Raw genomic sequence first — 72,089 nt, forward strand, 5'->3', positions numbered from 1 at the left:
GTGTCACTCTGGTAGTGGTGTCACTCTGGTAGTGGTGTCACTCTGGTAGTGGTGTCACTCTGGTAGTGGTGTCACTCACTCTGGTAGTGGTGTCACTCTGGTAGTGGTGTCACTCTGGTAGTGGTGTCACTCTGGTAGTGGTGTCACTCTGGTAGTGGTGTCACTCTGCAGTAGTGTCACTCTGGAGTAGTGTCACTCTGCAGTAGTGTCACTCTGGAGTAGTGTCACTCTGGAGTAGTGTCACTCTGGAGTAGTGTCACTCTGGAGTAGTGTCACTCTGGAGTAATGTCACTCTGTAGTAGTGTCACTCTGCAGTAGTGTCACTCTGGAGTAGTGTCACTCTGCAGTAGTGTCACTCTGGAGTAATGTCACTCTGGAGTAGTGTCACTCTGCAGTAGTGTCACTCTGGAGTAGTGTCACTCTGCAGTAGTGTCACTCTGGAGTAGTGTCACTCTGGAGTAGTGTCACTCTGGAGTAGTGTCACTCTGGAGTAGTGTCACTCTGCAGTGTCACTCTGCAGTAGTGTCACTCTGGAGTAGTGTCACTCTGGAGTAGTGTCACTCTGGAGTAGTGTCACTCTGGAGTAGTGTCACTCTGGAGTAGTGTCACTCTGGAGTAGTGTCACTCTGGAGTAGTGTCACTCTGGAGTAGTGTCACTCTGGAGTAGTGTCACTCTGGAGTAGTGTCACTCTGCAGTAGTGTCACTCTGCAGTAGTGTCACTCTGGAGTAGTGTCACTCTGCAGTAGTGTCACTCTGGAGTAGTGTCACTCTGGAGTAGTGTCACTCTGGAGTAGTGTCACTCTGCAGTAGTGTCACTCTGGAGTAGTGTCACTCTGGAGTAGTGTCACTCTGGAGTAGTGTCACTCTGGAGTAGTGTCACTCTGCAGTAGTGTCACTCTGGAGTAGTGTCACTCTGCAGTAGTGTCACTCTGGAGTAGTGTCACTCTGCAGTAGTGTCACTCTGGAGTAGTGTCACTCTGCAGTAGTGTCACTCTGGAGTAGTGTCACTCTGGAGTAGTGTCACTCTGGAGTAGTGTCACTCTGGAGTAGTGTCACTCTGGAGTAGTGTCACTCTGGAGTAGTGTCACTCTGGAGTAGTGTCACTCTGCAGTAGTGTCACTCTGCAGTAGTGTCACTCTGGAGTAGTGTCACTCTGCAGTAGTGTCACTCTGGAGTAGTGTCACTCTGGAGTAGTGTCACTCTGGAGTAGTGTCACTCTGCAGTAGTGTCACTCTGGAGTAGTGTCACTCTGCAGTAGTGTCACTCTGGAGTAGTGTCACTCTGCAGTAGTGTCACTCTGGAGTAGTGTCACTCTGCAGTAGTGTCACTCTGCAATAGTGTCACTCTGCAGTAGTGTCACTTCAGTAATGTCACTTCAGTAATGTCACTTCAGTAATGTCACTTCAGTAGTGTTACTCTGAAGTTTTACATCTTGAGTTATCTTCCTCATCAAATGTTTAATGTGAACGAGCCGAAGTTCTTTTGGTAAGGAATGAGCAGCCGACCATTGATCACAGAGGAGGAGGAGGAGGAGGAGGAGGAGGCTATTTCGTCTGTGAATAATCCTGCGACAGATTGGCTTACTCTGCTGCTGGGTGCCAGTTACTCTGGAGATTTCAAGTTGAAGCTTATAGTACTTTGTTTACCACCCAGACAACCACAGAGCGTCTAAACAAAAAGTATCCAAGGGCAGGTTGGGTTTGTTTTGGCGTTGCAACAAGGTCTGGGTGACACGATAATTGCTCAGTGAATGGTCCGTCAGCCAGGAGTTACCTGCAGGTCAAAGTACTTCCTCTAAAGTTCCAGTTACTGTTCAAAAATGTACCGGGACATGATCCAGAATTTTCCCAATCTCTGGATAAAGAATTTAACTTTGTTACAGTTTAATTCCTCCCAGCACTATTCCTCTGCTTAGGCCTTTGGACCAGTAAGTGATCGCGAATTTCGAGAAGATTTACAGTTAAATGTCTGCCAAGTACTTTGCAGAAACTTCAAGAGACGGAGCCATCAGACTCGAGGAATTCTGGAAGAGTAAGCTTAACATTCCAGATTGTGTAAGGCTCATAGTGAATTACTGGAATGAAGATTTCACTTGGTTCAGAACCACCGGCAGGAGTTGAACTCCAGTAATTAGGGAAAATGAATGAAGAGGACAATGTCATCCGGGTGTGGAGTGTAGATATTGGGATGTTAAATTAGAAAAATGTTAATAATTACAAACTGGAAGTTTCGCCATTGCTAGGTTAGGTATTATTATATTAACCTGCCGTACTGCTGTTTAAAAATAATGTAATTATTTTTATAATAGTCTGATAGCTTTTCTAAACTATAAAAAATGGTAAGTGTGTCTAATTATAAATACTCTTTAAGGCCTTTACACTTCCTTTAAGACAGACTGTTTAATAATAGACAGCATTAAATCTTCAACTAAAATATTATAATGCATCCATCTTAATATTAATGAAAGTAAATTCTCTTCAGCTAATGCAAAAAAGAATGTGTCAGAATTATTCTTGGCTGTCCTACAGGTACGAAACTTCTTAATATGAGGGAGGAACTTGGTCTTCCTAGTACCACTGATAGGATAATTGAAATCATCACTGTATGGACCAATCATTGTTACCATAAATCTTCGAATGTCTAGGAGTAGATAAACACAAATCTAAATGGGTTGTTAAAGTATGCAGTTATATTTAGTTATTTGTAGCATGGACGGACAGTATCTCTGTAGACAGCAAGAGCATCCCCCATGGAAGCTGCATTCATTTAATATCATATATCTATGTCTTTCCGAAGAAGCTCATCATTGGTGATGCCTTCCTTAAATCACTTGCAAACACAGAGGCAGCTAAGCCAGCAAATTCTTTGAAATCCATCAGTGTTTTTGATTTGTAGTATATTATTACTAACAATTACGCAAGAAATTTCTTCTTGAGTTACAGAGTAGACGCCCAGTTGTGAACTTCTATGCCCAATTCAACGTGGTTGCTGTAATTCGTATCTTAACTGTTAGTAATAATATACCACAAATCATAAACACTGATGGATTTCAAAGAATCTACTGGCTGAGTTGCCTCTGCTCCTGCTGTCACCTTCCGAGATAAGAATTACAGCAACCACGCTGAATTAGTCACAACTGGGTATCTATTCTGTAAACTGAATTGTTTGCCAACCTAATGGAACTAAAGTTACTTATGACACTGAGCTTTACTCCTTGATCATTATCGAATCAGTGTGTTTACTGAAGGCACCTGACTCCAATAATGACTCTAATAACATGCTCATTGCAGAAGCCAGCTATAGTTATTAAAATATTGGAGAAAAGCAAAAAAAAAAAATTGCAATTCTCACGGATTCTATCACACATGATAAGGTTGATAAATTAACCAGCAAAGTATCTTGATGAAAAATATATGATGTATCTTGGGTATGTCTGTCAAGCGTTACGAATAACATGAAGGAAATAAATAGGGGATCTAAATATCATTGAAATACATTTAGAAGCTTCAAAAGATTTGTAACTCATTATGATAACATGAAAGTAAATAAGCATATTTACGGAGCAACGTGCAGTATGAGCCAATTGACTTAGGCTGTAGTGGTTAGACTTAAGCTTAGGCTTGCTAACCAGTACTTATATATTTGTCGTACACACAAATGGGGATCAAGCTAAATGCTAATTATATGGTCAGGATTTTGGTCACTTTCTTGAACCTTATATGATTGGTTGTCTACTTACAAAGGAATGCAAAACAACCACAGGGGGAGTTGAATAATAGCTATTACTCAACTCTCCCTCTGGTTGTTTTGTATCTTGTGTCGCTTGTTCGCGATTCTTGCATATTATAGAGGAATATAATAACAGACAGCATAATAACCTGTGACATGTCATGGTACGTTATTAATAAAAATTAGACGCCAGAAATATTGAACAAATATCATAGATTTACTTGCACCAGATAAGACATAAGCCGCAGATACATCCAGATGAACTCCTGATAACGTTTTCGGAACCTAGTTCCTAGGCCTCTTGTGCATTTAAATGTTTTAAATGGGGTGCGGTGTTTATAAATTTTTGGGTCATATATCTCACCATCCCCTCTCTACATTACAAGAATCAACATCTCACCAGCCCCTCTTTGCATTACAAGGATAAACATCACCAGCCGTTCTCTACATTACAAGGATTAACATCACCAATCGCTCTCTACATTACAAGGATTAACATCACCAGTCGCTCTCTACATTACAAGGATCAACATCTCACCAGCCCCTCTCTACATTACATGGATCAACATCTCACCATCCCCTCTCTACAAGGATCAACATCTCACCAGCCCTTCTCTGCACTGCAAGGATCAAAATCTCACCAGCCCCTCTCTACGTTACAAGGATCAACATCTCACCAGCCCCTCTCTACATTACAAGGATCAACATCTCACCAGCCCCTCTCTACATTACAAGGATCAACATCTCACCAGCGCTTCTCTACACTACAAGGATCAACATCTCACCAGCCCCTGTTTGCATTACAAGGATCAACATCACCAGCCCCTCTCTACATTACAAGGATTAACATCACCAGTCGCTCTCTACATTACAAGGATCAACATCTCACCAGCCCCTCTCAATATTACAAGGATCAACATCTCACCAGCCCCTCTCTACATTACTTGGATCAACATCTCGCCAGCCCCTCTCTACATTACAAGAATCAACGTCTCACCAGCCCCTCTCTACACAACAAGGATCAACATCTCGCCAGCCCCTCTCTACATTACATGGATCAACATCTCACCAGCCTCTCTCTACATTACAAGGGTCAACATCTCACCAGCCCCTCTCAATACTACAAGGATCAACATCTCGCCAGCCCTTCTCTATACTGCAAGGATCAACATCTCGCCAGCCCTTCTCTACACTGCAAGGATCAATATCTCAGCAGCCCCTCTCTACATTATATGGATCAACATCTCACCAGCCCCTCTCTATATTACATGGATCAACATCTCACCAGCCCCTCTCTACAAGGATCAACATCTCACCAGCCCTTCTCTACACTGCAAGGATCAACATCTCACCAGCCCCTCTCTACATTACAAGGATCAACATCTCACCAGCCCCTCTCTACATTACAAGAATCAACATCTCACCAGCCCTTCTCTACACTACAAGGAATAACATCTCACCAGCCACTCTTTGCATTACAAGGATCAACATCACCAGCCCCTCTCTACATTACAAGGATCAACATCACCAGCCCCTCTCTACATTACAAGGATCAACATCTCACCAGCCCCTCTCTACACTACAAGGATCAACATCTCACCAGCCCCTCTCTACATTACAAGGATCAACATCTCACCAGCCCCTCTCTACATTACAAGGATCAACATCTCACCAGCCCCTCTCTACATTACAAGGATCAACATCACCAGCCCCTCTCTACATTACAAGGATCAACATCTCACCAGCCCCTCTCTACACTACAAGGATCAACATCTCACCAGCCCCTCTCTACAATTCAAGGATCTCACCAGTCCTTCTCTACACTACAAGGATCAACATCTCACCAGACCCTCTCTACACTACAAGGATCAACATCTCGCCAGCCCCTCTCTACATTACATGGATCAACATCTCGCCAGCCCCTCTCTACATTACAAGGATCAACATCTCACCAGCCCCTCTCTACACTACAAGGATCAACATCTCGCCAGCCCTTCTCTACACTGCAAGGATCAACATCTCACCAGCCTCTCTCTACATTATATGGATCAACATCTCACCAGCCCCTCTCTACAAGGATCAACATCTCACCAGCCCTTCTCTACACTACAAGGATCAACATCTCGCCAGCCCTTCTCTACACTGCAAGGATCAACATCTCACCAGCCCCTCTCTACATTACAAGGATCAACATCTCACCAGCCCCTCTCTACATTACAAGGATCAACATCTCACCAGCGCTTCTCTACACTACAAGGATCAACATCTCACCAGCCCCTGTTTGCATTACAAGGATCAACATCACCAGCCCCTCTCTACATTACAAGGATCAACATCACCAGCCCCTCTCTACATTACAAAGATAAACATCTCACCAGCCCCTCTCTACATTACAAGGATCAACATCTCACCAGCCCCTCTCTACATTACAAGGATCAACATCTCACCAGCCCCTCTCTACACTTCAAGGATCATCTCACCAGTCCTTCTCTACACTACAAGGATCAACATCTCGCCAGCCCTTCTCTACACTACAAGGATCAACATCTCGCCAGCCCCTCTCTACATTACATGGATCAACATCTCGCCAGCCCCTCTCTACAGTACAAGGATCAACATTTCACCAGCCCCTCTCTACATTACAAGGATCAACATCTCACCAGCCCCTCTCTACATTACAAGGATCAACATCTCACCAGCCCCTCTCTACATGGATCAACATCTCGCCAGCCCCTCTCTACATTACATGGATCAACATCTCACCAGCCCCTCTCTACACTACAAGGATCATCTCACCAGCCCTTCTCTACACTACAAGGATCAACATCTCGTCAGCCCCTCTCTACATTACATGGATCAACATCTCGCCAGCCCCTCTCTACATTACAAGGATCAACATTTCACCAGCCCCTCTCTACACTACAAGGATCATCTCATCAGCCCTTCTCTACACTACAAGGATCAACATCTCGCCAGCCCTTCTCAACACTGCAAGGATCAACATCTCCCCAGCCCCTCTCTACATTACATGGATCAACATCTCACCAGCCCCTCTCTACAAGGATCAACATCTCACCAGCCCCTCTCTACATTACAAGGATCAACATCTCACCAGCCCTTCTCTACATTACAAGGGTCAACATCTCACCAGCCCCTCTCTACATTACAAGGATCAACATCTCACCAACGCTTCTCTACACTACAAGGATCAACATCTCACCAGCCCCTCTTTGCATTACAAGGATCAACATCACCAGCCCCTCTCTACAAGGATCAACATCACCAGCCCCTCTCTACAAGGATCAACATCACCAGCCCCTCTCTACAAGGATCAACATCACCAGCCCCTCTCTACAAGGATCAACATCACCAGCCCCTCTCTACATTACAAGGATAAACATCTCACCATCCCCTCTCAACATTACAAGGATCAACATCTCACTAGCCCCTCTCTACATTACAAGGATCAACATCTCACCAGCCCCTCTCTACACTACAAGGATCAACATCTCACCAGCCCTTCTCTACATTACAAGGATCAACATCTCACCAGCCTCTCTCTACATGGATCAACATCTCGCCAGCCCTTCTCTACATTACAAGGATCAACATCTCACCAGCCCTTCTCTACATTACAAGGATCAACATCTCAGTAGCCCCTCTCTACACTACAAGGATCAACATCTCACCTGCCCCTCTCTACATGGATCAACATCTCGCCAGCCCTTCTCTACACTACAAGGATCAACATCTCACCAGCCCCTCTCTACATTACATGGATCAACATCTCACCAGCTCCTCTCTACATTAGAAGGATCAACATCTCACCAGCCCTTCTCTACACTACAAGGATCAACATCTCACCAGCCCTTCTCTACACTACAAGGATCAACATCTCACCTGCCCCTCTCCACATTACGAGGATCAACATCTCACCAGCCCCTCTCTACATTACGAGGATCAACATCTCACCAGCCCCTCTCTACATTACATGGATCAACATCTCACCAGCTCCTCTCTACATTAGAAGGATCAACATCTCACCAGCCCTTCTCTACACTACAAGGATCAACATCTCACCAGCCCCTCTCTACATTACGAGGATCAACATCTCACCAGCCCCTCTCTACATTACGAGGATCAACATCTCACCAGCCCCTCTCTACATTACATGGATCAACATCTCGCCAGCCCTTCTCTACACTGCAATGATCAACATCTCACCAGCCCCTCTCTGCATTACGAGGATCAACATCTCACCAGCCCCTCTCTACATTACGAGGATCAACATCTCTCCAGCCCTTCTCTACACTGCAAGGATCAACATCTCACCAGCTCCTCTCTACATTACGAGGATCAACATCTCACCAGCTACTCTCTCCATTACGAGGATCAACATCTAACCAGCCCTTCTCTACACTGCAAGGATCAACATCTCACCAGCCCCTCTCTACATTACGAGGATCAACATCTCACCAGCCCCTCTCTACATTACGAGGATCAACATCTCACCAGCCCCTCTCTACATTACATGGATGAACATCTCGCCAGCCCCTCTCTACATTACATGGATGAACATCTCACCAGCCCTTCTCTACACTGCAAGGATCAACATCTCACCAGCCCCTCTCTACATTACGAGGATCAACATCTCACCAGCCCCTCTCTACATTACGAGGATCAACATCTAACCAGCCCTTCTCTGCACTGCAAGGATCAACATCTCACCAGCCCCTCTCTACATTACGAGGATCAACATCTAACCAGCCCTTCTCTACACTACAAGGATCAACATCTCGCCAGCCCCTCTCTACATTACGAGGATCAACATCTCACCAGCCCCTCTCTACATTACATGGATGAACATCTCGTCAGCCCTTCTCTACACTGCAAGGATCAACATCTCACCAGCCCCTCTCTGCATTACGAGGATCAACATCTCACCAGCCCCTCTCTACATTACATGGATCAACATCTCACCAGCCCCTCTCTACATTACGAGGATCAACATCTCACCAGCCCCTCTCTACACTGCAAGGATCAACATCTCACCAGCCCCTCTCTACATTACAAGGATCAACATCTCACCAGCCCCTCTCTACACTACAAGGATCAACATCTCACCAGCCCCTCTCTACATTACATGGATCAACATCTCACCAGCCCCTCTCTACATTACGAGGATCAACATCTCACCAGCCCCTCTCTACATTACATGGATCAACATCTCACCAGCCCCTCTCTACACTACAAGGATCAACATCTCACCAGCCCCTCTCTACACTACAAGGATCAACATCTCACCAGCCCCTCTCTACATTACATGGATCAACATCTCACCAGCCCCTCTCTACATTACAAGGATCAACATCTCACCAGTCCCTCTCTACATTACGAGGATCAACATCTCACCAGCCCCTCTCTACATTACATGGATCAACATCTCACCAGCCCCTCTCTACACTACAAGGATCAACATCTCACCAGCCCCTCTCTACATTACAAGGATCAACATCTCACCAGTCCCTCTCTACATTACGAGGATCAACATCTCACCAGCCCCTCTCTACATTACATGGATGAACATCTCGCCAGCCCTTCTCTACACTGCAAGGATCAACATCTCACCAGCCCTTCTCTACATTACAAGGATCAACATCTCACCAGCCCCTCTCTACATTACAAGGATCAACATCTCACCAGCCCCTCTCTACATTACAAGGATCAACATCTCACCAGCCCCTCTCTACATTACAAGGATCAACATCTCACCAGTCCCTCTCTACATTACAAGGATCAACATCTCACCAGCCCCTCTCTACATTACATGGATCAACATCTCACCAGCTCCTCTCTACATTAGAAGGATCAACATCTCACCAGCCCTTCTCTACACTACAAGGATCAACATCTCACCAGCCCCTCTCTACATTACGAGGATCAACATCTCACCAGCCCCTCTCTACATTACAAGGATCAACATCTCACCAGCCCCTCTCTACATTACGAGGATCAACATCTCACCAGCCCTTCTCTACACTACAAGGATCAACATCTCACCAGCCCTTCTCTACACTGCAAGGATCAACATCTCACCAGCCCCTCTCTGCATTACGAGGATCAACATCACAATAACCTTACTTAACTTGGATGGGTCTCAGACGAAGTTTGAAAAGTTTTATTAAGTGAATCACCAAGTCAAACAACAACAAAATAGCTATAAAATAATAGAAATAACTACAGAATAGTTTTCGACTCAGATTGATATCTCATGAAATATAATTTAGTAAGCATCACTTGCTTAATAACTAATTCAGAGTTAATTTAAAATTAGTTTATTCATAATTCTGCAATATCCGCTGCTGGCTCACCTTTTGGCCTCCTCTTGCTATTATATATGATGATTTTACACTTCTCGATACCATTATCGTGTCTTCAAAACACTCAACTCATTCCATTATTTATTTTATTATTATTATTATTATTATTATTATTATTATTATTATTATTATTATGATAGAAGTCGCATCACCGGCAGAAAGTTGCAGCAGCAGCAATATTAGTAGTAGTAGCAGCAGGAACAGCAACTAGTAGCAGCAGCAGTAGTAGTAGTAGCAGCAGGAACAGCAGTAGTAATTAGCAGCAGGAGCAGCAGCAGTAGTAGTAATAGCAGTAGTAGTAGTAGCAGCAGCAGTAGTAGTAGCAGCAGGAACAGCAACTAGTAGCAGCAGCAGTAGTAGTAGTAGTAGCAGGAGCAGCAGTAGTAATAATATAGCAGCAACAACAGCAGCAAGAACAGTAGTAGCAGTAGCAGCAGAAGCAACAGCAGCAGTAACAGCAGCAGGAGCAGTAGTAGTTGTAGAAGTAGCAGCAGCAGCAGCAGCAATAGTAGTAGTAGTAGTAGCAGCAGCAGTAGAAGCAACAGCAGCAGCAGTAGCAGTAGTAGTGGTAGTAGATGTAGCAGAAACAGAGGAGGTAGTAGTATCGGCAACAGTAGTAGCAGGAGCAGAAGTAACAGTAGTAGTAGTAGTAGTAGCAGCAGTACTAGTTGCAGTAGCACCAACAGAAGCAGTAGTATTGTAGTTGTAGCTATGCAGTTAACTTTAATCAACTAACTTTAATTAAGTCTTGCACTCTTACCATTACTGTTCCTCCTCTTGCAACCTGCACATATTTACAACTTTCTCTACAACTACCATCGCTTTTACAACCACAACCGCTGCTACAACCACCCCACAGCTGTCACCACCACCACTATCACCTGTCATACGAGTGCCTAAGCTCCTGATGATGTGTTGAGAGCAACATGAAAGGCCAAGACCTATCCTTCAACATCCCCCGTGGTTGTTTTGCCTCTTGTATCGTTTGTTCGCGTTTTTTTTTTGCACACACACACACACACACACACACACACACACACACACACACACACACACACACACACACACACATATATATATATATATATATATATATATATATATATATATATATATATATATATATATATATATATATAAAGTCGTGCCGAATAGGTAAAACTTAAGACTTTGGCTTAAATAGCAACGCTCTTCTTGCTGAATAAGGCAAGCGAAAATTTCTGTATGCAATAATTTCGCAAAAATTATTCTGAACCTAACGAAATACATATATTTCATTGTATTTCTTTATTAAATTATTGTAAACTTATCTAAAATACATTTAGTTGGATTAGTCTAAATTGAATTGCGCTTATTATAATAAGGTAAGAAAAGGTGTTTAAGGTTATTTTGGTATAAAATTAATTATTTTTACATTAAGGTACATGACAAAAATATATCCTTAAACGTGTAAGAGAACAATTTAGAATGGACTTAAATTTAAACGAGTTCTTGCTAATTTTTACCTATTCGGCAACTTAAAATGTCACCAGGAAACACACATACAAGGTGTTCACCAGACGTCACCAGGAAACACACATACAAGGTGTTCACCAGACGTCACCAGAAAACACACATACAAGGTGTTCACCAGACGTCACCAGGAAACACACATACAAGGTGTTCACCAGACGTCACCAGGAAACACACATACAAGGTGTTCACCAGACGTCACCAGGAAACACACATACAAGGTGTTCACCAGACGTCACCAGAAAACACACATACAAGGTGTTTACCAGACGTTACCAGGAAACACACATACAAAGTGTTCACCAGACGTTACCAGGAAACACCCATACAAGGTGTTAACCAGACGTTACCAGGAAACACACATACAAAGTGTTCACCAGACGTTACCAGGAAACACACATACAAGGTGTTAACCAGACGTTACCAGGAAACACACATACAAAGTGTTCACCAGACGTTACCAGGAAACACAAAGTGTTCACCAGACGTCACCAGGAAACACAAATACAAAGTGTTCACCAGACGTCACCAGGAAACATACATTCAAAGTGTTCACCAGACGTCACCAGAAAACACACATACAAGGTGTTCACCAGACGTCACCAGGAAACACACACACACACACACGGTGTTCACCAGACGTCACCAGGAAACACACAAACAAGATGTTCACCAGACGTTACCAGGAAACACACACACACCCACACACACACACACACACACACACACACACACACACACACACACACACACGGTGTTTACCAGACGTCACCAGGAAACACACATACAAGGTGTTCACCAGACGTTACCAGGAAACACACATACAAGGTGTTCACCAGACGTTACCAGGAAACACACACACAGTGTTCACCAGACGTTACCAGGAAACACACATACAAGGTGTTCACCAGACGTTACCAGGAAATACACATACAAGGTGTTCACCAGACGTTACCAGGAAACACGCATACAAGGTGTTCACCAGACGTTACCAGGAAACACACATACAAGGTGTTCACCAGACGTTACCAGGAAACACGCATACAAGGTGTTCACCATACGTTACCAGGAAACACACATACAAGGTGTTCACCAGACGTTACCAGGAAACACACATACAAGGTGTTCACCAGACGTTACCAGGAAACACACATACAAGGTGTTCACCAGACGTTACCAGGAAACACACATACAAGGTGTTCACCAGACGTTACGAGGAAACACACATACAAGGTGTTCACCAGACGTTACCAGGAAACACGCATACAAGGTGTTCACCAGACGTTACCAGGAAACACACACACAGTGTTCACCAGACGTTACCAGGAAACACACATACAAAGTGTTCACCAGACGTTACCAGGAAACACACATACAAGGTGTTCACCAGACGTTACAAGGAAACACACACACAGTGTTCACCAGACGTTACCAGGAAACACGCATTCAAGGTGTTCACCAGACGTTACCAGGAAACACACACACAGTGTTCACCAGACGTTACCAGGAAACACACAAAGTGTTCACCAGACGTCACCAGGAAACACACACACACAAAGTGTTCACCAGACGTCACCAGGAAACACACATACAAAGTGTTCACCAGACGTCACCAGGAAACACACATACAAAGTGTTCACCAGACGTCACCTGGAAACACACATACAAAGTGTTCACCAGACGTCACCAGGAAACACACACACAGTGTTCACTAGACGTCACCAGGAAACACACATACAAAGTGTTCACCAGACGTCACCAGGAAACACACATACAAAGTGTTCACCAGACGTTACCAGGAAACACACACACAGTGTTCAGACGTCACCAGGAAACACACACACAGTGTTCACCAGACGTCACCAGGAAACACACATACAAAGTGTTCACCAGACGTCACCAGGAAACACACATACAAAGTGTTCACCAGACCTCACCAAGAAACACACATACAAAGTGTTCACCAGACGTCACCAGGAAACACACACACAGTGTTCACCAGACGTGACCAGGAAACACACATACAAAGTGTTCACCAGACGTCACCAGGAAACACACATACAAAGTGTTCACCAGGCGTTACAAGGAAACACACACACAGTGTTCACCAGACGTCACCAGGAAACACACATACAAAGTGTTCACCAGACGTTACCAGGAAACACACACACAGTGTTCACCAGACGTCACCAGGAAACACACATACAAGGTGTTCACCAGACGTCACCAGGAAACACACATACAAAGTGTTCACCAGACGTCACCAGGAAACACACATACAAAGTGTTCACCAGACGTCACCAGGAAACACACACACAGTGTTCACCAGACGTCACCAGGAAACACACATACAAAGTGTTCACCAGACGTCACCAGGAAACACACATACAAAGTGTTCACCAGACGTTACCAGGAAACACACACACAGTGTTCACCAGACGTCACCAGGAAACACACATACAAAGTGTTCACCAGACGTTACCAGGAAACACACACACAGTGTTCACCAGACGTCACCAGGAAACACACACACAGTGTTCACCAGACGTCACCAGGAAACACACATACAAAGTGTTCACCAGACGTCACCAGGAAACACACACACAGTGTTCACCAGACGTCACCAGGAAACACACATACAAAGTGTTCACCAGACGTCACCAGGAAACACACACACAGTGTTCACCAGACGTCACCAGGAAACACACATACAAAGTGTTCACCAGACGTTACCAGGAAACACACACACAGTGTTCACCAGACGTCACCAGGAAACACACACACAGTGTTCACCAGACGTCACCAGGAAACACACATACAAAGTGTTCACCAGACGTCACCAGGAAACACACACACAGTGTTCACCAGACATCACCAGGAAACACACATACAAAGTGTTCACCAGACGTCACCAGGAAACACACACACAGTGTTCACCAGACGTCACCAGGAAACACACATACAAAGTGTTCACCAGACGTCACCAGGAAACACACACACAGTGTTCACTAGACGTCACCAGGAAACACACACACAGTGTTCACCAGACGTCACCAGGAAACACACATACAAAGTGTTCACCAGACGTCACCAGGAAACACACACACAGTGTTCACCAGACGTCACCAGGAAACACACACACAGTGTTCACTAGACGTCACCAGGAAACACACACACAGTGTTCACCAGACGTCACCAGGAAACACACATACAAAGTGTTCACCAGACGTCACCAGGAAACACACACACAGTGTTCACCAGACGTCACCAGGAAACACACACACAGTGTTCACCAGACGTCACCAGGAAACACACATACAAAGTGTTCACCAGACGTCACCAGGAAACACACACACAGTGTTCACCAGACGTCACCAGGAAACACACACACAGTGTTCACCAGACGTCACCAGGAAACACACATACAAAGTGTTCACTAGACGTCACCAGGAAACACACAGTGTTCACCAGACGCCACCAGGAAATACACATACAAAGTGTTCACTAGACGTCACCAGGAAACACACATACAAAGTGTTCACCAGACGTCACCAGGAAACACACATACAAGGTGTTCACCAGACGTCACCAGGAAACACACACACAGTGTTCACTAGACGTCACCAGGAAACACACATACAAGGTGTTCACCAGACGTCACCAGGAAACACACACACATTGTTCACTAGACGTCACTAGGAAACACACACACAGTGTTCACCAGACGTCACCAGGAAACACACACACAGTGTTCACTAGACGTCACCAGGAAACACACACACAGTGTTCACTAGACGTCACCAGGAAACACACACACAGTGTTCACCAGACGTCACCAGGAAACACACACACAGTGTTCACTAGACGTCACCAGGAAACACACACACAGTGTTCACCAGACGTCACCAGGAAACACACATACAAGGTGTTCACCAGACGTCACCAGGAAACACACACACACAGTGTTCACTAGACGTCACCAGGAAACACACATACAAAGTGTTCACCAGACGTCACCAGGAAACACACACACAGTGTTCACCAGACGTCACCCGGAAACACACACACAGTGTTCACCAGACGTCACCAGGAAACACACATACAAAGTGTTCACTAGACGTCACCAGGAAACACACACACAGTGTTCACCAGACGTCACCAGGAAACACACATACAAAGTGTTCACTAGACGTCACCAGGAAACACACATACAAAGTGTTCACCAGACGTCACCAGGAAACACACATACAAGGTGTTCACCAGACGTCACCAGGAAACACACACACAGTGTTCACTAGACGTCACCAGGAAACACACATACAAGGTGTTCACCAGACGTCACCAGGAAACACACACACAGTGTTCACTAGACGTCACTAGGAAACACACACACAGTGTTCACCAGACGTCACCAGGAAACACACACACAGTGTTCACTAGACGTCACCAGGAAACACACACACAGTGTTCACTAGACGTCACCAGGAAACACACACACAGTGTTCACCAGACGTCACCAGGAAACACACACACAGTGTTCACTAGACGTCACCAGGAAACACACACACAGTGTTCACCAGACGTCACCAGGAAACACACATACAAGGTGTTCACCAGACGTCACCAGGAAACACACACACAGTGTTCACTAGACGTCACCAGGAAACACACACACAGTGTTCACCAGACGTCACCAGGAAACACACACACAGTGTTCACTAGCTGTCACCAGGAAACACACACACAGTGTTCACCAGACGTCACCAGGAAACCCACATACAAGGTGTTCACCAGACGTCACCAGGAAACACACACACAGTGTTCACTAGACGTCACCAGGAAACACACACACAGTGTTCACCAGACGTCACCAGGAAACACACACACAGTGTTCACCAGACGTCACCAGGAAATACACACACAGTGTTCACCAGACGTCACCAGGAAACACACACACAGTGTTCACTAGACGTCACCAGGAAACACACACACAGTGTTCACCAGACGTCACCAGGAAACACACACACAGTGTTCACCAGACGTCACCAGGAAACACACACACAGTGTTCACCAGACGTCACCAGGAAACACACACACAGTGTTCACCAGACGTCACCAGGAAACACACACACAGTGTTCACCAGACGTCACCAGGAAACACACACACAGTGTTCACTAGACGTCACCAGGAAACACACACACAGTGTTCACCAGACGTCACTAGGAAACACACACACAGTGTTCACCAGACGTCACTAGGAAACACAAACACAGTGTTCACCAGACGTCACCAGGAAATACACACACAGTGTTCACCAGACGTCACCAGGAAACACACACACAGTGTTCACCAGATGTCACCAGGAAACACACACACAGTGTTCACCAGACGTCACCAGGAAACACACACACATTGTTCACCAGACGTCACCAGGAAACACACACACAGTGTTCACCAGACGTCACCAGGAAACACACACACAGTGTTCACTAGACGTCACCAGGAAACACACACACAGTGTTCACCAGACGTCACCAGGAAACACACACACAGTGTTCACTAGACGTCACCAGGAAACACACACACAGTGTTCACCAGACGTCACCAGGAAACACACACACAGTGTTCACTAGACGTCACCAGGAAACGTGATATTTGCTTGCAAAAAAATAAAAAAGAATAAAAAACTGATGAAGCTGAAGAAGTCGACACTGTTAGTAGACAAGAACAAGTATAGGATTAGACAAGATCCGTAGATAAGAGTAAGATTAGGCTAGAGGAGTAGACAAAGAGTAAATAAGAACTGTATAGATAAACAGGAATGAAAAGCTTTACCTAGTAAGAACAAAAGTAGACAAGAGTAGTGGAAGCCAACAGGAGTAGATAAGGATAGATAAGAGCAGAAGCAGACTAGCGCAAGATTAAACAAGAGCGAAGTAGATATGAGCGGAAGTTGACGATGAATGGTTTAGACAAAAGCGGTATACCTCGAGTATACCTGGGAAGGGTTTTGGGGATCAACGCCCCTGCGGCCCGGTCTGAGATCAGGGTCATACCAACCAGGCTGTTAATGCTGGCCGCATATAAACCGACGTACGAACCACAGCCCGGCTGATCAGATACTGATTTATTTGCCTGTCCAGCACCTTCTTGACGACAGATAGGAGTCTGTTGGTAATCCCCTTTATTTATGATTGGAGGCAGTTGAGCAGTCTTGGGCCCCTCACACTTATTGTGTTGTCTCTTAGTGTACTCGTGGCATCCCTGCTTTTCATTGGGGAAATGTTGCATCTCCTGCCTAGTCTTTTGCTTTCGTAGGGAATGATTTTCGTGTGCAAGTTTGGTACTAATCCCTCTAGGATTGTCCATGTGTATATTATCATGTATCTTCCTCGCCTGCGTTCCAGGGAATATAAGTCAAGGGACTTCAATCGTTCCCAGCATTTTAGGGGCTTTATCGTACTAATGTGTGCCGTGAAAGTTCTTCGTATATTCTCCAGGTCAGCAATTTCGCCTGTCTTGAAGGGGGCCGTTAGTGTACAGCAATATTCCAGCCTATAGAGCACAAGCGATTTGAAGAGAATCATCATGGGCTTGGGGTCCCTAGTTTTGAAGATTCTCATTATCCATCCTGTCATTTTTCTAACAGATGAGGTAGATACATTGTTGTGGTCTTTGAAGGTGAGATCCTCTGACATTATCACTCTCAGGCCCTTCAGTTTAGTTTTTCGCTCTATTGTGCGGTTAGAATTTGTTTTATGCCCTGGTAAAGTTTTAATTTCCTCAAGTTTTCTATATCTGAGTAGTTGAAAATTCTCTTCATTGAACTTCGTATTGTTTTCTGCGGCCCATTTCAAGATTTGGTTGATGTCTGCTTGGAGTCTTGCAGTGTCTTCGATGGATGACACTGTCATGGTAATTCAGGTGCCATCCTCAAAGGAAGACACGCAGCTGTGCCTTACATCTCTGTCTATGTCAGATATGAGGATGAGGAACAGGATGGGAGCGAGTACTGTGCCTTGCGGAACAGAACTTTTCACTGTAACCGCCTTAGACTTGACTTTTTGACTATTACTCTTTGTGTTCTATTTGTTAGGAAGTTATAGATTCATCTACCAACTTCTCGTATTATTTATTTATCACGCATTTTGTGTGCAATTACACCGTGGTCGCACTTGTCGAAGACTTTCGCAGTCTGTGTATACTACATCTGCGTTTTGTTTACCTTCTAAAGCATCCAGGACCTTGTCATAGTGATCCAGTAGTTGGGACAGGCAGGAGCGACCTGCTCTAGCCTGTGTTGTCCTGGTTTGTGTAACTGATGGGTATTTAGGTGGTTGGCGATCTTGCTTCTTATAACCCTTTCAAGGATTTTTATGTTATGGGCTGTTAGCGCTATCGGTCTGTAGTTCTTTGCAATTGCTTTACTGCCATCTTTGTGGAGTAGGGCTAAGTCTATTGTTTTTAGTAACTGTGGGATGACTCCTGTGTCCATGCTCCCTCTCCATAGAATGCTGAAGGCACACGAAAGGAGCTTCTTGCAGTTCTTGACAAGCACGGAGTTCCATGAGTCCGGGCCTGGGGCAGAGTGCATGACCATGCTATTAATTGTCTTTTCGAATAATATCAAAGATTACTGAAATGACCAAATTTTGAGTCTTAGTCTTAAAAAATTCATTTAGATAGTCGACTCTAAGTCTGGTTAACGGCTTGCTGAACACTGAGTCGTACTGGGACTTCAGTATCTCACTCATTTCTTTGCTGTCATCTGTATAGGTCCCATCTCGTCTAAGCAGGGGCCCAGTACTGGATGCTATTTTCGCCTTAGATTTGGCATAGGAGAGGAAGTATTTTGGGTTTCTTTCAGTTTCATTGATGGCTTTAAGTTCTTCCCGATATTCTTTTCTCCTGTAAGATTCCTTAAGCTTTAGTTCGATATTTATTTCTTTGACCAGTGCCTCCCTTCGTATTTCAGATATACTGGTCCCTCCCAGCAGCCTTCGCCTCTATAGGGAGAGTCTCGCTCATTTTAGTTTACATTTTTTCTTTCTTTTTCTTAATGGAATGTACCTTGAGCAGACCTTAAGTGCCACAGAGTTATTTTTTTCTAGGCAAAGGTTCGGATCCACGTTGTTTAGTATATCTTCCCAGCTGGTTCATTTAGGTGATGGTTGACTTGTTCCCAGTGTATGTTTTTCTTATTGAAGCTGAATTTTGTAAAGGCATCCTCATAATTGATCATATTTTGCTGGTCAGGAGCCCTCTGCATACATGTCTGTACCTCTATTATGTTGTGATCTGAGTGTATTGTTTTTGATAGTTATATTATGTATCAGATCGTCGTTGTTAGTGAAGATGAGGTCCAGTGTATTTTATAGTCTTGTAGGTCTGTTATTTGCTGGTGTAAGGTGAATTTGGTGCAGAGATTTAATTGTTTGTGTGTGTGTGAATTTTCATCTGAGCTGCCTCCTGGGGTGATCACTGCTAAAACATTATTTGCTATACTCCCCTTTTTAGGTGTCTCAAGTTAAAAATCCCCTAGTAGCAAGATGTTTGGGGCAGGAGTTGGGAGATTTTCCGGACAGTGGTCAGTTTCAAAAGCTGTTCCTGGAATTGCTGGGAAGTTGCATCTGGAGCCTTGTATACGACCACAGTAACAAGGTTTTGGTTTTTCGATCTTTACTGCTAAAACTTCAGCTACATCTAAAAGACTTCTCTGGAGAGGCTATGGCTTCCCTCTTTTGTTTCCTGTCCCCATTAGATGGTGTGCCTGACAGTATATGTTGTAGCATTGTGTTTCATGGACTGACGAGTAACACATTTCGTGGTGAAATAAGTAGCGAGAAGAAGACTCGCACTCTCCTGTTGTCATGTGGGTGCAGAATTTTTTCTGATGGTCAGAAGTGCATGTCCCACATGTTTTTCCAAATATACCATGCCTGAAGATACTCAAGGCATAGAATTTGCATAGACTGGTAGAAGACAAGAGCAAGCGTGAACAAGAACGAGAGTAGACAAAGGTGGGAGCTGGCAAAATTCGATGAACTACCACAATCAGCATTCAAATCCACCATATCTCTCTCACCTCTCTCCATCCCTCCCTTCTTATCTCCCCCACTTCCCATCTCCCTCCCTTCCCCATTTCCTACCATCTCCCTCCCCCTCCCCATCTTCCACCGCCTCCCCATCTTCCTCCCCCGATCTCCTTCCCCCATTACCCTTCCCCATATCCCTTTCTGCCCCTCATGTCCCTCCCCTCTCTCCCTCCCCTCACCTCCCACCCTCCCTCAATCCGTCCCTCCCCTCACATCCCTCCTCCCCTCACTTCCCTCCCGATCATCAATCTACCTCACAACAGGGGCGTCAACCTCGTCAGGGAAATTAAGGCTTGACCTGATTACAGGAAAATTTATTAATAATGATGAGTTATTGATGTACAAAAGGCGTATATTTAGTTGTATATTCAGATGTGTGTTGAAGTATTTATCCATGTATGTTTTTGGAAGTGTATTTATTTTTGCATTTAGGTATATATTTAGGAGAGCGTGTAGGTGCGTATTTACGAGTGTATTCAGGTGTGTATTTAGGTTCTCATTTAAGTGTTTATTTAAGGGGGCTGTAGGGCAAATTTCCGCGCGCGCTCACCCAAAAATCGAAAAAATATGGAAATTGAGTTATATATACTGAAAAATAGCTCAACTCTTTGGCAACACAATGGTACCAGAATGAATGTTCTACGACTGAGTATTTAGGTGCGTATGTGCTTATTCATATGTGTATTCAGATGTATGTTTTGGAGTAGGAGTGTATTTAGGTATGTATTCAGGTGTGTATTCAGGTGTGTATATGTATAGATATGTGCTGATCACATTATAAGTCCTTTTGTCAGAATTCATTACCTAATTAGCTTTCCATATTCCTCGTAATAATTAATAAGAATTAGCCGGAATATTTACCCGGTAAGGAGAGAGATCAGACCATCCTTCAAATAAAAAAAAATATCGTACGTAGTGATATCAACGCTCTGAGTCAAATGTTCGTCATTACTGTGTTCACTCTGCCATATTATACGTTAATTTAGGTCAACCTGACCTTGAATAAGAAATTAATTTTCTTTTGTAGATGCTGTAGGTCCATTTTTCTGGAGATGCTGCAGGTCTTTTTTTTTTATAGATGTTGTAAGTCCTTGTTTTGTAGATGCTGTAGGTCTTTTTTTGTAGATGGTGTAGATCTTTTTTTTGTAGATGCTGTAGGTCTTTTTTGTAGATGCTGTAGGTCTTCTTTTGTAGATGCTGTAAATCTTTTTTTTGTAGATGCTGTAGGTTTTTTTTTGTAGATGCTGTAGGTCTTTTTTTTTGTAGATGCTGTAGATCTTTTTTTTGTAGATGCTGTAGGTTTTTTTTTTTGTAGATGCTGTAGGTTTTTTTTTTGTAGATGCTGAAGGTCTTTTTTGTAGATGCTGTAGGTCTTTTTTGTAGATGCTGTAGGTCTTTTTTGTAGATGCTGTAGGTTTTTTTTGTAGATGCTGAAGGTCTTTTTTGTAGATGCTGTAGGTCTTTTTTGTAGATGCTGTAGGTCTTTTTTGTAGATGCTGTAGGTCTTTTTTGTAGATGCCGTAGGTCTTTTTTTTTTAGATGATGTAGGTCTTTTTTTGTAGATGCTGTAGGTCTTTTTTTTGTAGATGATGTAGGTCTTTTTTTTGTAGATGCTGTAGGTCTTTTTTGTAGATGCTGTAGGTCTTTTTTTTGTAGATGCTGTAGGTCTTTTTTTTGTAGATGATGTAGGTCTTTTTTTGTAGATGCTGTAGGTCTTTTTTTTTGTAGATGCTGTAGGTCTTTTTTGTAGATGCTGTAGGTCTTTTTTGTAGATGCTGTAGGTTTTTTTTGTAGATGCTGTAGGTCTTTTTTGTAGATGCTGTAGGTCTTTTTTTGTAGATGTTGTAGGTCTTTTTTTTGTAGATGCTGTAGGTCTTTTTTTTGTAGATGCTGTAGGTCTTTTTTTTGTAGATGCTGTAGGTCTTTTTTGTAGATGCTGTAGGTCTTTTTTTGTAGATGCTGTAGGTCTTTTTTTTGTAGATGCTGTAGGTCTTTTTTTTTGTAGATGCTGTAGGTCTTTTTTGTAGATGCTGTAGGTCTTTTTTTTGTAGATGCTGTAGGTCTTTTTTGTAGATGCTGTAGGTCTTTTTTTTGTAGATGCTGTAGGTCTTTTTTGTAGATGCTGTAGGTCTTTTTTTTGTAGATGCTGTAGGTCTTTTTTTGTAGATGCTGTAGGTCTTTTTTTTGTAGATGCTGTAGATCTTTTTTGTCGATGCTGTAGGTCTTTTTTTGTAGATGCTGTAGGTCTTTTTTGTAGATGCTGTAGGTCTTTTTTTTGTAGATGCTGTAGGTCTTTTTTGTAGATGCTGTAGGTCTTTTTTTGTAGATGCTGTAGGTCTTTTTTTTGTAGATGCTGTAGGTCTTTTTTGTAGATGCTGTAGGTCTTTTTTTTTGTAGATGCTGTAGGTCTTTTTTTTTGTAGATGCTGTCTTTTTTTTGTAGATGCTGTAGGTCTTTTTTTTTTGTAGATGCTGTAGGTCTTTTTTTTTTTGTAGATGCTGTAGGTCTTTTTTTTGTAGATGCTGTAGGTCTTGTTTTTGGAGATGCTGTAGGTCTTTTTTTTGTAGATGCTGTAGGTCTTTTTTTTTGTAGATGCTGTAGGTCTTTTTTTTGTAGATGCTGTAGGTCTTTTTTTTGTAGATGCTGTAGGTCTTTTTTTTGTAGATGCTGTAGGTCTTTTTTTTGTAGATGCTGTAGGTCTTTTTTTTTGTAGATACTGTAGGTCTTTTTTTGTAGATGCTGTAGGTCTTTTTTTTGTAGATGCTGTAGGTCTTTTTTTTTGTAGATGCTGTAGGTCTTTTTTTTTGTAGATACTGTAGGTCTTTTTTTTGTAGATGCTGTAGGTCTTTTTTTTGTAGATGCTGTAGGTCTTTTTTTTGTAGATGCTGTAGGTCTTTTTTTTGTAGATGCTGTAGGTCTTTTTTTATGTAGATGCTGTAGGTCTTTTTTTTGTAGATGCTGTAGGTCTTTTTTTTGTAGATGCTGTAGGTCTTTTTTTTGTAGATGCTGTAGGTCTTTTTTTGTAGATGCTGTAGGTCTTTTTTTTGTAGATGCTGTAGGTCTTTTTTTTGTAGATGCTGTAGGTCTTTTTTTTGTAGATGCTGTAGGTCTTTTTTTGTAGATGCTGTAGGTCTTTTTTTGTAGATGGTGTAGATCTTTTTTTTGTAGATGCTGTAGGTCTTTTATGTAGATGCTGTAGGTCTTCTTTTGTAGATGCTGTAAATCTTTTTTTTTGTAGATGCTGTAGGTTTTTTTTGTAGATGCTGTAGGTCTTTTTTTGTAGATGCTGTAGGTCTTTTTTTTGTAGATGCTGTAGGTTTTTTTTTGTAGATGCTGTAGGTTTTTTTTTGTAGATGCTGAAGGTCTTTTTTGTAGATGCTGTAGGTCTTTTTTGTAGATGCTGTAGGTCTTTTTTGTAGATGCTGTAGGTCTTTTTTGTAGATGCTGAAGGTCTTTTTTGTAGATGCTGTAGGTCTTTTTTGTAGATGCTGTAGGTCTTTTTTGTAGATGCTGTAGGTCTTTTTTGTAGATGCTGTAGGTCTTTTTTTTGTAGATGCTGTAGGTCTTTTTTTGTAGATGATGTAGGTCTTTTTTTGTAGATGCTGTAGGTCTTTTTTTTTTTGTAGATGCTGTAGGTCTTTTTTGTAGATGCTGTAGGTTTTTTTTTGTAGATGCTGTAGGTCTTTTTTGTAGATGCTGTAGGTCTTTTTTTGTAGATGTTGTAGGTCTTTTTTTGTAGATGCTGTAGGTCTTTTTTTTGTAGATGCTGTAGGTCTTTTTTTTTGTAGATGCTGTAGGTCTTTTTTGTAGATGCTGTTGGTCTTTTTTTGTAGATGCTGTAGGTCTTTTTTTTGTAGATGCTGTAGGTCTTTTTTTTGTAGATGCTGTAGGTCTTTTTTGTAGATGCTGTAGGTCTTTTTTTTGTAGATGCTGTAGGTCTTTTTTGTAGATGCTGTAGGTCTTTTTTTTTGTAGATGCTGTAGGTCTTTTTTGTAGATGCTGTAGGTCTTTTTTTGTAGATGCTGTAGGTCTTTTTTTTGTAGATGCTGTAGGTCTTTTTTTTGTAGATGCTGTAGATCTTTTTTGTAGATGCTGTAGGTCTTTTTTTGTAGATGCTGTAGGTCTTTTTTTTGTAGATGCTGTAGGTCTTTTTTGTAGATGCTGTAGGTCTTTTTTTTTGTAGATGCTGCAGGTTTTTTTTGTAGATGCTGTAAATCTTTTTTTTTGTAGATGCTGTAGTTTTTTTGTAGATGCTGTAGGTCTTTTTTGTAGATGCTGTAGGTCTTTTTTTTTGTAGATGCTGTAGGTCTTTTTTTTTGTAGATGCTGTCTTTTTTTTGTAGATGCTGTAGGTCTTTTTTTTTTTGTAGATGCTGTAGGTCTTTTTTTTTGTAGATGCTGTAGGTCTTTTTTTTGTAGATGCTGTAGGTCTTGTTTTTGGAGATGCTGTAGGTCTTTTTTTTGTAGATGCTGTAGGTCTTTTTTTTGTAGATGCTGTAGGTCTTTTTTTTGTAGATGCTGTAGGTCTTTTTTTTTTGTAGATGCTGTAGGTCTTTTTTTTGTAGATGCTGTAGGTCTTTTTTTTGTAGATGCTGTAGGTCTTTTTTTTTGTAGATGCTGTAGGTCTTTTTTTCGTAGATGCTGTAGGTCTTTTTTTTGTAGATGCTGTAGGTCTTTTTTTTGTAGATACTGTAGGTCTTTTTTTTGTAGATGCTGTAGGTCTTTTTTTTTGTAGATGCTGTAGGTCTTTTTTTTGTAGATGCTGTAGGTCTTTTTTTTGTAGATACTGTAGGTCTTTTTTTTGTAGATGCTGTAGGTCCTTTTTTTTGTAGATGCTGTAGGTCTTTTTTTTTGTAGATGCTGTAGGTCTTTTTTTTTTTGTAGATGCTGTAGGTCTTTTTTTTTGTAGATGCTGTAGGTCTTTTTTTTGTAGATGTTGTAGGTCTTTTTTTTGTAGATGCTGTAGGTCTTTTTTTTGTAGATGCTGTAGGTCTTTTTTTGTAGATGCTGTAGGTCTTTTTTTTGTAGATGCTGTAGGTCTTTTTTTTGTAGATGCTGTAGGTCTTTTTTTTGTAGATGCTGTAGGTCTTTTTTTTGTAGATGCTGTAGGTCTTTTTTGTAGATGCTGTAGGTCTTTTTTTTGTAGATGCTGTAGGTCTTTTTTTTGTAGATGCTGTAGGTCTTTTTTTTGTAGATGCTGTAGGTCTTTTTTTTGTAGATGCTGTAGGTCTTTTTTTTGTAGATGCTGTAGGTCTTTTTTTTGTAGATGCTGTAGGTCTTTTTTTGTAGATGCTGTAGGTCTTTTTTTTGTAGATGCTGTAGGTCTTTTTTTGTAGATGCTGTAGGTCTTTTTTTGTAGATGCTGTAGGTCTTTTTTTGTAGATGCTGTAGGTCTTTTTTTGTAGATGCTGTAGGTCTTTTTTTTTTTGTAGATGCTGTAGGTCGGGCAGAAATAAACGAACTGCGTGGTAAAACGTCAAGAATATTGGAGAGCTTAAGCTGGCGAGGGAAAGAAAGAGCAGTTGAAGCTCCTCTGTAATTTACACTCGCAATTAGAGATTTAACACTGATAGGACCAATTCTGACTTAAATACAGGTCGCGGAACCCGACATGCAGATGTAATATGACTCTTAACTCGGGCTCCTTAAGGCTGAAATTAGCTCGAAGATGGCAATTGCGTCTTTGACTTTAACGCACGCCAAGGAACGTGAAATATGAGGGGAATTTGATCCTTTATATATCTTCTCTTAAAGTTCAAATTACTTCAGGGAGGGTGTTACCTCAAACTCCAGCTCCTTAATTAAGGCGACAAAGAGGTCATCACTTTGCCCGTACGTCAGAATTGCTTTTCCTTCTTTATGTCTGCCTTTACGATACCCCAGACGACCAGGATCTATCATCCTGAACTTCCCTTCTCGAAGAGCTACGGCAATTACAGGACATTCAAACTTTTATTCTACATATTAATGAGTTGATTATAAGAAGCGACCTCCGCCACTCTCCTGGAGAACAACTGACCGAAGCTTTGAGACAGTTGACGATCGTATATAGGAAATGGATCGGTCCTCTCCCGGACATCTGCAGATTGGAATATTGAAACCCAACACTTGATTAATGGGTGGAAATTAGGGCAGAGACGCGGGGAACAATGGGAGGGGAGGGAGTATGGTCAGTAGGAGGTGGTGGGGTGATGGCTAGGGTGGTGGGTGTGGTCAGTGGAAGTGGGCGGGATCAGCTAGAGAAGTGGGTAAATGGAAGTGGGCGGGGTGAGCTAGAGTGGTGGGTGTGGTCAGAAGTGGGCGGGGTTGAGGCTGGGCGTGGCTTACTCGTGGTCACTACCTATTAGTGAGCTAAATAGTGGGATGGAAAAGGAAGGTGGGAAATAAAAGTACCTGAGTGAGGAGAGGGTGGTGATGAGTATTAGAGAGAGAGAGAGAGAGAGAGAGAGAGAGAGAGAGAGAGATCCCCCTATGATATACAGTCACTTTCGTGCTGCTCTCTATTAGAAAACCATCCTCTGAAGAAACCTTACAATCACCTTACTCGGTTTGAGGACAGTTGGTGCAGCGTACCTAAGACAGGTCTCTGGTGATGCCTGTGTGTGCTGGTAACTCAGCAGGCAGGAGCCCAGGCTGACATCTCTGCTACACTCCTCCTCACACACACACCAAACATCTCAACATTCATATTTCATGCTCTATGGCCTCTTTAACCTGATCCAACCCTCTTCCAATCCCTTAAAACCTCAACTTGAGATAAACATAACATCTAGGGGACAGACGGTGTCCAGGTATTGAGTTTCCTTCCTACTGACTTCCTGGGAATGGGAAAGGAGGATGGAATTGGGTGGTGGGTTAGCGAGACCAAGAAACACAAACATTGCTACAGATGATGATCCTGACTAAGCCTCGCCGCCTTCCATGTAAAAGGATCATTAATCGCAGATGGAATTGTAATGCTCTGCTCTGATTGGTTCGTACTGACCCATGAATACACAATGTATTAACAACGTCCGAGTTAGATTAAGTGGACTTGTTATATGAGCCAAAGAGAGTCAGTAACGAAGAGTAAATCAAACAATTTATTTTATTTTGATGTAAATTAGGCTATCGGAAAAAAACCATAAACTACAACCGTTTTGTAACCTGAACACCGACAGCATTATTGTTCATTTAATATTTATTGACTGACTCTTATTTAAATAAGTTGATAAATAATTAGCAGTTATGCAAGGAATTTTTTCAGAGAAAATACATTTATTGCTTTTGTTTACGTTTGAAAGAGAAGTCAACTCAAGAAAAGGAGGGAATAAAGAGGAAGAATGACACAAATGACACAAAATGTTTAGAAGATTTGAAAAAAAAAAAAAAACAGGATATAGGTGAGCCGGAATATTTGAGAAGACGAAATGTAAAATATTTGCACACACATAAACACATACACGTGTTTGTGTGTGTGTGTGTGTGTGTGTGTTTGTGTGTGTAATTTTAGATTAAAAGCTTGGAAGAATATATGAAAAAATATTAGAATTTTTTGCAGTAGTAACATAGCTGCCTGTTTTAAAAAAGTTGAAATGGCTAGAAGAATGTTAAGGAGACAGTAAATAATTCTAAGCTATTGAGGGGAAACTGTTGACGTAGGAGAACAATAATTATTTTTGGCTCTACTGAAAAGGAAATTACATTGAGAACTGATTCAGATGAGATAGAACAACTAAATAGTGAGATTTCAAAATTCTTACTTGTGGCTTAGCGCTTCTTTCTGATAATAATAATAATAATAATAATAATAATAATAATAATAATAATAATAATAATAATAATAATAAAAATTCTTACTGGATTTCAACAATTGAAAACTATAATAATAGACGAACAGGAAAATATGAGATAAAAACAAGCCACTCTGATTAACATTAATTTAAGCAAGATTTGTTAAAGAGAGCTTAGGGATAAAGAAAGTGGAAGACCTTGAAAATATATGAATTAAACAAGACCTTGGGAAGGACAAAATGAAACTGAAAGGCTTTAAAATCCTTTCTATGACGGCAAATATGAGTAAAAATGGGTGATTTTCTTACAGATAAAAGGGCCGTACCAGTCTACCATTTGGTTTCTCAAGGAAACGAATACAGGATAGATAGTAACAATTCCAGAATAAAGAAAAATGGAGAAATAGTGAGAGAAACACGTGTAAATATTTTTAGATACTAACACTGAAAGAATAATTTGGAAAAACCTATCACTAAGGGACATTAACCAAGAAATCTGTTATAACTTCTCTAACTATAACTCAAAAACAATTTTAATGAGATAGAAGAAGTAGAAAAGCAAGGAGTGATAATGGTGATTAGAGAAACAATACAAGCTATAGAACTTAAAATCTAACACACAAATAATACTGAAATTTTAGTGGTAGAAATCCAGAATAAAAATGAAGGACTCGTGAGAGTCGAGGCACTTATCTTGATGCTTAATAATACTTAGGGAATAAATAATTTGACGAGGTAAATGACAGTTTGCGTAACATATTAAAGCTTCTGGTGAAAAGTAACCGCGATATACAGAACGTGAAATTACCTTTTCATTAATCAATTTAATGATGCGACATAAGAGAAAAGGCAGCGTATGTCTTAATAGACGTGTGGAGCAAAACACACATGTACAGATGCAACGTTTATTAGAGGAAAGATTTTGCCACGAGTGGCTTTTCAGTCTTTAGACAGAGGCACTGCTGAAGGGAGAATATGTAGTTGGTGGAAACGGGTGATAAAAAGCGAGGTGGTAGAGAGCTGCAAGAAGTGGGTAGGTAAGATTGTCAGGAAAAAGGGCAAGTATTTCCTGACGCGGGTCTGAGTCATATGATGACACGCCACTGGAGCTTTCGGTCATCTGGCCAAGGCCTTCAACTGGCTTACTGGTTCATCCCTTTAAAAAATTTTGATAATTATAACGAGTAGTGGGATCGCGCGATGAGTTGTGGATATCACCCGATGGTGACACGTGACACTAATCGACGAACATTGTGACGTGACACCCACTATTTGCAGCTCTGCTGTCACCTGTCTCCACCCATTATTTATGCTCCCTTCTTACACGTGTCTGTATTAGGACAGAAGCCACTCTTGCCGAAATGGTTTTTTAAATATACATGTCACAACAATTTAAATATGTCCCACATTTTGTGGGCATCAACAAACTCAGTACAACCAATACTAGGCCTAATATTTACAAGAAAAGAGGAACATTTTCAATAAAAATTGTTTCTCAGTGTCACGAGAAGACTACATAACTGCCTTATTCAGAGTTTTCACATGCTTAAAATGGTTAACCCTCAAACAAGAAACGTAATTTGAAGTGCAAGTATAAATACCAGTATGATGTAATATCATAAGAGTTTCTGGTAGGGGAATCGAACGTGATAACAAAACAGTCTGGTTAATAATAACATCACAGATCACTGGAACAGATTGCTTTCCATTGTTGCAGCTAACCGTATAAAGAACAGTTCTTCAAGAAACGACTGGGCACTAAGTACCATTAGCTTCAATTCAACTCGACGTCTGTAAGCTATCCCATTAAAAAACAAAATCCTACTTTTTAGGGATTGGTGTGAGAAAATTGAATCAAGTAATATATAATAATGATCAGTGGAACCTAGACATCAGCCCATAGACTGCCCAGGGCTTCACATGGACCCTGATGAGTCCTGAGTGAGTTGACATTAAGTCATTATTTTCCCAGTTACAATTAATAGCGGTGGGTACGCGATTGCCCCATATTATTTATATAAATTAGCCTCATTAGGGCGCTTAGAAGCAAAGGGGTCATACCGTATTGTTTTATTTTTACTTTAGTATATGTGGTACTGGTTTAGCGCTTTCTTTCATTATAATAATGTGTGTTACTAAAAGCAACAGCAGCAATAGTACTGGTAAACCTAAAATAAACATCTTTCCTATGAAATATCTCAACACGATAACTCTCTTCGTCCTATTTTTCCCTTCTAGCAGCGTATTTGAAGGAGGGCAAGAGAGCCTTCTACTTTACTATTTTAAATTCAAATTTATATTCAGTGATAGCTACAGTAGTAGCCGAGTATTTTAAAGAAGAAAACCTAGTTGAAGATAATCTTGTCATGTATCTTGTGTGTACTCTAGGCAGCCTGTGAAGCACCATCTGCTCACACACAGCTGGCGGATGAAAAAATAAGTTATGCTAATTACACTGATTAAGACAATCATGATCCTGTGTTTTTGCGTTCTTGAAGGCAGAATTGTATATTAAGGGCTTTCCCCACAGTGACTGGTGTATGTGCTGCTGCTACTGCTGTTGCAGCTGCAACTGTGAGGTGTTGTTGTAGTTGCTGTGAGGTACTTGTACAGCTACTGCCGTCAGTTGGTGTTGGTGCCTTGTTAGAGCTCTTGTCCGGGAGTGTTGTTGCTGCTGTTGCTGCTGTTAGATGCTTCTGCAGCTACGGGTGTCAGTTGAAGTTGCCAGCAGGTGCTGCTATAGATACTGCTGTTCGCCGCCGCGCCGCCTTGTTGCCACCGCCGCCGCGCCGCCTTAGCTACTGCTGTCAAGCGCCGCCCAGCTACGGCCGCCGCGCCGCAGCCGCTACCTGTCCGCGCCGCTGTAGCTACCTGCCTGCCGGGCGCCGCTGTAGCTACTGCTGTCAAGTGCTGCTGTAGCTACTGCTGTCGCCGCCTAGCTACCGCCGCCGCGCCGCTGCAGCCTACTGCTGCGGGCGCCGCCTTAGCTACCGCCGTCGCGCCGCCTTAGCCACTGCCGCCGCGCCGCCCTTAGCTACCGCCGCCGCGCCGCCTTAGCTACCTGCCGCCGCGCAGCCCTAGCTACCGCCGCCGCGCCGCCCAGCTACCTGCCGCCGGGCGCCGCCTTAGCTACCGCCTGTCGGGCGCCGCCTTAGCCACCGCCGCCAAGCGCCGCCTGTAGCTACTACTGTCAAGTGCTGCTGTAGCTACCGCCGCCGCGCCGCCTTAACTACCGCGTCGCGCTGCCATGCTACCGCCGCCGCGCCGCCTTAGCCACCGCCGCCGGGCGCCTGCCATAGCCTACCGCCGTCGCGCTCTGTAGCTACTACCTGTCGGGCGCCGCTGTAGCTACTACCGTCGGGCGCCGCCTGTAGCCTACTGCCGCCGGGCGCCGCCTTAGCTACCGCCGTCGCGCCGCTATAGCTACCGCTGTCAATGATGATGTAGCCTACCGCCGTCAGGCGCCGCTGTAGCCTACTACCGTCCGGGCGCCGCTGGGGCTACTGCGCCGCGCCGCTGTGGCTACCACCGTCAAGCGCCGCTGGCTACTACCGTCGCGCCGCTGTGGCTACTACCGTCGGCGCGCTGTGGCTACCTGCCGTCGGGCGCTACCTGTAGCTACTGCTGTCAAGTGATGTTGGTGCTGCTATTACTATTAGTTGCTGCTATTGTTACTTCTGCTGCTGCAGTTATTTGCTGTTACAAGTGCTACTATGTTTTGGCTGCTAATGTTATTTGTAATGATAGTTGACGCTGCTACTGCTGCTGATACAACTGCTACTTATTATTGTCCCTTGTTGCTGTTAGTGCTACTTGCTGTAGCTATTGTTATTGCTGCTACTGCCACCGTTACTTGTTGCTACTGTTCCATTGTGTTGCTACTTGTCACTATTGAAATTGTTGTTACTGATACTTGTTGCCTCTTCTGCTACCTGACGCCTTCCGATTTATTACAGTTGCTGCTATTTGCTGATGTCACTTGCTTCTGCAGCTGTTGTTACTTGCTGCTACAGCTATTGTTGTTACTTGCTGCTGCAGTTCCTACCGTTACTTCCTGCAGCTACTGCTGCTATTTGCTGCTGTAGCAACTGCTGTTATTTGCTGCAGTAGCTACTGCTGTTACTTGCTGCTGATGCAACTGCTGTTAATTTCTGCAGCTACTAATGTATATTGTTGCTGTTACCGACGCTCGTTACTTTCTGCTGCCACTGCTGCTGCTAATGGTGCTAATACTATTATCTTCTGCTGCTGCTGCTGCTGTTGCTGCGGCTGTTGGTGCTGTTGCTGCGGCTGTTGGCGTTGTTGCTGCGAGCGTGCATGGCAACACTTGGTATGCATTGCCGTGGTTGCTCCTCAGCGTTACCAAGGCGATGGTTGAGCCTAGTAGCTCGGGGCAGATTCTGAGAACCTCTGGTAACGCTGGAGCCGGGGCTGTGACCTGCCTGCTAAACACCTTCGCTGCCCGCAATGTTTATCGCCTGGAAGCTACTAACTGCACTCTACAATCTGACGTTTAATAATTAACAGATAAGGATGTTTCCAGGTCGTTGCTGTGGCTAAAGTGTTGTGTTTCGGTTTTTTTTTCAGCTTTCCGGAGCTGTGCAAAAATTTTGTTGTGTTTTTGCAATGATTATTGATTGTGTGTTGATTTTTGTTTGATAGAAATGGAAATGTATTCAGTAATTTGTGTAGCATCTTGACAGGGAGGAAGAGAGGAGAGAGAGAGAGAGAGAGAGAGAGAGAGAGAGAGAGAGAGAGAGAGAGAGAGAGGACAGTAAGAAAAGGAAAACAGAAAATTAGTAAAAAAAAGAGTAAAAGAGAAAGAAAAAGAAGAAAAAAAGCAAAAGAAAAGCAGAAAGAGTAAATAAGAGAAAGAAAAAGAGTAAGAAAGATTGAGAAAATAAGAAAGAAAACATCAGAAATGTGCCGCTGTTATATTCTATAACTACATATTGAGAATAGGAAAAGTTTTATGTTGTTGAGATGTGTCAGTCTGAGCTGGAAGTCTTCACCACGATGGAGATACTCTCAAGCATTCCATTACGGCTTCTGCAGCTTTGTAAGTGTCACTCCAGCAAAGCTGAAGCTACTATTACTATCCTTCAGGATGGCCTATAATATGCACAATAGGAAAGAGTAGAAATGAAAATATATCCAACATAACCGAACGCGGCAGCATAAGTTATTCGATAGACAAGAAAGGGAGGGAAGAAAAGGGGATCTGGACTACATTGTAGTATATCTAAGAATAAAAATATATATCAGTATATATATTTCATATGCAGATTGATTGTTACAACGGCCTATCGACATTTTAAGCCTACAGCATATACCTAAGAACACATCTGCACAAGCCTTGAGACAACCAGACTGAACATCATGACTCAGACTACATCATTTATCATGAGCCTCACTCGCTAAATGTAGACCGACCTCACATAATTATTTACCACGTTGGTAAACAATACCAACACGTAAATTGATAAGACACAGGTGCAACTCCTCTATATCATGTATAGAAATAAAAAAAACAACAGTGGTTAACGAAGCACCTTCGTAATACAGGAACCCAGGCGTTGCACACCTCTTGTTCGTATGACTCCACATAAGTTGGGCAGGGTTAAGCTGCATAGTATTAATTAATCAAAGAGGCCAGGTCTCCTGGCTAGTTTAGCAAAAAAAAGAGATTAATTTACATAAATACATACGAAGTATGGCAGTCGGCATTCACTCGCATAACACTGATATAAAAGCATACATACAGTGACTAGATGCAAATTATATATATATATATATATATATATATATATATATATATATATATATATATATATATATATATATATATATATATATATATGTCGTGCCGAATAGGGCAGAACTTGCGATCTTGGCTTAAATAGCAACGTTCATCTTCATGCCATATAGGACAAGTGAAAATTTGTTTATGCAATAATTTCGCCAAAATCATTCTGAACCTAACGAAAAAAAATATATTTCACTGTGTTTGTTTAGAATTAAATTATTGTAAACAAATCTAAAATATATTTAATTGGGTTAGGGTAAAATAAATTGTTCTTGTTATAAGGTTAGGTAAGTTTTCTAAGTTCCTTTTGGTGCTAAATGAAAATTTTTTACATTAACATTAATGAAAAAAATATATCTTTAAACGTATAAGAGAAAATTTCAGAACGGACTTAATTTCAAATGAGTTCTTGCTAATTGACCAGTTTTACATATTCGGCACGACATATACATATATATATATACATTATATATATATATATATATATATATATATATATATATATATATGTATATAAATATGTGTGTATATATATATATATATATATATATATATATATATATATATATATATATATATATATATATTCACGGCCACAATGTGCACACAATACCGTCTACACGTTATATGTAACAATTTAACAATTACTAACTGTACTACATGCACATATATTCGCAAATTATATAGGCCTGATTATTTATCTACTGTATACTTGAGCATGACTATATCCAGAAGTCAGGCACAGTGTGAGGAATATATTCTTTCTTATTATGTCGTTCGTACTATTTGTTTGCCGAATTAGCAGAATGAAGATCTCTTCTTGCTATAAATCAGCTGAAATCTGAACATAACCAAAAATATATATATAACTGATTTGAAGCAATATTATATAAATTTAAACTGACCTATGCTATACATATAGTAGAATTAACTAAAAAATCTTCGATAATTTAAGTTAGGCTAGGGAAAAAATATCTATTAATCAGTAAGATTTTTTTTGTTTGGAAAGGTTCAATTTTTATGCGAGTTCGGTCTATTCGGCAAGTTCGGCTTAATAGGCACGACATTAACATTAACAAAGAAGTTGTGTAATACTGTGAGAGAGGTAATGGTTATGATGAAGGAGAGAGACAGAGAGAGAGGGAAGGAAGGAGGGAGGGTAGTAGGGAGGGTAATAGGGAGAGAAGGAAAAGGAGAGGGAGAGGTTAGGATGAAGGATTGTGTGCTGGCTCCACTAAACTCCTGTTACTTCGTACTGATACATATACCATCGGTAAAGTTCTAGTCGGGATATAAATTTTTGCTTGATTCATTTACAAAACACTAGAGCCACTTACTTCTTTGCCACTTTGAACATATTCCGCTTCCACATAGTCAAAATCAACTTGCTACCAAACCCAGGAAAGTGGCTTAGAAATCCAACTCCACTTACTCTTCACCTCGCTATATTTCTTGCTACAACCTCACTATCATTTTCCCAACTGACCAAATACAGAAGGTCCTATATAGCATATTATAAATGAAGCGGAATATAAACTTAGCTACTGTAATGTTTATTAATAAGTGAGGAGGGAGTTTATAGGTCAGGTTAAAGGAGAAAATGAAAGACACTTTACATACTAATTTTATTTAATAATTGAAAGACGCGGTGATATAAAAATTTGAGTATAAAGTAACTAATATTGATTAATAGCAGTCATAACACGTCTATTCACATTTCACCAAGGGATTACTGAAGGGATGCAAGACTGAGAGGTAAAATCAAGGATATGTTACTCAAACAGGAATCATTCAATCCTCATTGATAGCTGTTAGTCACAAGACATGACTGCTAAGTAGTCCTGGCAGCCAGCCACTCACAGCAACACTATTCGACTATCTCACCTTCACTACTACGTCGTTTCTCGTCTTCCTCCTCCTCACAGCCATAGTATCTTGTATAGTTTAAAGGGGATCAATGACCTTACCGTAGCACATTGATAAATGATATTACCCTACAAAATAAAAAGATCTTACATCAGAATGTGTTAAAAAAAATGCTGATTCTAGCGTGCAACATTAGAGTGTATTTTGAAAATATATTAAAAGCACTAATGCCTATAGAATTTATAACATACAACGAGGCATTACACAGACAATCCTCACGTTTCCCTTCTCCCCTTAAAAAATAACATAGCAAGAAAACTCTATAATTAACCTAAGTTCTCATTATTTTTTCTCACCCTGACTCTACTAATGGCTTAAACATCAAATCTTAAAACAACAATAACCCAATACACTCAATAAACATTTCAGAGACATTCCTCACAAGTGGAATCTATGATTAAACCAAACTAACTTTTTTTTTCTACCACTCTGTTATGTACCTTATTAGCATCGTACTGAATATTATAGTAATGGTGAAGTACTGTACCCGAAGAGTCTATATATAGTGCCTGGGAAATGTTAGTTTATTAGGTTGTAGTGTAAGTGCGCCTCTGGCAAGGCAGTGATGGAGTGAATGATGATGAAAGTCTTTCTTTTTCGGGCCACCCTGCCTTGGTGGGAAATGGCCAGTGTGCTAATAAAAAATTATATATATATATATATATATATATATATATATATATATATATATATATATATTATATATATATATATATATATATATATATATATATATATATATATATATATATATATATATATATATGTTGTGCCAAATAGGTAAAACTGGCCAATTAGCAAGGACTCATTTAAAATTCGTTTAAAAATATATTTTTTCATTTATGTTAATGTAAAAATTAATGATGTTATACCAAAAAGAATCTTGGAAAGCTTACCTAACCTTATTATAAGAAGCGCAATTTAATTTAGGCTAATCCAACTGAATATATTTTAGATAAGTTTACAATAGTTTAATAAACAAACAGAATGAAATACATTTTTCTCGTTAGGTTCAGAATGATTTTTGCGAAATTATTGCATGCACAAATTTTAGCTTACCTTATTTGGCAAGAAGAGCGTTGTTATTTAAGGCAAAATCTCGATTTTTACTTATTCGGCACGACAGCGCCGAATAACTAAAACTTGCACGACAGCGCTTAAGCCACTGGGCCAGCTGGCCCAGTGGCTTACGCGCTGGCCCGGAATTTTACGACTCCCTTGCCGTGAGTTGAAGTCCCATCCGTACTGTGGTCGGTAAGACATAATATCCTTGCAGATCAGCCCCTCCTGAAGAACACAAACAGTCCCATTGGGATAGTCCCAATGTAGAGAAAATCGCCTCAGCTGTACCTCCATAAAGGACAAAGCTCGCCTCCTAGCCGTCCTCAATTCCTCTATAGGTTCTCTCCGCGACCCTCAGGCAATTCGCATTAGTATAGGTGCATCTGCGGTATTGCATCGGAAGACCAATTTGGTTTGCATGGTCTCATCTGCTATAGGTCAGAGGCAATATATACACGTCACAGAGGTCAGTGATATAATCAAGCGAATGCCTCGCTACAGCTCAGTGTCCATCAGCAACCCCAACTACCCAAACAGGACGGCAATCAGAAATAACAGGACAGGGGTCACCACGCTACCCTGGGAAGACGATACGCATGAGTACATTTGTGCTTCTAAATTAGCCAACACTTACCTCCTATAAGCTGAAGATGAAACAGGTGATGCTGGCAGTTTCAGGGAAAATCGTTAAAGCACGACTGTAAACAACTCAGGACTGCTTTGCCATGGGTTTGAACAGACCTGTTCCATGTGTTACAGGATTTATTTTTTTAGGAATGCTAAGCAGTGAATTTTCTTATATAATGGATGTATTAATATATTGCTTGTAAGAACTAATCAGGTTACCAGATTATCTTTAGCTGTGTAGTAATAGCACCGAATTACTCAGACAAATATGTAGAAAAAAATACGTAACTTTTGTAAGAACAAATCTGAAGTTGTGCTTTTTAATTAGTGATGCATGGCTGTTAGAAACTGCATAACATGGTTGTTATATTTTGTGTAAAATGGATGTTACAGTAATTCATGTATATTATAATAATGAAGACAGTTCTCGTCATGAATAGGCTTCCATTATGCTTAAAATTTCAGAGACTGAGCACTTTTAGTAATGAGGTATCTCAAAAAACAGGAACGCTCTTGGGGCCGCTGCACACCTAGGCAAGGGAACCCTGAGAAGAAAACACATTCACCATCACTTGTTCCCTAGTTGTCTTTCCAGAATCAGACATGGTGTTCGATTAATGATCTAGCTAAAGAAAAACGTCAACAACAGATACACAACAGCTACACAAAGTGTATCTGTTGTGGAAACTCAAATTCAGCATAGCATGTGCAATTGAGCTCACTCAGAGGCTTAGTTTCTCAAGTTGCAAACTATTTTTTTTATTAACAGGACTCTTTATTTCACTTGAATTTAATGAACATGATTTATCCTTGTATCCAGTTACTGCTGTACCCTGCTACTGCACCTGCAAATTCTGCTGCTGCTGCTGCTACTGATGCTGCTACTACTGCTGCTACGATTGCTGCTGCTACTTCTCCTGCTGCTTTCTACCTCTACTATTATTATTAATACTACTAGTAATATTACTACTGCTTCTACGGCTACTGCTATTATTATTCCTACTAGTACTATTGCTGCTGCTGCTAAGATTATTACTACTACTAGTACTATTACTGCTGTTGGTGTTGCTGCTCCTGCTCCTGCTCCTCCTCCTCGTGTGGTCACTACTGGTGTTTACAATACCTGCTGTTAGCTGGCTTGTGGTCGCAACTGGTGTTGCTGCTATTACTGCTGCTGCTGCTACTGCTGCTACTGCTGCTGCTGCTGCTGCTACTGCTGCTATTTGCTATTTGTGTTCGTAAAGGCTAAGGTAGCAGCAAGTGTGTGTATGATCCAGCAGTTGTGAATATTGTCGCAGCAGATGAGTATGATCGCATTAGATGTGTATGGTCACAGTGGGTGTGAGTATGGTCACAGTGGGTGTGACTATGGTCACAGTGGATGTGAGTATGGTCACAGTGGGTGTGAGTATGGTCACAGTGGGTGTGAGTATGGTCACAGTGGGTGTGAGTATGGTCACAGTGGGTGTGAGTATGGTCACAGTGGGTGTGAGTATGGTCACAGTGGGTGTTAGTATGGTCACAGGGGGGTTAGTATGGTCACAGTGGGTGTAAGTATGATCACAGTGGGTGTATGGTCTCATTCGGTGTTAATATGGTCACAGTGGGTGTGAGTATGGTCACAGGGGGGTTAGTATGATCACAGTAAGTGTGAGTATGGTCACAGTAAGTGTGACTATGGTCACAGTGGGTGTGAGTATGGTCACAGTGGATGCATGGTCACAGTCGGTGATAGTATGGTCACAGTGGGTGTAATTATGGTCACCGGGGGGTTAGTATGGTCACAATGGGTGTATGGTCACACTGGGTGTATGGTCACAGTGGGTGTTAGTATGGTCACAGTGGATGTTAGTATGGTCACGGGGGATTAGTATGGTCACAGTGGGTGTTAGTATGGTCACAGTGGGTGTTAGTATGGTCACATCAGGTGTGTGTTGTTACTGCAACTGTTAAAACTTGTTGTCTGCAATGTTTACTCACCCACACGTTAACTAACACAAACTAGCATAACTGCGGTTGTTAAATTTAAAAGTCATTATTTTCCGATTTTTCTTAATTCCGCATTTTTTTTTTTTTTTTCATAATTCTTGTGTAAAATTTCAGTCCGAAAGTAATTAAATAATGTCGCTAAAACAGAATTTCTCCTCATTTTTATAGTTCAATTTGCAAAATTGTCTATCCATTTATTCCCTATTTTCTTGTCGCCATTTTGTTTACCCTCCTTTTACACAAAACTTAGCTAATAGGTCACTAAACCCTGACATTAATCTCTGTAGACATAGCACTTGATTTTTTTGATACTTTGTCAAGAATGATAGAAAGATGTGTGCAAAATACACCTTTTTTTATAGACTACGTCTTTCTGTGCAGGTAGTCTCTCTCTACCATGATGCAAATATTTTAGAAAACTGACAGGTTGAAGAATGAGTCGCTTGCTCAACATCTGGGAATCTTTAGTCCAGTACAGAAGATTTGGATAACTTTAGTCCAATACAGAGAAGAATGGGTGGAAGGTGAGCTTAAGGTAATCAGTCCCTCGGCCTGGAGTAGATGTGTTCACCCTGTCAATCTTGTGAAAAGTACAACATATGCGCAGAGAAGTGGCTTATATACTGCAGTCAGGTGAGTTGAAGCAGCAGGAGGCGGAGTCACCAATGGAAAAATTCACTAGTGAAGACTTTCCTCTATCAAGATTACAAGATGTGTCTGACAAATGATGTAAATGGTTTAGAAAATCGACTAGTTAAAGACTGAGACACGTGCAACATTTAGAATTTTTTTTTTTTTTTTTTTTTTTTTTTTTTTGTGGAAACGGTTCGCCATTCAGTGGCTTCTTTAGTCCAATACAGAGAAGGGTGGAATATGACGATGAGTCAGAGGTAATCAGTCCCTTAGCCTGGAGTCGATCCAAGAACGACCGAAAGATTGTTTAGTCCTAATTATGATTGTGTGGGTTGTGAATTGTTCCAGCCACGGTACTGAGAGTTTGTCTTAATTATATTTTCTGTAGCTGTTGTTTTGGGAGATAAGAATGAACTAAGAGTCTCTTCTCGGCTCTTCCCATTCTCTTCTCGTTTATTACATCTGGCCCTTCCTCCTTTAATCTTGCTATTCATTTTAATTCCTTTCGAGTAATTTCGTTTCTCACCTCCTTTCCTCCTTCCTTACCGATCAATGTTCATCTCCCTTCTCTCTCTCCCTCTCACTTTATCTTTTACTTTATACCCCTCTTCTTTTCACGCTAAAAAACATATTCTTCCTTAGCTCCCTTCCTTTACTATCCTCCCTTCATTTCCTTCCCTTCTTTTCCTTCCCTTCCTTAACTCCCTCAAAGTTGTATTTCCGCATCAACAGAGGAAATTAATTCTCCCTCACACTAAATTGGGTTTAGAATGTTGCGTCTTATTAGTTGAACTAAGTCTCCTTTAGAGTCTAACTTAATTAAGTCTGGCAAAGTCTGCAGCTTTAATCAACTTGATGCGAGTTTTATATTTGCTGGGGAATTTGACGAGGAGCGAGGCTAGGGGGTAAGACTTAGTTAATCTATCCATTAACTAACACAGAAAGTATTTTGTAGTCGTTTCAGAATCTGTTAGTGTTACCAGCGGGAACTGCTGGGTTATATAGGTGGTGTTGACATCATGATATAACTTCAGTTTGCTAGCATTAGCAGCCAAATGAATTTAACATGCCTAATATTTTGTGTTAGTATAGTTTACCTGTACCACACTGGAAGTGTACAATTTATCTCTATGGTAAAGTGTCGAGACAGTTTACTTATTTTGTTATTCTTTCAAAATAGCTCATTGGTAGAGAGAGAGAGAGAGAGAGAGAGAGAGAGACCGACCGAACGACCGACGATGCAGACAATATAATGAGGTGTCCACATCCTACCGTTGTTAACACTGTTTACTAACCATTCCTTGACATCATGGTTCAACCTGAGTTCCCATAAAGCTTGACATCCCGGACAATAACCACTAATGATACCATCTGTAATCATCCTCCCTCCCTCCCCCCTCTCTCTCTCTCTCTCTCTCTCTCTCTCTCTCTCTCTATACGCGCGAGCGCGCGAGCGCGCGCACACACACACACACACACACACACACACACACACACACACACACACACACACACACACACACACACACACACACACACACACACACACACACATATATATATATATAAGTCTCTACCAAGAAGCTCAATAGCAATACCCTTCTTAAATAAGTTACAAAGGCAACTGCTCAAAAAAACCCTGTCCAGCTGTCAGTAAGAACATATCACATATGGATATAAACAGGAGTCTACTGTCAGGGCTGCATGTGTTCTTCTTGTCACCTCCTACATACACTTTTATAACATACATATTGAGTTAGGTGTAAGAATTAACAACCGGCTGCCACATAACAAAGCGAATTGTTTACCATCCTAATGGCCCTAAAGTTAACTAATGACAATAAGCCTGTTTCTTTGATCATTACTGATTCTGTGTCATCACGGAAGACACTTGACTTGAATAATGACTAACATGTTCATTGGAGAAGCCAGGTATAAATATTAAAATTCAGAGAGAAAGGAATTAATGTATAATTCTTATGGATTTCATCACACATTGAATTAATTCTGAATGATGAAACTGAGAAATTAGCCAGAAAGCGTATCTTGAAGGAAGATGTTGAAAATAATCAGAAAACTTACCTTGAAATAAGATGTTGAAAATATCTTTGTTCTGCCGGTATCAAGCATTCGAAATAAAATTAAGAGAGACGTAAATAATGGATCTGAATGTAATAGGAAGACAGAAGCTTGAGTAGATCTGGAAGTCACAATGATAACATGAACGTAGGTAAGCACACTTACGGAGCAAGTTGCTATCTAAACGGACAGACTGTTGTTAATAAGACTCATCAGCAACGGTCGGGTATCTTTATTACCGTACGTGTCGCCCGTACTACAGGCTACTGCAGTCGAATACAGGAAAGTACAACCCTGGAAAAAGCGTTGATAGTTTCGACGTTATCAGTTTGTCATCCTTAATCAGTATTGTGTACTATCAATAATCTGATGTTGTAGTAGGCAATCTAAGACTTGTTTACGAGGACCTCTGGCACTCTGGCACATACGAAGATAATTTAAGAAAATATGTGTATCAGCATTATGATCACTTTCTTCAATCCACTTATTTAGGAAGACTGAGACATACAGTATACATATACGAAATACGAATTGTAAACATACATATCCAGAGGTCCTGCTAGCCATTTCTTTGAGTTTCTTTCGTGTATCCGAACGATCTTGTGATGAATGTGAGATGCACTGTAAATAAGCAGCTACCGAGGAGAAATCTAAATACTGACGAGACTGTGCCCACACTGAGGGCCAGTGTACAGCTTTTCTTTTATTTCTAATAAGACCTCTAATAAACCGAAACATACACTTGAGGGCGCCCATTTTGTTTTATTGATGCCTGTGCTTATTGATACTTGTGCTTAGTTAAATGTTTGTTGGTGCTGCTGTTGCCGACTGCGTCGAAGCCGTTATTGTAATTTGCAGTTTAATATGCGTTTTTCATAGGTTTAGTTGACCTCTCTTAAAGAAATTAGTATTTTCTTAGAGTTTACTAACAAGAAAAATAGAATTTGCTACTAAGAAATATTATTCTCATAAAAAAAATTCCATTTTCTTAAGGAGAATAGTATATGTTAGTTTACAGGGAGTGAGATAATTTGACTCCAGATGTCATATAAGAAAGCACTGTAGTAAAATTAGAATTTACAATAACGTTATATTTCACGTTATATTTCATCTGACCAAACGTTCCAGGTCATTATTGGACTAAAACGTACTGTGTCAGGAAGCATTTGTCCTCTTTCCAGACCAATAATTATAACGCATTTTTCTCTCCCGTATTTCAGAGAGCATAATTTTAGGTATTTTAGGTATCTTCTGTAGTTTGTGTTTGAAGGAACAAAAGTGAACAGTAAAAATACTATATTCTTTCATGAAGTCTACAGTTTCACCAGCCTAAAATAAATCTTTTAATCGCACAGAAATATTATGTAGAGTATACAACCGCCTCTGCGTAGCAATTCTTATTCTGAGTGTTATTTTTTTCTGGTGGCAATACTATAACGTATTAATATCTATGATCTGACGGACTTATTGAGGCATAATATGGTTACAAAGAGCTCTCTTACATTACATTACGTTGACCCCCGAAATCCTATCCAGGTATACTCCAGGTTCTCGTCTCAGCAACCGCTGGCCGGCGGTTGCTGAGACTGGTTAAATATTGTACCTTTTTTCAAACGTATTTTTAAGAGCATGTATGATTTCTTTCCCATACATTTATGAATATATATTGTTTGAATTTATGCAATACATAAAATTAGTCTCGGTACGTAAATAACCCGCAAATAGGAGAGAGGAGCTTACGACGACTTTTCGGTCCAACTCGGACCATTTACAAAGTCACACTGGTCCAAGTCGGACCGGAACGTCGCTGTTAGCTCCTCTCTCCTATGTGTGGGTTATTTGTATATTGTTCTAGTCACGGTATTGTGCCTTTTTGTTATTTATCAGTCTCGGTGCCCGTCACGACGCTACCGATCTAGAGAGTATTTTCTGAAGATGAGCTTACGTGTTCCTAGATCATTTACACGAAGGAAAACTTTTGCAGTTGCGGGGTTTACTTTTTTTTTTTTTTTTTTTTAGCAAAAATGAATATATGAACATGTGCTCCTATCTTATTCTATATCATAATTACACAATGTGAACAAAAGTCCTGGTGAGGCGGGAACAACCACCCAAGTGTTGGCAGTATCACTTGACGCTCCGATAGCGTCACCTGACAGCTTGTTGGCAGTGTTTATACACTTTCTTCAGCCATCCTTCTTGTGCTAGGATAACCTAAACGCAACCTATGGATGGCTATGCATTTCGCTCAGGTCGTGTCCCTGTGGTTGAATGTGAGTTGACGCTGTGTTGATGTTTTGTACCAGTGTCGAGACCTCAGTGTGACTTTGTCAATGGTCCAAATCGGACCGAAACGTCGTCGTAAGCTTCTCTCTTTTATATGCGGTTATTTGTGTGTCGAGACCTCAGTGTGTAAACGTTTCCCTTGAATGTGATGCCGCTATTACAGCTCTGTGTTTGGACTGCCGTAGGACAATAGGGACTTCAATCTGAATTTGGTCGTTGCTAGTGGCTAACCTGGTCGATTCATCTGATGCTTATTACCTTCGATATCAACATGGCTGAGTTATCCAGCCAAATGTGGCTCTCCTACCCTGGGTGGATAGGGCGTGTATAATGACGGAAATCGTGATAATGAGCGTCACGATGGCTGTGCATGCTTTAACGTCACGTCCCGTTAGCTGTGTATGCTTTAACGTCACGTCACGTTAGCTGTGTATGGTTTAAAGTCACATCACGTTATCTATGTATTCTTTAGCGCTTGAATAGAAGCAGTGGAATCAACGTGAATTACGGGAGGTCACTGGTACTGTCGAAATACATGACTCAATGTTTACTGCATGACCACTAGCTGGGCTTACATTGCTGTGCAGTGATCACTGAGCCTACACCAGCTATGCTGCTTGGACTTCCTGCTTGGCTCATGGAACCTCAAGGTGCTGCAGGGATACTTCTTTGTTGGGAGGCTTAGGATGCCCATATCAGATGGCAAATCAGTATTGTTATTTTCTTTAAAATCACTTGTTTCCGTGGAGATGTTAATGTGTACTCCTAGTGAGACTAGTATTCTAACGGGAGGAGAATGAAATTAGTTGCTTTTCACGGCCACGAATGTGCATGGCGTTAGGAGTGGCATGTCTAGTGTACTATTGGACGCTTAACGTCTTGTTGCAAGGTGGCATAGTGGACTAAGAGGTGTGTGTGTGTGTGTGTGTGTGTGGTGTTATCTGCTGCGGCAGTGAATCGGCAGACCGATTCGGGTACCATGGTCTTGTTTGCCGTAGATCCCAGTGAAAGTATGCAAGGCATGAAGAGTTTAATAAAATCAAGAAGATATACAAGTGGTGCAAGTTTCACGAGGAGGCCACAAGCAGTTCCAAATATTCCTCCGGGAAAGGAGTGGCGGAAAATTGATTTAATGAACAAGAGAATCGCCTGCAAGCATGTTTCTGATCATAAATGAATACACAGGCTGGGAAAGAAAAGCAGAAGAGACAGAGGAGAAAAAAAAAAAAGCAACACCAACATGGAAGGAGAACAGAACCAGAAGTTCAGTCAACAAAGAGGGAAGTAAAGACCAAAGACCACACACAACAGCCTTTTTCAACCACCAAGGAACACATCGTAAAACATTCATAATAACAAAATGTATCTTAAATCAAGCTAAAGTCCTGTTTAACTCGTATTTATACATAAACCAGACGTTTTTATTCGAAACAAATTGGCTTAATAATACTAATAACAACGCTAATAATAAACGACATCGTGTTTTTTATTGAGAGACTTTGTGATTCAGAGTTTACGATTCAAACATCTGTTGTATTTACACGAGGGAAGGAGTTAAACAGGTAAAATGGCTTGCACAAAATGAAGCCTAAGAGGGCGATATTTTTTTTCTTATTCCTTTCTTAGTTACTCCAGAGCTAGTAATGAGTCGACTGGTAAATACTGTTCCAGTCACATTACTGTGGGTAGGCAGCTGGTCTCATTATAAGACTGGTCTTCTGCAACATTCAGCTTTTATGCGTTGTGTTCAGCCATTTGTAAGAACCGGTGGTTGAATTCTTGAATGTTCTTAGAGAAAACTCTACATTGTATTAACTGTACCTCACTTAAAATCAAAATGTAAAAATTACGTAAAGTAGAAATTATTAATTTCAAGATGCATGACGAGGGCGGTAGAGCAAGATGATCACAGCAAACTTTGTTATACAGAGAACGACGTAAGATCACAGCGAAGTTCAATATACAGTGAACAGAAAGAGTTCAACACAGCAAAGGTCACTGCACACAAGCACTGGGCGACTCGGCAAACACACAGCAAGCAAAATTCAGTATACGCAGGAAGAGGAGGACATAGCAAGCACAGAGAAAAGTTCATTACGCGCAGGAAGAGGATGACACAGCAAAAGCTCCTCAGTTTGAACGATACAAAGAAAAGAGCATTCAAAACATGAGACAGCTTGGAGAAAACAATGTAAACTATTACATCAGCGTTGACCATTAAACAAGTACCAGATTTGTGCGGTGCGCATTACGATGTTCTTGACAGTTGTTTAAGGGGTAAACACTGCATGAGAATTTAAAAACAATGCAGTTTACCGTAGACTGAAGTTAATTATCAAATAAACGACAGTTTTAAGCCCGTGTGGGTTACTAAGCGCAACTAACGGTAAAAGCTCTATGCTCCGTGAATTGCCTAGCTGAATTCACCACAATGTCTTCCCGGAGGTTTTCATGTATGAAGTCAAAAAATCAAAACCGAGCAAATCCTCGAAGACGCCGCTACATGACACAACACAAGACAGAAGAGCATCAGCAAGAGTAGAAGAGAACAAAAGACAGGACGGAAGAACGGCAGCAAGAGTAGAAGAGAACAAAAGACAGGACGGAAGAACGGCAGCAAGAGTAGAAGAGAACAAAAGACAGGACGGAAGAACGGCAGCAAGAGTAGAAGAGAACAAAAGACAGGACGGAAGAACGACAGCAAGAGTAGAAGAGAACAAAAGACAGAACGGAAGAACGGCAGCAAGAGTAGAAGAGAACACACACGAGGAACCACCTAGGAAGGCAACCAGTTCTCATTTTAAAACATCAATGGTTGACGTCTAGCTCACCGTCAACTATTTCACGTTTTATACTTTCTAACCAAATTACGCTTTATTCTAAGATTTAGTCATTTTAGGTTAGGTCACGTAAATCTATGAAAACGTACATTTAATCGCAATTTAGAGAACCGCGCCGTGATGGGTCTGGCCGAGGAAAATAGGAAGCAGGAAATGGATGACTTTTACGATTACAGTATGAGGAAGACCAGTATTACAACACTGTACAGCAAAACAAAAACAAAAATAGACAGGAAGGAACTACCAAGGAAGGAGAAGAACAGAACGCTTCACAACAAGACAAAAGACTAGACATGAAGGAAGGACCAAGAAAAGGGAACAGCAGAACTCTGTAGAACAAGAAAAAAGACTAGACAAGAAGGAACCACCAAAGATGGAGAACAACAGAACGCTGCAGAGCAAGACAAAAGACTAGACAGGAAGGAAGTACCAAGGAAGGAGAACAACAGCTCGTGGTCTTCCCTGGAGGGTGGGTCACGCAGCTGCTTGTAAGGCAATGACATATCACCTCAATCAGGTATTCCAATTTGAAAGTCAATACCTCGTAGTAGAAATAATTAGGGTGGGCCGGGAGTAGGCGTGTAAATCGCTAATGGCAATGGTAATAATGACACGGCCAAATTTGCTTAAAGCATGACCGATCTCCCGGAAATGTCATCAGACATGCAACTTCAGGTCCTACGAGCTGGCGACCCACGTGCCATTTTCTCCCGGTGGGGGTTTTCAGGGCGACGAATTTCGATATCCTGCGCAGGCACGGGAAAAAGGGTGGTTGAGCACTTGATATATCGACAGCAGGCTAGAAACCCGGGGGAGAAAGAACCGAAACACACATACACTCACATATCCTGCTCGTTATTTTTCTGGCTTTTATGGCCAACGTTCACAAATCATATCCCGCCGCTTTAATCCGCTATAATGCTGGAAGTTCTAGATGAGGCGACGGCTCGTTGACTTGGCTTCTAGTTAGCATGATTTACACTGGAAGTTGAAGAGAGGGTGGTTTAACGACTCTCGTCAATTGCCTCAAGAGTGAAAGAGCTTCAACTGCTCATACAAGAGTCCCAGACAATTCCTTACCTGTATGCACAGGCTGCAGGTACAGTTACGTTTCTCGTGGGTGCGGGGGCAGGGAGGTGCTGTTTCTCATGAAGCGAGATTGAGTGTTTCTCATGGGCTAGTGTTTCTCATGAGGTTTTATTCTCATGAGGTTTTATTCTCATGAGATGGTGAGGTTTTTTCATGGAGTGTGTTTCTCATGAGACTGAGATTTTCATGAGATGGTGTGTTTCTCATAGGTTGTTTCTCATGAGGTGACGTTATTCTCATGAGATGGCGTGTTTCTCATGGGTTCATGGGTTTCTCATGAGGCGATGTGTTTCTTACAAGGTGAAATGTTTCTCTTGACGCGATATTTCTCAGGTGATGTGTTTCTCACGGATTAGTGTGTTCCACACGAGGTCGAGTGTTCTCATGGGGTGATGACTCTCTTGAAATGGATATTTTCTCATCTGGCGATGTTTCTCATGAGATGAATCACTTCAAACGATTTGATATATTTTTTTTCCTGTGATAATGTTTCTAATGAGGTCGTGTTTCTCATAGCTTGATGTTTTTTATATTTCTCATTAAGTAATGTTTCTCGCCAGTTCGTGCATTTCTCATGATGCGATGATTCTTACAATTGTTATGTTTCTCATGACGTGATGTGTTTCTTATAAGATATTTCTCATGATGTCATGTTTCTCATTCATGATTGTTGTGCTGATGGTGCTGCTGTTTGTACTGATGATGCTGTTTGTATTGATGGTGCTACTGTTTGTGCTGATGCTGCTACTGTTTGTGGTGTTGCTGCTACTGTTTGTGCCGATGCTGCTACTGTTTGTGGTGTTGCTGCTACTGTTTGTGCTGATGCTACTGTTTGTGCTGATGGTGTTACTGTTTGTGCTGATGGTGTTACTGTTTGTACTGATGGTGCTACTGTTTGTACTGATGGTGCTACTGTTTGTACTGGTGCTACTGTTTGTGCTGCTGATACTGTTTGTGTTCATACTGCTTCTGTTTGTGCTAATGCTGTTTATCCTGTTGCTGTTACTGTTTGTGCTGACGCTGCTACTGTTTGTGCTGATGCTGTTACAGTTTCTACTGCTGCTGCTACTGTTTGTGTTGATGGTACTACTGTTTACACTGATGGTGCTAATGTTTTTACTGTTTGTACTGATGCTTCTATTGTTTGTGCTGATGCGGCTACTGTTTGTGGTGATGGTAAAACTGCTTGTGATGATGCTACTGCTTGTGCTGACGCTGCTACTGTTTGTACTGCTGCTGCTACTGTTTGTGCTGATGCTGTTACTGTTTATGCTGATGTTGCTACTGTTTGTGCTGCTGCTGCTACTGTTTGTGTTGATGCTGCTACTGTTTGTGCTGATGCTGCTACTGTTTGTGCTGATTCTGCTACTGTTTCTACTGCTGCTGTTGTTTGTACCGCTGCTACTACTGTTTGTACCGCTGCTGCTACTGTTTGTACTGCTGCTGCTACTGTTTGTACCGCTGCTGCTACTGTTTGTACTGCTGCTGCTACTGTTTGTACCGCTGCTGCTACTGTTTGTACTGCTGCTGCTGCTGTTTGTACCGCTGCTGCTACTGTTTGTACCGCTGCTGCTACTGTTTGTACCGCTGCTGCTACTGTTTGTACTGCTGCTGCTACTGTTTGTACCGCTGCTGCTACTGTTTGTACCGCTGTTGCTACTGTTTGTACCGCTGCTGCTACTGTATGTGCTGCTGCTACTCTTTGTGCTTATGCTGCTACTGTTTGTACCGCTGCTGCTACTGTTTGTACCGCTGCTGCTACTGTATGTGCTGCTGCTACTGTTTGTGCTGATGCTGCTACTGTTTGTACTGTTGCTGCTGTTTGTACTGCTACTCCTATTGCTTGTACTGCTACTGCTACAGTTTGTAATGCTACTCCTATTGCTTGTACTGCTACTGCTACAGTTTGTAATGCTACTGCGACTGTACTACTGCTGCTACTGTTTGTATTGCTTCTGTTTGTACTATTGTTTGTACTGCTACTGTTTGTACTGCTGCTGTTTGTACTGCTACTGTTTGTACTGCTGCTGTTTGTACTGGTACTGTTTGTACTGCTACTGTTTGTACTGCTGCTTGTGCTGCTACTGTTTGTACTGCTACTGTTTGTACTGCTGCTGTTTGTACTGCTACTGTTTGTACTGCTGCTTGTGCTGCTACTGTTTGTACTGCTACTGTTTGTACAGCTGCTGTTTGTACTGCTACTGTTTGTACTGCTACTGTTTGTACTGCTGCTGTTTGTACTGCTACTGTTTGTACTGCTGCTGTTTGTACTGCTGCTGTTTGTACTGCTACTGTTTGTACTGCTACTGTTTGTACTGCTGTTTGTGCTGCTACTGTTTGTACTGCTACTGTTTGTACTGCTGCTGTTTGTACTGCTGCTGTTTGTACTGCTACTGTTTGTACTGCTACTGTTTGTACTGCTACAGTTTGTACTGCTACTGTTTGTACTGTTGCTGTTTGTACTGCTACTGTTTGTACTGCTACTGTTTGTACTGCTACTGTTTGTATTACTGTTTGTATTACTGTTTGTACTGCTATTTGTACTGCTACTGTTTGTACTGCTACAGTTTGTACTGCTTCTGTTTGCACTGCTACTGTTTGTACTGCTACTGTTTGTACTGCTACTGTTTGTACTGCTACTGTTTGTACTGCTACAGTTTGTACTGCTACTGTTTGTACTGCTGTTTGTGCTGCTACTGTTTGTACTGCTACTGTTTGTACTGCTGTTTGTGCTGCTACAATTTGTACTGGTACTGTTTGTACTGCTGTTTGTGCTGCTACTGTTTGTACTGCTACTGTTTGTACTGCTACTGTTTGTACTGCTGTTTGTGCTGCTACTGTTTGTGCTGCTGCTGTTTTTACTGCTACTGTTTGTACTGCTACTGCTTGTACTGCTACTGTTTGTACTGCTGCTGTTTGTACTGCTACTGTTTGTACTACTGTTTGTACTGCTACTGTTTGTACTGCTACTGTTTGTACTGCTACTGTTTGTACTGCTACCGTTTGTATTGCTTCTGTTTGCACTGCTACTGTTTGTACTGCTACTGTTTGTACTGCTACTGTTTGTACCGCTACTGTTTGTACTGCTACTGTTTATACTGCTACAGTTTGTACTGCTGTTTGTACTGGTACTGTTTGTACTGCTGTTTGTGCTGCTACTGTTTGTACTGCTACTGTTTGTACTGCTACTGTTTGTACTGCTGTTTGTACTGGTACTGTTTGTACTGCTGTTTGTACTGCTGTTTGTGCTGCTACTTTGTACTGCTGCTATTTGTACTGCTGCTGTTTGTTCTGCTACTGTTTGTACTGCTGTTTGTGCTGCTAATGTTTGTACTGTTGCTGTTTGTACTGCTGCTGTTTGTACTGCTACTGTTTGTACTGCTGTTTGTGCTGCTGTTTGTGCTGCTACTGTTTGTACTGCTGCTGTTTGTATTGCTACTGTTTGTACTGCGGTTTGTACTGCTGTTTGTACTGCTACTGTTTGTACTCCTACTGTTTGTACTGCTGTTTGTGCTACTACTGTTTGTACTGCTGTTTATGCTGCTACTGTTTGTATTGCTGTTTGTGCTGCTACTGTTTGTACTGCTGTTTGTACTGCTACTGTTTGTACTGCTACTGTTTGTGCTGCTACTGTTTGTACTGCTACTGTTTGTACTGCTGTTTGTGCTGCTACTGTTTGTACTGCTGCTGTTTGTACTGCTGTTTTTACTGCTACTGTTTGTACTGCTACTGTTTGTACTGCTGCTGTTTGTACTGCTACTGTTTGTACTACTACTGTTTGTACTGCTACTGTTTGTACTGCTACAGTTTGTACTGCTTCTGTTTGCACTGCTACTGTTTGTACTGCTACTGTTTGTACTGCTACTGTTTGTACTGCTACTGTTTGTACTGCTACTGTATTGCTACTGTTTGTACTGATACTGTTTGTACTGCTACTGTTGTACTGCTACTGTTTGTACTGCTACTGTTTGTACTGCTACTGTTGTACTGCTACTGTTTATACTGCTACTGTTTGTACTGCTACTGTTTGTACTGCTACTGTTTGTACTGCTACTGTTTGTACTGCTACTGTTTGTACTGCTTCTGTTGTACTGCTACTGTTACCTTGTACTGCTACTGTTACCTTGTTCTGCTACTGTTACCTTGTACTGCTACTGTTACCTTGTACTGCTACTGTTACCTTGTACTGCTACTGTTACCTTGTACTGCTACTGTTACCTTGTACTGCTACTGTTACCTTGTACTGCTACTGTTACCAACATCGTGATAATATCACTGAATCAAAATTTAAAGCAGTACAATATTTTACTTTTAACAAACCTTCGAGAGTCAGCAGTGTTCTGTTTGTAGTGGTTCTGTTTGTAGTGGTTCTGTTTGTAGTGGTTCTGTTTGTAGTGGTTCTGTTTGTAGTGGTTCTGTTTGTAGTGGTTCTGTTTGTAGTGGTTTTGTTTGTAGTGGTTCTGTTTGTAGTGGTTCTGTTTGTAGTGGTTCTGTTTGTAGTGGTTCTGTTTGTAGTGGTTCTGTTTGTAGTGGTTCTGTTTGTAGTAGTTCTGTTTGTAGTGGTTCTGTTTGTAGTGGTTCTGTTTGTAGTGGTTCTGTTTGTAGTAGTTCTGTTTGTAGTGGTTCTGTTTGTAGTGGTTCTGTTTGTAGTAGTTCTGTTTGTAGTGGTTCTGTTTGTAGTGGTTCTGTTTGTAGTAGTTCTGTTTGTAGTGGTTCTGTTTGTAGTTATTTTGTTTGTATTGGTTGTTCTGTTTGTAGTGGTTCTGTTTGTAGTGGTTCTGTTTGTAGTGGTTCTGTTTGTAGTGGTTCTGTTTGTAGTGGTTCTGTTTGTAGTGGTTCTGCTTGTGGTCTGTTTATAGTGGTTCTGTTTGTAGTGGTTATACTGTTTATAGTGGTTGTTCTGTTTGTAGTGGTTGTTTTGTTTGTAGTGGTTTTTGAAGTGGTTCTGTTTGCAGTGGTTCTGTTTGTAGTGGTTCTGTTTGTAGTGGTTCTGTTTATAGCGGTTCTGCTTGTAGTGGTCTGTTTATAGTGCTTCTGTTTGTAGTGGTTGTACTGTTTATAGTGGTTGTTCTGTTTGTAGTGGTTGTTCTGTTTATAGTGGGTGTTTTGTTTATAGTGGTTGTTCTGTTTGTAGTGATTCTGTTTGTAGTGGTTCTTCTATTTGTTGTGGTTTTTCTGTTTGTAATGGTTACCTTTATAGTAGTTCTGTTGATAGTCATTGTTTTGTTTGTAATTTCTGTTTGTAGTGGTTCTGTTTGTAGTGATTTTGTTTATAGTGCTTTTGTTTTTAGTGGTTGCTCTCTTAGTGGTTGTTCTGCCTGTATTTTGCTTGCAGTGGTTATTCTGTTTGTGTTTGGTTTGTAGTGGGGTGTTATGTTTGTGCTGCTTTGTTTGTAGTGGTTGTTCTGTTTGTAGTTTTCTTTTCGTGCTTTGTAGTGGTTTTCTATGGAGTGCTTTGTAGTGGTTGCTCTGTAGTGGTTCTTTTTGTAGTTGTTTGTAGTGGTTGTTGTGCTTGTAGAGATGGTAGTACTTGTAGTGATGCTTACAGTGATGGCAGTGCTTGTGGTGATGGTAGTACTTGTAGTGATGCTTACAGTGATGGCAGTGCTTGTGGTGATGGTAGTACTTGTAGTGATGCTTACAGTGATGGCAGTGCTTGTGGTGATGGTAGTACTTGTAGTGATGCTTACAGTGATGGTAGTGCTTGTAATGTTAGTGCTTGTAGAATTGGTATTACTTGCGGTGATAGTATTTGTAGTGATGGTAGTACTTGTGATGGCAGTGCTTGTAGTGATGGTAGTACTTGTGATGGCAGTGCTTGTAGTTATGGTAATATTTGTAGTGATGATAGTGCTTGTAGTATTTGTATTGATGATAGTGCTTGTAGTGATGGTAGTGCTTGTGTGATGGTAGTGCTTACCGTGATGATAGTGTTGGAAGTGATAGTGCTTGTAGCGATGTTATTGCTTGTAGTGGAGGTAGTACTTGTAGTGATAGTGGTGGTGGTAGTGAGGGTAGTGCTTGCAGTGATGGTGATGCTTGTAGTGATAGTGCTTGCAGTGATGGTAGTGCAGCAATAGTGCTTGTAGTGTTGGTAGTGCTTGCAGTGATAGTAGTGTTTGCAGTGATTATAGTGGAAATATAAACACAGAAGCAGTATAATGTGATCCTTTATTGATAACGTTTCGCCCACACAGTGGGCTTTACCAAACCACAAACAGATCCACTGTGTCTGTGTTTTATACCATTTATTTCCAGTGATTATAGTACTTGACTTTCTTCAGATCAAACCTCCGATGATGTCTTAAGGGATTTGCGTTGTTGGTCCGTTCTTCTCTTACGGTCTCTGACCGCTCTGGTAGCGCCACGAACGACGGTCCCTGTGACACACTGCTGAAGGAAGTTATTAATATTCCGAATCACCCAAAGATATTATAGAGGAAACTGATAACTCCTGAAGTTTCCCGACATACCCCCACCCGAACACGACATACCCCCACCCGAACACGACATACCCCCATCCGAACACGACATATCCTCCTGCCCCTCCCCCTCCTTCCCATCGTCTTGAGACGCATCTCCGCCCGGCTTTACCACAGTCGTAGTAAAGCAAGGGAGAATAAAGTATGTGGCAGCGGATGTGGTAATGACATTGAGATTACATGTTTGTGGCGCCGGCTGGTCGTAACTACACGCTCGCTGAGTTATAACTCTCTCTTGCTTATGTATAAGTAACTCTCAAGGATATAAACCATTATTTGTCCCGTCAGGTAAAGGGCGCTCTTAATTTCAGTTAACTCGACTGCACTGCCTAATATCCTACATTTGGTTCCTCGGTATGAATCCATAATTATTCATTCTCGCTTCCAAGGCAGCTTGGATTTCTGTTCTAGCGGCTGAGTGCTGCTGTTCAAAGGGGTAACGCCCACTGTATCCTCGGTACGCGCCTCAGCTCTGAGGAGCTGGATATAATTCTTGACACACGCACGTGTGTATTTGTAATATGTCCCTCAAACTTCATGTTTTGCATACTCCTATCTTTGTATCATGAATGTATGTAAACTTATATAAATATATTTAGTTGGATTAGGCTAAATTAAATTGAGCTAGTTATAATAAGGTTAGGTAAGTTTCATAAGGTTCTTTTGGTACAAAAAATCATTAATTTTCATATTAGCATAAATGGAAAAAATATATCTTTAAATCTATAAGAGAAAATTTTAGAAAGGACTTATTTTTAAGTGAGTTCTTAATAAACGACCAGTTTTGCCTATTCGGCACGACATATATATATATAACACTGATCTCTGGCCGAAGGAGACTCGAACCTACGAACCTTGCAACAAGGTACGCAGTGCCTTACCATTCTCACCACACTGGACCAATACCTTGGAGTCCAGCTTGCGCTAGACTTTGATCCAAGGCAGCCAGCTTTCAGGGAGAAGGCTTACAGCTTTTCATCTCATCCCCTGCATGCATCAGCCTTACTAGAGATTTTAACAATGCAAGGAATTCGCAAGAGCAGGCGAAATATACACAAACACTGATCTCTGGCCGAAGGAGACTCGATAGTGAGATGAAAAGCTGTAAGCCTTTTCCCTGAAAGCTGGCTGCCTTGGATCAAACGTCTAGCGCAAGCTGGACGCCAAGGTATTGGTCCAGTGTGGTGAGAATGGTAAGGCACTGCGTACCTTGTTCCAAGGTTCGTAGGTTCGAGTCTCCTTCGGCCAGAGATCAGTGTTTATATATATATATATATATATATATATATATATATATATATATATATATATTTTTTTTTTTCTCAACAAGTCGGCCGTCTCCCACCGAGGCAGGGTGACCCAGAAAAGAAAGAAAATACCCAAAGAGAAAATACTTTCATCATTCAACACTTTCACCTCACTCACACATAATCACTGTTTTTGCAGAGGTGCTCAGAACACGACAGTTTAGAAGCATATACGTATAAAGATACACAATATATCCCTCCAAACTGCCAATATCCCAAACCCCTCCTTTAAAGTGCAGGCATTGTACTTCCCATTTCCAGGACTCAAGTCCGGCTATATAAAAATAACCGGTTTCCCTGAATCCCTTCACTAAATATTACCCTGCTCACACTCCAACAGATCGTCAGGTCCCAAATACCATTCGTCTCCATTCACTCCTATCTAACACGCTCACGCTTGCCGGAAGTCCAACCCCCTCGCCCACAAAACCTCCTTTACCCCCTCCAACCTTTTCGAGGACGATCCCTACCCCGCCTTCCTTCTCCTACAGATTTATACGCTCTTCATGTCATTCTACTTTGATCCATTCTCTCTAAATGACCAAACCACCTTAACAACCCCTCTTCAGCCCTTTGACTAATACTTTTATTAACTCCACACTTTCTCCTAATTTCCACACTCCGAATTTTCTGCATAATATTTACACCACACATTGCCCTTAGACAGGACATCTCCACTGCCTCCAACCGTCTCCTCGCTGCAGCATTTACAACCCAAGCTTCACATCCATATAAGAGTGTTGGTACTACTATACTTTCATACATTCTCTTCTTTGCCTCCATAGATAAATTTTTTTGTCTCCACATGTACCACAACCATTCCACCAGCGTTCAGAGTTTAAAGCCGATCAGAAGAGGCATTCTCCAGTTATCTCAGGGAGAAACCAATTAGTTTCGCCAATTAAAACTTACACAGCCCAAAACTGAAACATAACTTCCACTGTTTCTTAATTTTATCCAAATTGTGTTGACGATATTCTAAGTTGGAGTTAATGTAGGTCAGGTTGGGTCACCTTAACTTTTACAGACGAACATTTAACTGCAAAGACAAGAAATTATGAAAAAAATATGTGTCGTAATACCTTAGTATTCCTGGATGATAAAACATGTGAAACACTTGGGGTATCTTAGTTATTTATGACTTCTGAATTTTGGTTGTTTATTCTCGTATGTTTCCTTAATAATCAAGTAATGCACTTATTCATGGCATTGTCTTCAATTACGCACGTAAACGCACGAACACGTACGTACGTACGTGCGCGAGCACACGCACTCACGTGTGCACATACAAACATGCGTGTGCATACGTGTGCGTGAATGCCTATTCACGCACACGTGTAAGTGCAGCGATGGTCGAGCGACAGAAAACGTGTACACAGCTGGAGGTTCCAGACACAGTTGAGCGTCAAGGATATTAGGAAAAGTTTCTTCGGCTTCAGAACGTTAAGTGGCCTTAGCCAATGAGGTGGAAACAAACACCGTACGCAGTTTTGAAGATAGGTACGATACTGAAAAAAATACTATGACCCCCAGTAATATTGTTATTCATTGCGTTGTCCTCATTCACTAGAAAGATGCTGGAATACTGGAATAAGATGTATGGGGAAAGGGTAGCACTGGCTGCGGTTACTGGAAGCTACGTAACAATTCTAGACATGACAAACTCACCACTGAAGACGGGACATCATGATAGTCGCTTACGACAGATACCTGGAGTTTACCTGGTGAGGGTTTCGGGGGTGAACGCCCCCTGTTTGAGACCAGGTGACTGTATAATACCGGTTCCAATATTTATCTTAATATAAGGAAGAAATCACAGTGAAACGCGTTATTGCAAATATGTAAAAATGCCACAGTGAAAAGAAAAATAAAACCGGAGCGCTTTCATGTGCTTACATCTTCAGAGGAATGAAGATGGTGTGTAAGTGCTTGAAAGCACTCAGGTTTTATTTCCTATTTTCACTGTGGTATTTTTGCATCTTAATTTATGTTAAGAAACTGAATTTTGGCTTAGACTCCTAAACATACATGTTCGTGGATGATCCCACGAGGGTAGAATTACGAGAATGATACAAAGAGAGGAGTGTTGAAGGCTAGACGCGGACCTGGATACCTAGAAACAGTCAAGCAGCTACTAAATTTAAACAACACTAGGTGAAAAATAGTGAAAATGGATACTAGAGGAAAAAAAACCAGACAGACATCGCTCTAGGGTAAGAAAGGGAAAAGAATAAATATTGACTATTGCACCAAATCTGTCTCCTGGTGCGCTCATAAACTAAAAAAAAAAAAAGAGAACCAATTAAAATTTTGATGGTATACACAAATCAAAGCAATACCCTCAAGAAACATTGCTTCAAATATGTATTATCAGCACTTGATCATGCAGCAGCATACTTCAGCAAATCCGAAGTTATACATCAAGACTGGTGAAGAAAGACACTTTCCAAACGTTGGGAAAGTGTCTAATTCTTTAACTTGTTGGTCTAAGCCCCTTACATCACACGAAGACAGGTGTCTGACCTACAAGAAGACACTGCCTGAGGTAATGACTATACTCTTTAAGTCGTTTGTTCTCTGTAGGCTGGAATACTGTTGTATACTCACGGCTTCCATTCTAGGTAAGCGAGATTGCTAAGCTGGAAAACGTATAGAGTACTTTTGCTGCTCGTATATACTCAAGAGTCTGAACTACTGGGAACACTTTAAGTTCCTTCAACTGTATTCCTTGGAATGTAGGCGGACGAGGTACTTAAATTACACCTCGAAAATCCTGGTGGGATTAATCCCAAATCTGACACCCGAAGTCACTCCTTATGGCAACGAGAAGCTTAGCAGACAGTGCAAAATACCTCCATGACGAGTTCACTAAGAAAGAACTCTATGAGTGTCAGAGGTTCCCGACTCTTCAACTCCCTACCTCCATGCATAAGGGAAATTACCAACAAACCTCTTGCGGTCTTCAAGTGGGAACTGAACAAGTTCATCGTATCAGTGCCCGACCAGCCGGGCTGTGGTTCGTACGTTAGATTGAGTGCGGCCAGCAGTAACAGCCTGGTTGATCAAGCTGCGGGAAAGCCTGGTCTGGAACCGGGCCGCGATGGGGACAGCCGGAAACGCCCTTCACGTATCCTTCAAGTATAGAAGATTACAGTACAATCTAAAGTAACGAAAATTGTGAAGCAACAATACGTCTGGAGAAGCACTACACGAGACAGACATTTCCTCAGAACTAACCTGATAACCTCTTTTTCTCTAAGCGCTGTGTGAATCCTACGGGTTTATCGCTTTCCATGAAAATAATAATAATAATACTCAACAAAAGCGATGGGATCTCACCTTCAACAAATCACAGAGACTGGAAACTGCAAGACACGTGGGAAATGGCTACTGTAATCCCAATATTCTGGGCGGGTGACAGACAGGCGGTGCTGAATTACAGATCTGGACTCCTGTTAAGTACACTGTAGCGTGCTGGGTAACGAAGGGTATATTATGGGTGAGTCTGGTGGAACACCAAGATAACAGTAAGTTACTCAGCGAACGTCAGCACGGGTTCTTGAAAGGGCAAGTTCTGCTTCACAGATTTCGTCTCAAGCGAAGGAATCTAGGTTTATTCAACTAGTGTTAAGCAACTGTGTGTCAGCCGGCTTTCGTAAGTGGTATCTTGAGAAGAAATGAACTGGTTGTATTTGATAGTTAGGGCAATGCTTTGCAATGAGCCGAGTTTGTATAACTTCTCAAAAATAAAAAGTGTTCACCAACAACCTGGCTGATCTACAGCCCCAACTAGGGTACTAATGTAAAGAACAAAGAAAATGGAATGATTTACAAAGACTGTGTTAGATCCTTACTGAATAATGCTGTCCTATGATACAATAAGCTGAAGGAATATATCTTTACAGCTTAAGTCCAGTGCATAACGAAGCTCGTGATATTATTCTTAACTATCCTAAAACTACCAAGGTTAATATATGTAAGATGCTTGTTATTCCTAGTACCAGTGACAAAATAAACTTAGCACTATATTTACTGAAGTAAAAAACCAGACATTACCATAATAAATCTTGGTAAATGTCCAGAGGTAAATTAACAAAAATCCAAATAGATTATTTGAGCAAGAAAATTATATTTAATTCTATAATCTGCATGAACTGTATCATTGTGCACGAGCTTAACATTACACCCTTCCCTTGGTAGCTCTCTTTATTTTATATTACTTTACTTAAAACTCTTTATTTTATATTACTTTACTTAAAACTCTTTATTTTATATTACTTTACTTAAAACTCTTTATTTTATATTACTTTACTTAAAACTCTTTATTTTATATTACTTTACTTAAAACTCTTTATTTTATATTACTTTACTTAAAACTCTTTATTTTATATTACTTTACTTAAAACTCTTTATTTTATATTACTTTACTTAAAACTCTTTATTTTATATTACTTTACTTAAAACTCTTTATTTTATATTACTTTACTTAAAACTTTTTATTTTATATTACTTTACTTAAAACTCTTTATTTTATATTACTTTACTTAAAACTCTTTATTTTATATTACTTTACTTAAAACTCTTTATTTTATATTACTTTACTTAAAACTCTTTATTTTATATTACTTTACTTAAAACTCTTTATTTTATATTACTTTACTTAAAACTCTTTATTTTATATTACTTTACTTAAAACTTTTTATTTTATATTACTTTACTTAAAACTCTTTATTTTATATTACTTTACTTAAAACTTTTTATTTTATATTACTTTACTTAAAACTCTTTATTTTATATTACTTTACTTAAAACTCTTTATTTTATATTACTTTACTTAAAACTCTTTATTTTATATTACTTAAAACTCTTTATTTTATATTACTTTACTTAAAACTCTTTATTTTATATTACTTTACTTAAAACTCTTTATTTTATATTACTTTACTTAAAACTCTTTATTTTATATTACTTTACTTAAAACTCTTTATTTTATATTACTTTACTTAAAACTCTTTATATATTACTTTACTTAAAACTCTTTATTTTATATTACTTTACTTAAAACTCTTTATTTTATATTACTTTACTTAAAACTCTTTATTTTATATTACTTTACTTAAAACTCTTTATTTTATATTACTTTACTTAAAACTTTTTATTTTATATTACTTTACTTAAAACTCTTTATTTTATATTACTTTACTTAAAACTTTTTATTTTATATTACTTTACTTAAAACTCTTTATTTTATATTACTTTACTTAAAACTCTTTATTTTATATTACTTTACTTAAAACTCTTTATTTTATATTACTTTACTTAAAACTCTTTATTTTATATTACTTTACTTAAAACTCTTTATTTTATATTACTTTACTTAAAACTCTTTATTTTATATTACTTTACTTAAAACTCTTTATTTTATATTACTTTACTTAAAACTCTTTTATTTTATATTACTTTACTTAAAACTCTTTATTTTATATTACTTTACTTAAAACTCTTTATTTTATATTACTTTACTTAAAACTCTTTATTTTATATTACTTTACTTAAAACTCTTTATTTTATATTACTTTACTTAAAACTCTTTATTTTATATTACTTTACTTAAAACTCTTTATTTTATATTACTTTACTTAAAACTCTTTATTTTATATTACTTTACTTAAAACTCTTTATTTTATATTACTTTACTTAAAACTCTTTATTTTATATTACTTTACTTAAAACTCTTTATTTTATATTACTTTACTTAAAACTCTTTATTTTATATTACTTTACTTAAAACTCTTTATTTTATATTACTTTACTTAAAACTCTTTATTTTATATTACTTTACTTAAAACTCTTTATTTTATATTACTTTACTTAAAACTCTTTATTTTATATTACTTTACTTAAAACTCTTTATTTTATATTACTTTACTTAAAACTCTTTATTTTATATTACTTTATTTTATATTACTTTACTTAAAACTCTTTATTTTATATTACTTTACTAAAAACTATGTATTTTATATTACTTTACTTAAAACTCTTTATTTTATATTACTTTACTTAAAACTCTTTATTTTATATTACTTTACTTAAAACTCTTTATTTTATATTACTTTACTTAAAACTCTTTATTTTATATTACTTTACTTAAAACTCTTTATTTTATATTACTTTACTTAAAACTCTTTATTTTATATTACTTTACTTAAAACTCTTTATTTTATATTACTTTACTTAAAACTCTTTATTTTATATTACTTTACTTAAAACTCTTTATTTTATATTACTTTACTTAAAACTCTTTATTTTATATTACTTTACTTAAAACTCTTTATTTTATATTACTTTACTTAAAACTCTTTATTTTATATTACTTTACTTAAAACTCTTTATTTTATATTACTTTACTTAAAACTCTTTATTTTATATTACTTTACTTAAAACTCTTTATTTTATATTACTTTACTTAAAACTCTTTATTTTATATTACTTTACTTAAAACTCTTTATTTTATATTACTTTACTTAAAACTTTTTATTTTATATTACTTTACTTAAAACTCTTTATTTTATATTACTTTACTTAAAACTCTTTATTTTATATTACTTTACTTAAAACTCTTTATTTTATATTACTTTACTTAAAACTCTTTATTTTATATTACTTTACTTAAAACTCTTTATTTTATATTACTTTACTTAAAACTCTTTATTTTATATTACTTTACTTAAAACTCTTTATTTTATATTACTTTACTTAAAACTCTTTATTTTATATTACTTTACTTAAAACTCTTTATTTTATATTACTTTACTTAAAACTCTTTATTTTATATTACTTTACTTAAAACTCTTTATTTTATATTACTTTACTTAAAACTCTTTATTTTATATTACTTTACTTAAAACTCTTTATTTTATATTACTTTACTTAAAACTCTTTATTTTATATTACTTTACTTAAAACTCTTTATTTTATATTACTTTACTTAAAACTCTTTATTTTATATTACTTTACTTAAAACTCTTTATTTTATATTACTTTACTTAAAACTCTTTATTTTATATTACTTTACTTAAAACTCTTTATTTTATATTACTTTACTTAAAACTCTTTACTTTCTTTATTTTATATTACTTTACTTAAAACTCTTTATTTTATATTACTTTACTTAAAACTCTTTATTTTATATTACTTTACTTAAAACTTAAAACTTTTTATTTTTATTTTATATTACTTTACTTAAAACTCTTTATTTTATATTACTTTACTTAAAACTCTTTATTTTATATTACTTTACTTAAAATTCTTTATTTTATATTACTTTACTTAAAACTCTTTATTTTATATTACTTTACTTAAAACTCTTTATTTTATATTACTTTACTTAAAACTCTTTATTTTATATTACTTTACTTAAAACTCTTTCTTTATTTTATATTACTTTACTTAAAACTCTTTATTTTATATTACTTTACTTAAAACTCTTTATTTTATATTACTTTACTTAAAACTCTTTATTTTATATTACTTTACTTAAAACTCTTTATTTTATATTACTTTACTTAAAACTCTTTATTTTATATTACTTTACTTAAAACTCTTTATTTTATATTACTTTACTTAAAACTCTTTATTTTATATTACTTTACTTAAAACTCTTTATTTTATATTACTTTACTTAAAACTCTTTATTTTATATTACTTTACTTAAAACTCTTTATTTTATATTACTTTACTTAAAACTCTTTATTTTATATTACTTTACTTAAAACTTTTTATTTTATATTACTTTACTTAAAACTCTTTATTTTATATTACTTTACTTAAAACTCTTTATTTTATATTACTTTACTTAAAACTCTTTATTTTATATTACTTTACTTAAAACTCTTTATTTTATATTACTTTACTTAAAACTCTTTATTTTATATTACTTTACTTAAAACTCTTTATTTTATATTACTTTACTTAAAACTCTTTATTTTATATTACTTTACTTAAAACTCTTTATTTTATATTACTTTACTTAAAACTCTTTATTTTATATTACTTTACTTAAAACTCTTTATTTTATATTACTTTACTTAAAACTCTTTATTTTATATTACTTTACTTAAAACTCTTTATTTTATATTACTTTACTTAAAACTCTTTATTTTATATTACTTTACTTAAAACTCTTTATTTTATATTACTTTACTTAAAACTCTTTATTTTATATTACTTTACTTAAAACTCTTTATTTTATATTACTTTACTTAAAACTCTTTATTTTATATTACTTTACTTAAAACTCTTTATTTTATATTACTTTACTTAAAACTCTTTATTTTATATTACTTTACTTAAAACTCTTTATTTTATATTACTTTACTTAAAACTCTTTATTTTATATTACTTTACTTAAAACTCTTTATTTTATATTACTTTACTTAAAACTTTTTATTTTATATTACTTTACTTAAAACTCTTTATTTTATATTACTTTACTTAAAACTCTTTATTTTATATTACTTTACTTAAAACTCTTTATTTTATATTACTTTACTTAAAACTCTTTATTTTATATTACTTTACTTAAAACTCTTTATTTTATATTACTTTACTTAAAACTCTTTATTTTATATTACTTTACTTAAAACTCTTTATTTTATATTACTTTACTTAAAACTTTTTATTTTATATTACTTTACTTAAAACTCTTTATTTTATATTACTTTACTTAAAACTCTTTACTTTCTTTATATATTACTTTACTTAAAACTCTTTATTTTATATTACTTTACTTAAAACTCTTTATTTTATATTACTTTACTTAAAACTCTTTATTTTATATTACTTTACTTAAAACTCTTTATTTTATATTACTTTACTTAAAACTCTTTATTTTATATTACTTTACTTAAAACTCTTTATTTTATATTACTTTACTTAAAACTCTTTATTTTATATTACTTTACTTAAAACTCTTTATTTTATATTACTTAAAACTCTTTATTTTATATTACTTTACTTAAAACTCTTTATTTTATATTACTTTACTTAAAACTCTTTATTTTATATTACTTTACTTAAAACTCTTTATTTTATATTACTTTACTTAATACTCTTTATTTTATATTACTTTACTTAAAACTCTTTATTTTATATTTACTTAAAACTCTTTATTTTATATTACTTTACTTAAAACTCTTTATTTTATATTACTTAAAACTCTTTATTTTATATTACTTTACTTAAAGCTCTTTATTTTATATTACTTTACTTAAAACTCTTCTCAAGAAGTTCCTCGTTGATAATTTCTTAAATCAATTGCAAAGTTACCCTCCAAAACTACCTTAATACCCATTCATACACAGCCATTCCCATGGCTCTGTATGATTCCTATGGGTTAAGCGCTTCCCCAACCCGCAGCCCGGTCTCAGACCAGATCCCCTAGTTGTTCGGTTGATCAATCAAGCTGCTAATACCCGTCGCCCGAAGGCCAACGTATGCACCACAACCCAGTTGATCAGGAACTGGTTTGAGGAATCTGTTCAACTCATTCTTGAAGGCCGGGGTTTGTTGATTATCCTCTTTATGCATGAAGAGAGGGTACTGGAGAGTCGTGGGCCCCTCATGTTTATTGAGTTCTCTCTGCATCCTCATCTCTCCCCTGCTTTTCATTGTAGGCATCACGCACCATCTGCCAAGCCTAAAATTCTCAATAAAGAAAAGGGAAAATAATGACACATTATTTTGAAGACACGAAAAGTGAAAGAAGTGAAAATGTGAATGATCTTGTTGAAGATAAGTAGCCAGAAGTAATTGTTAAAAAATTAAATAAATCCTTCTCACTATTCACTTCTTCAAATCTTCATCTATTTCACTTCATTTATAATGACAGACAAAACATTCACCAACAAACACTGAATAAAAAAAAAAACTGTCTGGCGATTCAATCTTTTGACTGAAAAGATTTTCGGGATTGCTGGTGCAGCCTGTCCAGGACTCTTCCCTGCTAATATATCCCATACTATATTATGTTACAATGTTAGTGTATATTACACTAGTGTAACAGACTATGTTGTGATGTACGGTGATATGTAGATCTTAGTGTATATTACGCTAGTGTAGTACACTGTTCTGATGTACTCTTATGTGTATTAGTGACCAGGGTATGGATAGGTAACCAGGGTGATGGATAGTTAACCAGAGTGATGGATAGGTAACCAGAGTGATGGATAGGTAACCAGGGTGATGGATAGTTAACCAGAGTGATGGATAAGTAACCAGGGTGATGGATAGTTAACCAGGGTGATGGATAGGTAACCAGGGTGATGGATAGGTAACCAGGGTGATGGTGATGGATAGGTAACCAGGGTGATGGATAGTTAACCAGAGTGATGGATAGGTAACCAGGGTGATGGATAGTTAACCAGAGTGATGGATAGGTAACCAGGGTGATGGATAGTTAACCAGAGTGATGGATAGGTAACCAGGGTGATGGATAGTTAACCAGAGTGATGGATAGGTAACCAGGGTGATGGATAGGTAACCAGGGTGATGGATAGTTAACCAGAGTGATGGATAGTTAACTAGGGTGATGGATAGTTAATCAGGGTGATGGATAGGTAACCAGGGTGATGGATAGGTAACCAGGGTGATGGTGATGGATAGGTAACCAGGGTGATGGATAGTTAACCAGGGTGATGGATAGGTAACCAGGGTGATGGATAGGTAACCAGGGTGATGGATAGGTAACCAGGGTGATGGATAGGTAACCAGGGTGATGGATAGGTAACCAGGGTAATGGATAGTTAACCAGGGTGATGGATAGGTAACCAGGGTGATGGATAGGTAACCAGGGTGATGGATAGTTAACCAGGGTGATGGATAGGTAACCAGGGTGATGGATAGGTAACCAGGGTGATGGATAGGTAACCAGGGTGATGGATAGGTAACCAGGGTGATGGATAGGTAACCAGGGTGATGGATAGGTAACCAGGGTGATGGATAGGTAACCAGGGTGATGGATAGGTAACCAGGGTGATGGATAGGTAACCAGGGTGATGGATAGATAACCAGGGTGATGGATAGTTAACCAGAGTGATGGATAGGTAGCCAGGGTGATGGATAGGTAACCAGGGTGATGGATGGGTAACCAGGGTGATGGATAGGTAACCAGGGTGATGGATAGGTAACCAGGGTGATGGATAGGTAACCAAGTTGATGGATAGGTAACCAGGGTGATGGATAGGTAACCAGGGTGATGGATGGGTAACCAGGGTGATGGATAGGTAACCAGGGTGATGGATAGGTAACCAGGGTGATGGATAGGTAGCCAAGGTGATGGATAGGTAACCAGGGTGATGGATAGGTAACCAGGGTGATGGATAGGTAACCAGGGTGATGGATAGGTAACCAGGGTGATGGATAGGTGATAAGGGTGATGGATAGGTAACCAGGGTGATGGATAGGTGATTAGGGTGATAAACAACTTATGAAAACAAATAACGACTAACGAGGGTAATTAAAGACTGACGAGGGTAGTTAACGAATAACGAGAGGAGATAAACGACTAACGAGGGTAGATAAAGAATAACGAGGGCGATAAACTACTAACGACGTTACCCAGGTAGATGTAAACACAGCCACCTGGACGGCCTCCACCTTAACACCAGCCAGACAAGAACTTCTCTACCGGGCTGGCTGTCTGGCAGTGTATTCTCTTCAAGAATCTTACTCTTCCATTTATATTACACATGACGCTACCTTGACCCTGACCATGACGCTACCTTGACCCTGACCATGACGCTACCTTGACCCTGACAACATAACAAGACCAGGTGGATGTTATTACTGGGCTCAGAAAACTGCCCCCAGTAATAACATCCACCTGGACAGCCGTGATCGTGACCACCTAGACGAGAGACGTCACTCGCCTAGCTAGTCCACCAAGCACTGGCCACTAAGATTTCTATTATTTAGCTGTGAAAGTGTATTTTTCATTTTTTGTGCGTATAGTTTAGTGTGTTTGAGTAAAGCTACAAGTTGTCTGCAAGGAAAATGTAATTAATTGTTAGCAGTTATCTTTTTTCTTGTTATTTTATCTCTTGTTTCTGTATGATGAACAATGGTTCATAATGAACACTCCTGTCCGCACATACCCTCACACACACACACGGGCCAGGAGCTGTAAAGCGACTCCTGCAACAACAAACAGTTGAATATGCACATACACTATCACTCTTACACATCCACAAATCAATTTAGCAATGCATACATAATCTGTTGTATCAAACATACGCATAAATTCATACAAAAACGCACATACTTCTTTACTTTCACTGTCACAAGCACTTTATATACACAAAGAAACACACACATACAAACACACGTCATACTCCAAACATTTATACAGTATGTGAGTGTATGTGTTAGTGTGTATGTGTGTGTAAATGTTTGGAGTGTGACATCACAACATACTGTACTACACTAGTGTAATATACACTAACATTTACACATCACAACATAATATAGTATGGGTTATATTACCAGGGAAGAGTCTTGGTCAGGCTGCAGCACCAACACTGAAAATCTTTTTAGTCAAATCATTGTTTTTTCTGTCATTGTAAATGAAGTGAAAGAAGTGAAGATCTGAAGAAGTGAGTAGTGAGAAGGATTTATTTAATTGGCTAACAATTATTTCTCTCTACTCCTTATCTTTAAGAAGAACATGTCACATTTTTCGCAGTCCATCTCTTCAAAATAATGTTAGTCATCATTTTCCCTTCTTCTTTACTGAGAATTATATATAAAACAAGAGATGTGGTAGTCAGAACTTTTCTTATTCAGTTACAGCGAGTCTTTGTCGTTTTCGACTTGAATGAGTTTTATATTATTTAGTTTTATATAGTTTTCCTAGGAAAAGTACTTGACGTATACATGTCATCACATGTAAGCATGTTAGTGTGACTCACACACACACACACACACACACACACACACACACACACACACACACACACACACACACTACATCAGGTTGAGGTTTCTGCTTCTTAGATACACCGGAACAAGGCTCGCTACATTATATCTTTCATTTATCAACAATAGTACGTCAATGTCAACAACAGTACGTCAATGTAAACTCATAAACGTCTTTTTGTCTGCAAAACCATCGCAGCGGAAGCATTAACCAGATTAGCAATACATGTAAATGATGCCGGATGTAGCGAGGTTCAAAATTAACATATACACAAACGTCACTCACGTTTTTGCTTACTGAGTAACAAAACACATCTCAGGAAATAGTTCCTGAATTAGATCCAGTTTATAGACGGTATAATGCTGTCTTCCTGATTATTTGTGTCCCCGTGCACACAGGTCAGACTAAGAAATATCACACCCTCTGAATGCTGCTCTCTCTCTCACTCTCTCACTCTTAATTTCACTCTCTCTGATTCTCATGAACGTTTTTGACAAAGAATAATCCTTGATATGCATTTACCCGAAAAATTATGTTAGTCTTAACAGATGGCTCTTTGCTCAGCGGTAGTCTCTCCTGCTCAAAACTGAAGGACCCGGGTCCAGTTGCGGGTGGGTGGAGACTGTAGTAAGTATTGGGAGAATGAAGAGCCAAGAAAACACCATGACAGAATGGAAGTCTTTTTTGAGTCTGTTTATGTATAGTAACCCTTTTCAACTAAGAGTAAATGGACACCGAGGTTTTCAGTACCTATTGTAGGTCACAGTCAGGGAGGGAATTATAATTAATTTAAATTTTTGAAGGGATGAGGGTAAGCCAGTGGAAGGCCTCGGGCAGATGATCAAAAAAAAACTCCAGTGGCGGGTCATCATATGACTAAGATCAGCACCAGGAAACACTAGCTCTATATCCTGACGAGTCTTACCTACCCTAACCTAATCCTAGTATTACTTAGACGGGCTGGCCTGTGAAATAATATATATTAGAAAATGGAGCCTCTTAGCTAGTAAATTCAACTGTAAACAATACAACACAAAACATGATGTTGGAATCTCTTACGAGAAAAAGATAAGATCGTTCAACTCTGAATCATGACTGGAAGAGAAAGTGTGAAACCTGGCAGCACAAGACCGCTTCCAGGATGCATGCCTAGTACACACCTGGAGACCCAGTGCTAGGATGGATGCCTAGTACACACCTGGAGTCCCAGTGCTAGGATGGATGCCTAGTACACACCTGGAGTCCCAGTGCTAGGATGGATGCCTAGTACACACCTGGAGTCCCAGTGCTAGGATGGATGCCTAGTACACACCTGGAGTCCCAGTGCTAGGATGGATGCCTAGTACACACCTGGAGTCCCAGTGCTAGGATGGATGCCTAGTACACACCTGGAGACCCAGTGCTAGGATGGATGTCTAGTACACACCTGGAGACCCAGTGCTAGGATGGATGCCTAGTACACACCTGGAGACCCAGTACTAGGATGGATGCCTAGTACACACCTGGAGTCCCAGTGCTAGGATGGATGCCTAGTACACACCTGGAGTCCCAGTGCTAGGATGGATGCCTAGTACACACCTGGAGTCCCAGTGCTAGGATGGATGCCTAGTACACACCTGGAGACCCAGTGCTAGGATGGATGCCTAGTACACACCTGGAGACCCAGTACTAGGATGGATGCCTAGTACACACCTGGAGTCCCAGTACTAGGATGGATGCCTAGTACACACCTGGAGTCCTAGTACTAGGATGGATGCCTAGTACACACCTGGAGACCCAGTACTAGGATGGATACCTAGTACACACCTGGAGTCCCAGTACTAGGATGGATGCCTAGTATACACCTGGAGTCCCAGTGCTAGGATGGATACCTAGTACACACCTGGAGTCCCAGTACTAGGACGGATGCCTAGTACACACCTGGAGTCCCAGTACTAGGACGGATGCCTAGTACACACCTGGAGACCCAGTACTAGGATGGATGCCTAGTACACACCTGGAGACCCAGTACTAGGATGGATGCCTAGTATACACCTGGAGACCCAATACTAGGATAAATGCCTAGTACACACCTGGAGTCCCAGTACTAGGATGGATGCCTAGTACACACCTGGAGACCCAGTACTAGGATGGATGCCTAGTACACACCTGGAGTCCCAGTACTAGGATGGATGCCTAGTATACACCTGGAGTCCCAGTACTAGGATGGATGCCTAGTTCACACCTGGAGTCCCAGTACTAGGATGGATGCCTAGTACACACCTGGAGACCCAGTACTAGGATGGATGCCTAGTACACACCTGGAGTCCCAGTACTAGGATGGATGCCTAGTATACACCTGGAGTCCCAGTACTAGGATGGATGCCTAGTTCACACCTGGAGTCCCAGTACTAGGATGGATGCCTAGTACACACCTGGAGTCCCAGTACTAGGATGGATGCCTAGTACACACCTGGAGACCCAGAACTAGGATGAATGCCTAGTATACACCTGGAGACCCA

This window comes from Cherax quadricarinatus, chromosome 1 (genome assembly GCF_038502225.1).
Source record: "Cherax quadricarinatus isolate ZL_2023a chromosome 1, ASM3850222v1, whole genome shotgun sequence".
Classification (NCBI taxonomy): Eukaryota; Metazoa; Arthropoda; class Malacostraca; order Decapoda; family Parastacidae; genus Cherax; species Cherax quadricarinatus.